Genomic DNA, 72,089 nt, shown 5'->3' on the forward strand with positions numbered 1-72,089 from the left:
TGGTGCAGAAAGAGGTCACTAAGTTACTAGAGGCTGGGATTATTTATCCTATTTTTGATAGTCCCTGGGTGAGCCCTGTCCAAGTTGTCGCCAAGAAGGGAGGCATGACAGTGGTTCAAAATAAAAAGAATGAACTGGTTCCTACAAGAACAGTTACAGGGTGGCGTATGTGTATTTATTACAGAAGTCTCAATACAGCCACCAGGAAGGATCACTTTCCTTTACCATTCATAGACCAGATGCTAGAGAGACTAGCAGGTCATGAATATTGCTGCTTTTTGGATGGCTATTCAAGTTACAACCAAATTGCAGTAGATCCTCAGGACCAAGAGAAAACAGCATTCACATGTCCTTCTAGAGTATTTGCCTACAGAAGGATGCCTTTTGGTCTGTGCAATGCACCTGTAACCTTTCAGAGGTGCATGCTCTCTATCTTCTCTGATATGGTAGAAAAATTTCTGGAAGTCTAAATGGATGAATTCTCAGTATTCGGAGACTCATTCAGCTCCCGCCTTGACCATCTAGCACTTGTTCTGAAAAGGTGTCAAGAGACCAACCTAGTTTTAAACTGAAAAAAATGTCACTTTATAGTGACTGAAGGAATTGTCCTTGGGCATAAAATTTCAAACAAGGGAATAGAGGTGGATCAAGCTAAAATAGAGGTAATTGAACAATTACCACCGCCTGCCAATGTTAAGGCAATTAGAAGCTTTCTGGGGCATGCAGGATTCTATAGGAGGTTTATAAAGGATTTTTCAAAAATTGCAAAACCTCTAAGCAATCTGGTAGCTACTGACACGCCATTTGTGTTTGACACAGAGTGTCTACAGGCGTTTGAAACTCTGAAAGCTAAGCTGGTCACAGCACCAGTTATTTCTGCACCAAACTGGACATTACCATTCGAACTGATGTGTGATGCTAGTGACCATGCCATTGGTGCAGTATTGGGACAGAGGCATAACAAGCTTCTGCATATCATTTATTATGCTAGCCGTGTTTTAAATAATGCACAGAAAAATTACACAACCATAGAAAAAGAGCTGCTTGCAGTGGTTTATGCCATTGACAAGTTTAGATCATACTTAGTAGGATCAAAAGTGATTGTGTACACTGACCATGCTACTCTTAAATATCTACTTACAAAGCAGGATTCAAAACCCAGGCTCATAAGATGGGTGTTGCTTCTGTAAGAGTTTGATATAGAAATAAGAGACAGAAAAGGGACAGAGAACCAAGTGGCTGATCATCTGTCCCGGATAGAACCAGTAGAAGGGGCGTCCTCCCCCTCTATTGAGATCTCTGAAACCTTCTCGGATGAGCAATTATTTGCCATTCAGGAAATACCATGGTTTGCAGACATTGCAAACTATAAGGCTGTAAGATTCATACCCAAAGAGTACAGCAGGCAGCAAATAAAGAAATTGATTTCTGATGCAAAGTACTACTTATGGGATGAACCATATCTCTTTAAAAGATGTGCAGACGGAATAATCCGTAGATGTGTGCCCAAGGAAGAGGCACAGAAGATCTTATGGTATTGCCATGGATCACAATATGGAGGCCATTTTAGAAGTGAGTGAACGTCCACAAGAGTCCTCCAATGTGGCTTCTACTGGCCCACCATTTACAGAGACTCCCGAGAGTTTGTACGTAACTGTGACAGTTGCCAAAGAGCTGGCAATCTGCCTCACAGTTATGCCATACCTTAACAAGGGATCTTAGAGATTGAGTTGTTTGATGTATGGGGTATTGACTTCATGGGGCCTTTCCCACCATCATACTCAAACACTTATGTCCTGGTGGCAGCAGATTATGTATCTAAGTGGGTGGAGGCGATTGCAACACCCACCAATGATACTAAGACAATGATGAAGTTCCTCTAGAAGCATATCTTCAGCAGGTTTGGTGTCCCTAGGATACTGATCAGTGATGGGGGCACTCATTTCTGTAATAAACAGCTTGACTCCGCTCTAGTCCGATATGGAATTAACCACAAAGTGGCGACTCCGTATCATCCCCAGACAAATGGGCAGGCTGAAGTCTCAAATAGAAAACTTAAAATAATCCTGGAACGGACTGTGAGTAACCGCAGAAGGGATTGGGCAAGAAGTCTGGACGATGCTCTGTGGGCATACAGAACAGCATTCAAGACTCCCAAAGGGACCTCTCCATACCAACTTGTGTATGGAAAATCGTGCCATTTGCCTGTGGAACTGGAACACAAGGCCTACTGGGCAACTAAATTCCTAAATCTTGATGCTAAGTTAGCTAGAGAGAAAAGATTGCTCCAGTTGAATGAGCTAGAGGAATTCAGACTCAATGCTTTTGAAAATGCAAAATTTTACAAGGAAAAAGCAAAAAGGTGGCATGACAAAAAACTGTCATCCAGAGTCTTTGAGACAGGACAAAAGGTTCTGCTGTTCAACTCTAGGCTCAGATTGTTCCCCGGAAAACTAAAATCCCGGTGGAAGGGACCATATGTGATTACAAGTGTGTCACCCTATGGCTATGTGGAGCTTCAAGATATTGATTCTAATAAGAGGTTCATTGTTAATGGACAGAGAGTCAAGCATTATCTTGAAGGTAATGTTGAGCAAGAATACTCAAAGCTGAGACTAGATTAAAGCTCAGTAAGGTCCAGCTAAAGACAATAAAGAAGCACTTGCTGGGAGGCAACCCAGCTATTAGCAAAGTTTATTTGTTATTCAAATAATAATTATAAGAGTTTGATATAAATTATCTTCAAGGTTAATTATCAATTGCAGGAGTTCACAGAGTTACAGAAGGATTCAGAGCATAAAGCAGAGAAAAGGAGCTCACTGGCATAAAAATGCCAGTAGAGATACCTTTCTGGGCGTTAAATGCCAAAATGGGTACCATTCTGGAAGTTTAACGCCAGAATTGTGGCATCCTGGGCGTTTAGAAAAAGGCCCAGTGATAAAGGCTTTCTGGCGTTTAACGCCAGCCAGGGTACTTGTTGGGCGTTAAACGCCCAAAAGAAGCAACAAATGGGCGTTAAACGCCAGAATGGGTGCCATTCTGGGCGTTTAACGCTAGGAATGTGGAGGGGAGGAAGTTTTGTTTCCAACTCAAATTTTTTTCAAATTTTCATGGTTCCATCCAAAATTTCTTGCATAAACATGTTACAAATTATCATCTTTCAATTTCAATTTAAAAAAAACAAATTAAAAATAAATTTTTCTTTAATCCTAAAAATCTTTCTCAAATCTTCTTCAATTTCTTCTCAAATCTTTTTCAACTCATCATACTATCTTTTCAAATTCAGATTTATCTTTTTCAAATCTCTTATATCATTTCAATTTTAAAATTTCATCTTTTTCATATCATATTTATCTTTTACAAATCATATCTTCTATCATATCTTTTTCAAAATTTTCGAACCCACCCCCTCCCTTATAAATTCACACTCGGCCTCCCCCTCTCCTCCATAACTCGAATTTGACTCTCCTTCTATTCATCTCCTTTCCTTTCTTTTGCTTGAGGACAAGCAAACCTCTAAGTTTGGTGTGTTTTTCATGATCACTGAGCTAAGATTCACTCAGATCATGACTCCTAAGGGAAAACAAACCACTTCAAGAGGCAAGAAAGAGAACACTCCAAAACCACTTTGGAATCAAGAGAGGTTCTTAACCAAAGAACATGCAGACCATTACCATAAAATAATGTGTCTAAGGTCAGTAATCCCGGAAGTTAAATTCGATCTAAAAGAAGACGAATATCCGGAGATCCAAGAGCAGATTTGAAACAGGGGCTGGGAAATTCTAGCTAATCCTGAGACAAAGGTGGGTAGAAACATGGTTCAGGAATTCTACTCAAATCTGTGGCAAACAGATAAGCAAAGAATGACTGAAACTGCCTTCTATACCTTTCGAACCATGGTCAAAGGGAAGATTATTTACTTCCACCTGGACAAAATAAGAGAGGTCTTCAAGCTACCTCAACTACAAGATGATCCAGAATCCTTTAATAGGAGAATGATGAGATTAGATAAGCGCTTGGACCAAGTTCTAGAGAACATATGCATCCCTGGAACCAAGTGAATAACCGACACAAAGGGTGTCCCAAATCAACTCAAGAGAGGAGATCTCAAACCAGTTGCTAGGGGATGGCTGGACTTCATTGGGCATTTTATACTACCCACCAGCAACCGCTCTGAAGTCACTGTCAAAAGAGCAGTGATGATCCACTGCATTATGCTGGGAAACGAAGTGGAGATTCATCATCTGATTTCCTGTGATCTTTACACAATTGCAAACAAGAACTCTACTGACGCCAAATTGGCTTACCCAAGCTTAATCTCTCTGCTATGTAAAGATGCTGGGGTAAAGATGGGAGTGGATGAGTATATCTCAATCGAGCACCCAATCACCAAAAAGTCAACGGACGGACAACAAGTGTAAGATAACTCCATCAAAAGGAGGGCACAGGAGTTCCTCCCAGAAATTCCTCAGATTGACTACTGGACCCGCCTAGAAGTATCTGTCACCAAGCTACAAGAAGCTATGGATCAACTGAAAGAAGAACAGCAAATTTATAGCATGCTCTGCAAACTGCTAAAGGAACAAGAGAAGCAAGGGTGTGAGCTACAGGAGCTGAAGCGCCAGAAGCTGTCTCTTGAAGGACCAGACACCCCACGGATTGAAGGAGCATCCATCTCCCAAAATAAAGGTTGTTGAGTCCTAATCTTAACTTTGTGATAACTTTTGCTATTAGAGATCTACCTTAGGAGTCACATGAATAATAGTAATTAGTATCTTTATTTTTATTTTTTATTTTTTTATTATCTCCAAGTAAGCTATAAATTATTTTTCTCATCATCATTAAACATGAATAAAATAGCAGATTTTTGTTTAGAATAAGGAGGCAGTTTTATTTTCGAGTTCTTAATAAGAAAAATTTAAATTATTTATATGTGGTGGCAATACTTTTTGTCTTCTGAATGAATGCTTGAACAGTGCATAATTTTTGATAGTGAAGTTTATGAATGTTAAATTTATTGGCTCTTGAAAGAATAATGAAAAAGGAGAAATGTTATTGATAATCTGAAAAATCATAAAATTGATTCTTGAAGCAAGAAAAAGCAGTGAATACAAAGCTTGCGAAAAAAATAAAAAAAAATGGCGAAAAATAAAAGAAAAAGAAAGAAAAAGAAAAAGCAAGCAGAAAAAGCCAATAGCCCTTTAAACCAAAAGGAAAGGGTAAAAAAGGATCCAAGGCTTTGAGCATTAATGAATAGGAGGGCCTAAAGGAATAAAATTCTGGCCTAAGCGGCTAAACATAGCTGTCCCTAACCATGTGCTTGTGGTGTGAAGGTGTCAAGTGAAAAACTTGAGACTGAGCGGTTAAAGTCGTGGTCCAAAGCAAAAAGAGTGTGCTTAAGAACTCTGGACACCTCTAACTGGGGACTTTAGCAAAGCTAAGTCACAATCTGAAAAGGTTCACCCAGTTATGTGTCTGTGGCATTTATGTATCCGGTGGTAATACTGGAAAACAAAGTGCTTAGGGCCACGGCCAAGACTCATAAAGTAGCTGTGTTCAAGAATCAACATACTAAACTAGTAGAATCAATAACACTATCTGAATTCTGAGTTCCTATAGATGCCAATCATTCTCAACTTCAAAGGATAAATTGAGGTGCCAAAACTGTTCGGAAGAAAAAAGCTACTAGTCCCGCTCATCTAATGAGAATTTGAGCTTCATATAAAACTATGAGATGTTATTGCCTCTTGATTTTCTTTCAATCCTATTTTATTTATCTAGTTGCTTAAAGACAAGCAATAGTTTAAGTTTGGTGTTGTGATGAGCAGATATTTTATACGCTTTTTGGGGGTATTTTCATATAGTTTTTAGTAGGATCTAGCTACTTTTTAGTATATTTTTATTAGTTTTTATGCAAAAATCACATTTCTGGACTTTACTATGAGTTTGTGTGTTTTTCTGTGATTTCAGGTATTTTTTGGCTGAAATTGAGGGACCTGAGCAAAAATCTGATTCAAGGCTGAAAAAGGACTGCAGATGCTGTTGGATTCTGACCTCCCTACACTAGAAATGGATTTTCTGGAGCCACAAAAACCCAATTGGCGCGAGTTTAATTGCGTTGGAAAGTAGACATCCTGGGCTTTCCAGAAATATATAATAGTCCATACTTTGCCCGAGTTGAGATCATGCAAACTGGCGTTTAATGCCAAGTCTCTACCCTATTCTGGCGTTAAACACCAGAACTGGCATAAAAGTTAGAGTTAAATGCCCAAACTGGCACAAAAGCTGGAGTTAAACACCAGGAGCAGCCTATGCACGTGAAAGCTTCAATACTCAGCCCAAACACACACCAAGTGGGCCCCAGAAGTAGAATTCTGCACTATCTATCTTAGTTTACTCATTTTCTGTAAACCTAGGTTACTAGTTTAGTATAAAAACTACTTTTAGAGACTTATTATGGATCTCATGACATTTTACATCAGAACTTGTATTTTCTACGGCATGAGTCTCTAAACCCCATGTTTGGGGGTGAGGAGCTCTGCTGTGTCTCAATGGATTAATGCAATTACTACTGTTTTCCATTCAATCACGCATGTTTCTACTCTAAGACATCCACTCGCACTTCAACATGATGAATGTGATGATCCGTGACACTCATCACTATTCTCAACCTATGAATATGTGCCTGACAACCACTTCCGTTCTACCTTAGATTGAGTGTGTATCTCTTTGATTCCTGGTTCACGCGTTTGATTACATCTCCTGACAATAGAGCATTCAAATCTGTGAGACCAGAGTCTTTATGGTATAAGCTAGAATCAATTGGCAGTATTCTTGATCCGGAAAGTCTAAACCTTGTCTGTGGTATTCCGAGTAGGATCTGGGATGGGATGACTGTGACGAGCTTCAAACTCGCGAGTGTTGGGCGTAGTGACAGACGCAAAAGGATCAATGGATCCTATTCTAACATGAGTGAGAACCAACAGATGATTAGCCGTGCGGTGACAGCGCATTTGGACCATTTTCACTGAGAGGACGGATGGTAGCCATTGACAATGGTGATCCACCAACATATAGCTTGCCATGGAAGGAGCCTTGCGTGCGTGAAGTAGAAGACAGTAGGAAAGCAGAGATTTAGAAGACAGAGTATCTCCAAAACCTCAACCTGTTCTCCATTACTGCATAACAAGTATTATTTATTTTATGTTATTTACTCTTCATAAACCCAACCATTTTTATTACTAATTTCCTGACTAAGAGTTACAAAATAACCATAGCTTCTTCAAGTCGACAATCTCTGTGGGATCGACCCTTACTCACGTAAGGTATTACTTGGACGACCCGGTGCACTTGCTGGTTAGTGGTACGAGTTGTGAAAAGTGTGATTTACAATTTCGTGCACCAACAGCCATGTCCGCTGTGAAGGTGGACTCGTGAGTGCTCAAAAAGATATAGTGGGACATAATCTGTGCCCACACGCGAGCCTCCAAGGTGAGTGACTGGGCTAAGATGTTCTTGGGTTTTGATCGATGCTGCCTGTAGATCCAGGTGCTGCCAGGTTGGGCTATAACTCCGAGGATGCTATCCCAGTCGAACTGATATATTTGGCGCTTAAGAGAGGCCTCTTGATATGCATCCAATCCTTCTGGACTAGGTGGAAGATCCAGTGCTCGCTGTATGGTACTCTCGAAGATAGGGACTTGCTGCTGACGAACGTAGACAGTCTGAAGAGTAGGCGAGTAGAAGTTGGAGTAGAATTCAACTACCCATGATAAGTTGACCTCTTGTGGCTGCCTCCTCAAAAATCCCCACTGTCTCCTCTCAATTTGGGGCTCCACAAAATCAACGAAGTGTGTTGGGACAATGAGTAGATGCTCATTGTTGTAGTTTCTCTCGGCTAGGTTGGGGAACATCTATTCGCAATAACGGTTAGTGAACCGTGTGGAGTCCCGTGCGGGAAAGGCTTTCTCTGCTTCATCAACTTTAATGATCCTCTTTACCCGCTTTGTTGGCGGCTTGACACTGGTAGATGGTGGTGCTTTAGCCGGTGTTCTCTTGGTTCCTCTCCTTGCCGGTGTCTTGTCAGTGGCCTTCTCTTTTCCTTTCTTGGTACCCATGCCTAAGGAAGAAAGAAAGAGGAAGATTGTGAAATATAGATATGAAAGAACCGGAAGGAAGAAATTCCAAGTAATAATGAATGCCAAAGAAAAGATAATAGCTTAAATACATGGTAGCTACAACATGTAGGTAAGACATCAATTAAGAGCAAGAAGGCAATTCATAATAATTAGATGCAAGAGGGTAAAAGGATGCAAGTAATAGGCATGAGAAGCATAACTCAGGCATCAATAATTAAATGTACCAAATTAAAGAGTACTTAGATGATGACAATTGTGAATGATAATCCCATTACATGTGGAATGCAAGTGTTGTGAAAAAGAGGCATTCAAGTAAAAGAGTAAAAGAAAATAGGATGCCAAATGCCATAAGAGCTTTTTCACAAACACTTGGTGTGCAAGTTAAAATAGGAATTAAAATAATGAATCCAAATATATATGAGAGCCAAATTTACATGTCAATTGTCAAATTACTCCTCATAAGATGCACATGACGCGTGCGCGTCAGTCACATGATGGTGTTTATGCTTCTAGCACAGTTCCAACCCCAAGCCATCACAAAATCTCTGCTTAGCACGCTATTTATGCCGATTTCCAGGGTCACGCGTACGCATCAGCGACGCTTACGCGTGAGCTACTGAAAGCGCAAGCGACGCGCATGCGTGAGGGACGCGTACTCGTGGCTTTGCTTGTGCGCAAAGCACGTTTCCAGCTCCGCTCCTGCCCAACTTTCTGTTCAATACCTATTATTCTCACATTCACATATGACGCGTACGCGTCGTGGATGCTCGTGCGTCGAATGCACTTTTTTTATGCAGAATGCATAATGCATATGAGTATGTAGAAATTATGAACGAATACTGTGAAAAACAAAATAAAATAAAACTAAGAATGAAAAGGGACGATCATACCATGGTGGCTTGTCTCCCACCTAGCACTTTGCTTTTACGTCCTTAAGTTGGACGGTCCACAAGCTCAGTCTGCTTCTGTTGGTGGATCCTCCAAGAGGAAGACCTCTAGATCTTTATTGTCCTTCATCTTCTCACCACGATACAGCTTCAAGCGATGTCTATTGACCTTGATGAATTTGGAACTTGAAGGATGACTCAGGTGAAAGACTCCGTATGGCTCTGCCTCCTCTACTCTATAGAGGCCTTCCCACCTTGATCTCAGCTTGCCTGGCATGAGCCTTAGCCTTGAGTTGTAAAGGAGAACTAGCTCCCAAGGTCTGAACTCTCTTCTCTTGATATGCCTTTCATGCACACCCTTCACCTTCTCTTTGTATAGTCTGGAGTTGTCATATGCTTCGAGTCGAAGGGTCTCCAGTTCTGCTAGTTGCAGCTTTCTTTCAGCACCAGCTTTCTCAAATCCCATGTTGCATTCTCTTATCGCCCAGAAAGCCTTGTGTTCCACCTCCACTGGGAGGTGACAAACCTTTCCATAGACTAGGCAGAATGGACTCATCCCGATGGGTGTCTTGTATGTTGTCCGATAAGCCCAGAGCGCATCTACAAGTCTGGTGCTCCAGTCCTTCCTATGAGGCTTGACTATCTTCTCCAATATATGTTTTATCTCTCTGTTAGACACCTCAGCTTGCCCATTGGTCTGAGGGTGTTAAGCTGTCCCTACCTTGTGCACAATGCCATGTTTCTTCAGTGGACCTGTCAATCTCCTGTTACAAAAATGAGTGCCTTGATCACTCACGATTGCTCGTGGTGATCCAAAGCGACAGATAATATGGTTTCTAACAAAGGAGACAACAATGTTAGCATCATCAGTACGGGTAGGAATTGCTTCCACCCATTTAGAAACATAATCTACAGCTAACAATATGTATAAGAAACCACTAGAGTTTGGGAATGGACCCATAAAGTCAATGCCCCAAACATAAAAAATTTCACAGAATAGCATAAGCTGTTGGGGCATCTCATCCCTCTTGGATTTATTTCCAAACCTTTGGCATGGGGAGCAAGATTTACAGAAGGCAGTAGCATCCTTAAAAAGAGTGGGCCACCAGAATCCACAGTCTAAAATTTTTCTAGCTGTTCTTTGAGGACCAAAATGTCTACCACTCTCAGAGGAGTGGCAAACCTCTAAAATTGACAAGAATTCTGATTGAGGCACACACCTTCTAATTATTTAGTCAACACCATACCTCCATAAATATGGGTCATCCCATATATAATATTTGGACTCGCTTTTCAGCTTGTCCCTTTGATGTTTAGTAAAATTAGGAGGGAAGGTATGACTAACTAAATAATTAGCTATAGGTGCATACCAAAGAACTACCTCGGATATTGCGTGCAAGCTATCAAATGGAAAAGCATCATTGATAGGAGTGGAGTCACTCTTAATGTGCTCTAGGCGACTCAAGTGGTCCGTCACCAAATTCTGGGAATCACTCCTATCTTTGATTTCTAAATCAAATTCTTGTAGCAGCAATATCCAACGTATTAACCTTGGTTTGGACTCTTTTTTAGCTAACAAATATTTAAGAGCTGCATGGTGTGAGTATACTACCACTTTAGTACCAAGTAAATAGGCTCGGAATTTATCCAGAGCAAAAATAATAGCCAGAAGCTCTTTTTCAGTGGTAGTATAATTAGACTGAGCAGCGTCTACGGTCTTAGAAGCATAAGCAATTATAAAAGGGTCCTTACCTTCGCGCTGAGCCAGCACCGCTCCTACTGCATGGTTGGAGGCATCACACATAATCTCAAAAGGCTGGCTTCAGTCTGGCCCTCTCCCAATCGGAGCTTGAATCAAGGAAATCTTTAGCTTATCAAACGCTTCCATGCAATCCTCACTCAGCTCGAACTCAACATCCATCTGCAGCAGTATGGATAAAGGCAATGCTACCTTACTGAAGTCCTTGATAAATCTCCGATAGAAACCTGCATGACCAAGAAACGAACGGACTTCCCTCACAGAGGAGGGGTAAGGTAAATTAGAAATTACATTTACCTTTGCTGGATCTACAGAAATACCAGTATTAAAACAACGTGTCCTAGAACAATACATTATTTTACCATAAAATGACATTTTCCAAAATTTAACACAAGGTTTGAACTAACACACCTGTCTAATACTCTAGCTAAACTATCCAAGCAAAGATTAAATGAATTACCATACACACTAAAGTCATCCATGAAAACTTCTATACAGTTCTCAATAAGATCTGAGAAAATACTCATCATGCATCTTTGGAAAGTAGCCGGTGCATTACATAAGCCAAAAGGCATCATCTTGTATGCATACGTTCCAAAGGGACATGTAAAAGTAGTTTTCTCCTGATCTTCAGGAGCTATATGTATTTGAAAATAGCCAATATAACCATCTAAAAAGCAGTAGTGTGATTTACTTGACAAGCGATCAAGCATCTGATCGATGAATGGCAGGGGATAGTGATCCTTACAAGTAGCCTAGTTGAGGCGCCTGTAATCAATGCACACCCTCCAGGAGTTTTGCACTCTAGTTGTCAGGAGCTCTCCATGCTCATTCTTCACTGTAGTGACTCCAGACTTCTTGGGCACCACTTGTACTGGGCTGACCCACTCACTATCCGAGATTGGATAGATGATGTCAGCTTTAAGCAGCCTGGTCACTTCCTTCTTGACAACTTCTAAGATGGTGGGGTTCATCCACCTTTGAGGTTGACGGACAGGCCTTGATCCCTCTTCTAAAAATATCTTGTGCTCACAAACTTGAGGGCTGATGCCTACTATATTTGCCAAGCTCCACCCAATTGCTTTCTTTTGTCTTCTCAGCATACTAAGCAGCTGCTCCTCCTGTTGGGAAGTGAGTTCTCTTGTAATAATAACTGGGAGCTTTTGATTATCCTCAAGGTAAGCATACTTGAGGTGGGGTGGAAGGGGCTTCAATTCCATTTTCTGCTCATGGCTGGGCACTTGATCATCTGGAGCTAGTGATGGTGGCAAGGTGTCTTCATCTTGTTCAGAGGGTTTCCCCACACTTGCACCTTGCTCCATGTGCATTTCGTCTGCTTCTTCTTGGTGAACTGCAGCTACAGTTTCATCAATAATGTCGCACTGGAAGACGGAGTGATCTTCCGGAGGGTGCTTCATAGCTTCATCTAGGTTGAAGTTCACTGCTCTGCCATCTATCTCAAAGGAGTAAGTTCCTGAGAATGCATCCAATTTGAACCTTGAAGTCTTCATAAATGGCCTTTCAAGGAGGATGGAAGATGGTCTTCCTGAGTCATTAGGGGGCATCTCCAAAATATAAAAGTCAATAGGGAATGTGAGCCCCTTAATCCTCACTAGCACATCCTCAGCAATTTCTACCACCGAGATTATGCTTTTATCTGCCAAAACAAAATGTGCTGCCGACCTTTTTAAAGGAGGATACCTCAAAGCATCATATACAGATAATGCCATAATACTCACACACGCGCCTAAATCACACATGCAATCAAAAAATTTTACACCCTTTATAGTAATAGTAACCATGCATGGACCTGGATCACTATATTTTTCCGGTATATCACCCATTAAAGCAGAAATAGAGCTACCTAGAGGAATAGTTTATAAATCCTGTATTTTATCTTTATTCATGCATAAATCTTTTAGAAACTTAGCATACTTAGGTACCTGGCGAATGGCATCAAAAAGGGGAATAGTTACCTCGACCTTTTTGAAGATCTCCACCATCTTGGGATCGAGCTCCATCTGCTTTCTGGACTTCCTAGCAAGGTGTGGAAATGGAATGGGAATGGCTTCTCTTGTAACATCATCTTTCTTTGGTGCTCCATTCCCTGGTTGAACTACTTCTTCTTCAATCATGTCTTGTACTTCCTCCTCTTCTTCAACATCCTCTACCTCAACAATGTCTTCAACTTTGATATCTTCCCTTGAGCTTGGCTCCTCATGACTCCTCTCTTGCAGTATGGTTCCGGACCTCAAAGTGATGGCATTGATTCCACCCTTTGGGTTAGGTAAGAGTTGAGAAGGAAGTGCACTGGAGCTTGAAGGTTGATTATTGGGGGTAGATAATGAATCTATTCGAGAGATGAGAGCTTTTATGGTGGAGCTAAGACCATTTATGGAAGAGTTAATTGTATTCTGAATGTCTTGTTGTCCTTACGCAATAGAGCAAAGCATCTCATCATTAGAGGAAGAATGGGGTAAGTGATTTGAGGGGCCTGCTGTTGGTTGTTTTGAGGCGCTTGGGACTGCCTTTGGTGAGGCACTCGGTAAGGCTGGTTTTGGTTCTGCTGTCTGTTGTTGTTGTTCCACCTCTGATTTCCTCCGTTGTCTCTGCCTCCTCTGTTGTAGTTGTCCCTCCATCCTTGGTTGGAATTTCTCTCCATCCATGGTTGGAATTATCTCTCCATCCCTGGTTGGAGTTGTCTTGCCAACCTTGACTGTAGTTCCCACCTTGGTTATAATTGCCGCCTTGTTGATAGTATCCTTGATTCGGGCGGTCATAGAAATTATGGGTAGCTGCCAAGGTGTTGTCTTCTTGTTGGAGCTACGGACACTCATCAGTATAATGAGTATAGCAGGCACATATTTCACACACTCTCTGAGGAACCAACTGTTGACACTGTTGTTGTGGGGGAGGTTGAGGTTGTTGATTCAGCTGTAGCTGCTTCAGTATGTTGGTCATCTCTCCCAGAGTCTGTGTGAGAGCAGCAGTCTCACTACTAGAGGAAATCTTCGCAATAGCCTTGGGATGGTTGTTCCTGTGCCTGACATTCCAGATAGACTCAGCTAGATCAGTGATTAGTTGCCACGCTTCTGTCACCGTCTTGTACTTCTTCAGAGAACCATTACTCGCAGCATCTAGTATAGTCTTGTCTTGAGGCTTCATGCCATGTGTGAAGTAGCTGATCAATACCAACTGGTCAATCTTGTGGTGGGAACATGAGTCTAGAAGATTCCTGAATCATTCTCAATACTCATAAAGAGTCCCTGACTCGCCTTGGATAATGCAGGAAATTTTCTCCTCAATCTATTTGTAACTTCAGCCGGAAAGTATTTTTCCAGGAACTCCCTTCTGAGCAGATCCCAATTAGTAACAACTGCTTCAGGTTGAGTGTAGAACCACTCTCTTGCCTTTCCCTTAAGAGAAAATGGGAAGGCATATAGCCAAATAGTAGTCTCACATGCACCATGACGCCTAGTAGTTGAGCAGGCTGTCTGAAAATCCCTAAGGTGCTTGATAGGCTCTTGAGCAGGTAAGCTATGAAACTTGGGCAGTAAGTTGATTAGCGCAGTCTTCAGTTCAAAATCTGTAGCCAGATTTAGGTGATGCGCTTGATACAGTTGCAGTGTAAAGTCTAGAGCTCCTGCTTCCTGGAAAGTAATCCTTCTGGGCTCCGCCATATTACCTACATGTAAATCAACAGAATCAGTAGAAGAGGAGCTTGTTTCTTCCTTAAATGGCGCTTCAGATTTGCTCTCAGATAAGACTAGTGAATTGGTAGTAACCACTTCACCACCCTCAGAGGCTAACCGACGCCAAGCTCACCTAATACGTGAAATAGTTCTTTCAATTTTAGGATCAAACGCGGCTAAGCTCGGATCAGACAGTGAATGCGTCATTCAATGAAAGAAACATACAACTCATGGTAATAAAATAAAATAAAATATGTAAATATGTAAAATTAAAATTATTTACACCAACCAATAATTTAGCACACTATTGCAACTTCCTGGCAATGGCGCCAAAAATTGACGGGCGAAAAATTGCCGATTAAGAATTAATATAGAAATAACGTTGTAAGTACAGTTCCTAACCGACGAAAATTCCGCTTATCAATTTAGAAAGGATTGTCACAAATTGAGAATAAAATACTGGGAGTAGAAATCTCAGGTCGTCTCCCAAAGAGTTGACAAGAGAGTGCTATTTTATTAGTCAGGAATTTTCTGAGAAATTTTAAGAGTTAGAGAACAGAAAAATAAATGATTGTAAATTAAAGCAATAAAAATTAGCAAGAGAATTTATATAATAAGAATAAAAAGCCTTGACTGGGAGAAGATTAATTGGAAGTTCTATCCTTGTTGAATTTTTCCAAGTGTAATAGTAAGAGGTTGTTGTTTTTACTTAGTTAACCTTTACCGAATAAAGGAAAGTCAAGTAATTGAGATAACTCTGATTCACAAGTCCTAATCATCTCCTATGGAAGGATTAGCGTTAGTGAATAGAGAGTTAGCCAATAATTTCCAATTAAAATTGACACTTGAGTATTCCAACTCAAGGGTATCATTTTAATCAACTCCCAAGTCAAGTTGGGAGTCTACTCCATTGACATGAATGCCATTTTCATAAATCATAAAAGGGAATAAAAAGAAGACATGATAAATTAAATAAAATAATAACTGAAAATCAATTAAAGGTAAAAATAGTTCTTTGCATTAATAAATTCCAAAATCAAAGATATCCATACTTAAATCTGAACAGGGTTAATGAGTGATTAAAAGAGTAAAAGAATAAGGAAACAAACTAGAATAATGAAAACTTCAACGGGAGTAGTGACTCTTCTCAATATCCAAATCAAAAGCATAAAGACTCTAAAACTATGAATGTGTAGAAAACCTAGAGGAAGTAGTGTTTCTCTCTATGAATCCAAACTAAAATTCAAAACTCTGCGAATGAGAATGTCTGTTGAGTCTTTGCTTGTCCCCTAGCTCTAGTCTGTGTTCCTGGGCCGAAAACTGGGTCCAAACTCAGCCCAAACTCGCCCCCAGCATCTTCTGAGATTTCTGCACGTGGCGCACGTCACGTGTACGCGTCAGTCATGCGCACGCGTCGATGGTCATCTTCGCGTGCCATGCGTACGCGTCAAGTACGCGCACGCGTCGCTGTGAAAATCTCCAAATCACGTGCACGCATGAGCCATGCGTGTGCGTCACTCCTCGCTGGTTATCTCCTTTATTTCTTGTGCTCCTTCCACTTTTACAAGCTTCCTCTCCATCCTCTAAGTCATTCCTGCCCTATATAGCCTGAAAACACTTAGCACACAGATCACGGCATCGAATGGTATAAAGGGGGATTAAGATACACAATTTAAAGGTTTAGGAAGCAAGTTTTCAACCATAGAATAAAATTGGGAAGGAATTGTAAAATCATGCAATTTGTATGAATAAGTGTGAAAAGACTTGAAAAATACCACTCAATTAAGCACAAGATAAACCATAAAATAGTGGTTTATCAAACAACCCGAGACTAATACTCTCGGTTATTGATTTTGGATTGTGGACACACATTTACTATGTTTAATGCGTTATAGTTTGTTGGTTTAGACTATACTCACGACATAATCTTATTGGAAAATTCTATACCGACAAAATATAGTTCATCAAAATGGCGCCGTTGCTGGGGAGTTGCAATTGTTTGCCATGTTGTTGGTTAGTGTAAATATGTGGATATGTGAATACTTGCATTCTTTTTTGATTGTTTGCTAGTTCAATTGTTAGTTAGAATTGAGTTTTGTTTAGTGCATCTTGTTGTCATGAGCTCTATACTTCTTTTATTGAATGACGCGCTCACTACCGGATCCTAGCTTAGCCCCTTTTGATCCAGAAATTGAGAGAACTATCTCACATCTTCGGCAAGCTAGGAGACGGTTAGCCTTTGGAGGTGGTGAAAGGGTTTCTACCAATTCACCAACCGTATCCGAGGGTGAATTGAACACGTCATTTAAGGAGGAAACCATCTACTCTTCCATTGATACTACTAATACTTCTTCTACTGATCTAGGTAGTGAAACCATGGCCATTCCAAGGAGAGTCACTCTTAAGGAGGCCGGTGCTCCGGACTTTGTGCTTCAATCTCTTGAAGTGCGTTATCCGAAGTTAAACGCTAATTTTGAACTCAAGAGCGCTTTGATTCATCTTCTACCCAAGTTTCATGGACTCCCCGCCCAAGATCCTATTGGACACCTTAGAGATTTTCAAGGTGTATGCTCAATAACAAGGCGGGAGGGTTCCGATGAGGTTGCTATTTGGTTGTTTGATTTCCCATTCTCTCTAGAGGGAAGAGCCAAAGAGTGGTTCTACACTTTGCCCGATGAGATTGTTGGTGATTGAAATTTTCTTAGAAGGGAGTTCTTAGATAAATTCTTTCCTCCGGAGGTGACGGATAAATTGAGGAAAGAAATTTCATGCATTGTCCAAGGTGAAATGGAAACTCTATACGAGTATTGAGAAAGGTTTCGGAGACTACTTGACTCATGCCCTCACCATATGATTGACACTCTAGTGTTGATAAGCTATTTTTTCCAAGGAATGAAACCACAAGACAAGATCTTCTTGGATGCCTCAAGCAATGGTTCCTTGACAAAGTATAGAATGGCAAAGGAGGCATGGCAATTGATCACCGATTTGGCCGAGTCCACCTAACACGCTAGACAAAGAAACAACCATCCAAGAGCTATAAATGAAGTTTCTACTAGTGGTGAGACCGCCGCCCTTACCAAGACCTTGGGAGAAATGACAAACATTCTAAAGCAACTCTAACTCAATCAACAACAACCTCCACCTCCTCAACCACAACAAAGTCAACAATTGGTTCCTCAACGAGTGTGCGGAATTTGCTCTTGTTACACCCGTTACACCAATGAATGCCCAAACATCCAAGATGATAATAACTTGGCGGTTACTAATGCCTACTACAATCGTCCAAACCAAGGTTATCATCAACAAGGAGGAAACTATAACCAAGGGGGTAATTTCAATCAAGGGTGGAAAGATAACCCTAACCAAGGATAAAGGGACAATTATAATCAAGGAGGAAGAGATAGTAGTGGGAACCAAAGATGGAACAACAACAACAACCAACAAAACCGATACCAACAAAATCCTCCATACCAAAACCAAAACCAAGGAAGAGCCTACCAAACCTACCAAGCACCTCATCAAAGGTAAGCACCCCCACCCAACCAACCACAAGCCCCCAAATCACTTATCCTTCTCATTCTTCCAACCAAGATGAGACACTCCACTCCATCCTCCAAGGACAAAAGGAGCTTCAAACAACACTTGCCTCAAGCCTTACCGGTCTTACTTTTACGCTCCAAGCCCTTATTTCCCAAATGGAACCTCTCTCAAACTCTCCCTCTACCTCTACCATTTAACCCTCAAGCTCAAGTGCCTTACCCTCTCAACCTCTACCCAACTCCAAGGGTGGCATCAATGCCATTACCTTGAGGTCCGGCACCAAAGTGCAAGAGAGGATTCATGAAGAGCCAAGTCCAATAGAGGTCACTCAAGATGAGGATGTGGTTGAGATAGAAGAAGTTGAAGAGGAGGATGAAGCCCAAGAGGTAATTGAAGAAGTGATTGCTCAACCAAGGGGTGGAATACCTAAGGATGGGGATGTCTTACAAAATGCTACTCCAATCCCATTTCCCACATTGGCAAGGAAGACCAAGAAGCAACTTGAGTTGGATCCCAAAATGGTGGAGATGTTCAAGAAAGTTGAGGTAACCATTCCTCTTTTTGATGCTATCCGCCAAGTACCTAAATATGCTAAGTTTCTAAAGGACCTATGCATGAACAAAGAAAAGCTTAATGATTTAGAAACCATTCCTTTAGGAAGTTCAATCTCCGCTTTAATGGATGATGTGCCGGAGAAGTGTGGTGACCCCGGCCCTTGCCTAATAACTTGCACCATAGATGGGGTTGAATCTGTTGATTGTATGTGTGATCTTGGCGCTTGCATGAGTGAGTATTATGCCCTTGTCCATCTATGAGGTCTTAATGCTTCCGCCATTGAAACGGTCGGCCGCCCGGTTTGTTTTGGTGGACAAAAGTATAATTTCCGTAGTTGGTATCGCGGAGGATGTTCTAGTGAGTATAAAGGGGTTGGTCTTCCCGATTGATTTTCATATTCTCAATATGCCCCCTAGTGATTCCGGGAGGACGTCATCTATCTTGCAGGGAGGCCCTTCTTGAAGACCTCCCGGTTCAAATTAGATGCATTTTTGGGTACCTACTCGTTTGAGATCGATGGAAGAGAAGTGAGCTTTAATCTTGATGAAGCCATGAGACATCCACCGGAGGATCACTCTATATTCTGGTGTGATTTGATTGATAATGTTGTGGCCCAAGTTCAACAAGATGATTTTGATGGAAAGAGTATGATTCAAGATCCAAATGTGGGGAGTTCCTATGTATGTGAAGAAGATGCCTTATCACCTCCAATATCACTGGATGACAAAGTGCCGAGTCATGAACAAAAAGTAGATTTGAAACCACTCCTGGCCGACCTAAAATATGCCTTCCTTGAAGATGACCAAAAGCTCCCGGTAATTGTTGCAAAGGAGCTCTCCTCCCACCAAGAGGAGAAGTTGCTTAATGTCTTGAGGAGGAACATGAAGGCCATTGGGTGGAGCTTAGCGGACTTAATTGGCATTAGCCCCCAAGTATGTGAACACCAAATTTTCCTAGAAGAAGGAGCCAAACCCGTTAGACAACCTCAAAGGCGTCTCAATCCTACCATTCTAGAGGTTGTGAAGAAGGAGGTCACCCAGTTATTAGAAGCGGACATCATCTATCCGATTTTGGATAGTGAGTGGGTAAGCCCCGTCCAAGTGGTTCCAAAGAAATCCGGTATTACTACAATCAAGAATGAAAGTGGGGAGCTTATAACTACAAGAGTCCAAAACTCATGGAGGGTGTGTATTGACTATCGGCGATTGAATGTAGCCACTAGGAAGGATCACTTCCCATTGCCGTTCATCGATCAAATGCTTGATCGCCTATGCGGTAAATCTCATTACTGTTGCTTAGATGGCTATTCTGGATATTTTCAAATCCACATTAATCCACAAGATCAAGAAAAAATCACCTTCACATGCCCTTTCGGAATGTGTGCATATAAGAGAATGCCATTTGGCTTGTGCAACGCACCGGCAACATTCCAAAGGTGTATGACGAGTATATTTGTGGATCTTTTGGAGCATTACATGGAAGTATTTATGGACGATTTTTCTGTTTATGGGGACTCCTTTGACCTTTGTCTAGACAATCTTGCAAAAGTGCTAGAGAGGTGTACTAAATCAAACCTTGTGTAAAATTTTGAGAAATGCCATTTTATGGTTAGACAAGGTATTGTTTTAGGGCACATTGTCTCTAACGATGGGATCTCTGTTGATCTGGCAAAGGTCAATGTTATTTCTAGTATGCCTTACCCCTCTTCTGTGAGGGAAGTTTGTACGTTCCTTGGACATGCAGGTTTTTACCGGTAATTCATTAAGGACTTTAGTAAGGTGGCGTTACCTCTCTCTCGATTGTTGCAAAAGGATGTGAAATTTGATTTAAGTGAAGAGTGCATGGAGGCGTTTGACAAGCTCAAGATCACTTTGACCCAAGCTCCATCGTAAGAGGGCCGGATTGGACTAGGCCATTCGAGATAATGTGATGCATCAAACTACGCAGTAGGAACGGCGGTAGCTCAGCGCGAGGGTAAAATTTCTTATGTCATTGCCTATGCCTCTAAGACTTTAGATGGAGCATAATCCAATTATACCACCACCGAGAAGGAATTGTTAGCTATTGTCTTTGCCTTGGATAAATTTCGGGCTTATCTACTTAGCTCTAAGGTGGTGGTATACTCGGATCATGAGGCATTGAAATATTTGTTGTCCAAGAAGGAATCCAAACCTAGGTTGATCCAATGGGTGTTGCTATTGCAAGAATTTGACCTAGAAATCAAAGATAGGAGTGGTTCGCAAAACTTAGTGGCGGACCACTTAAGTCACCTTGAGCATACAAAGGGCGATTCCACTCCTATTAATGATACATTCCCTTTTGAGGGCTTGCTAGCAATATCCGAGGTGACCCCTTGGTATGCACCTATTGCCAATTACTTGATTTCTCGCACCTTTCCTCCTAATTTTTCTCAACATCAAAAGGATAAGCTCAAAAGCGAATCCAAATATTATGTATGGGATAACCTATACTTATGGAGATGTGGTGCCGATCAAGTAATTCGAAGGTGTATACCACAATTCGAGCATCAAGCTATTTTAGAAGCTTGCCACTCTTCCGATAGTGGTGGCCATTTTGGTCCTCAAAGGACGGCTCGGAAGGTTTTGGATTGTGGCTTTTGGTGACCTACACTTTTCAAAGATGCATCTCTCTTTTGTAGTTCTTGTCCACAATGCCTTAGGTTTGGAAATATCTCTAAGAAGAATGAGATACCCCAACAAACAATGTTGTTTTGCAAAATTTTTTATGTTTGGGGTATTGACTTTATGGGGCCCTTTCCAAATTCTAATGGTTTCATGTACATTTTGCTAGCCGTTGACTATGTTTCCAAGTGGGTGGAGGCGATCCCCACCCGAACCGATGATGCTAATGTAGTTCTTTATTTTGTTCGGAATAACATTATTTGCCACTTTGGATCACTACGAGCAACCATGAGTGATCAAGGCTCGCATTTTTGCAACAAAAGAATGACAGGGTTAATGAAGACGTATGGCATCATCCATAAAGTGGCCACGGCATACCACCCACACACGAATGGCCAAGCCGAGGTCTCCAATTGGAAAATCAAGCACATATTGGAAAAGGTTGTGAAGCCTCACAGGAAAGATTGGAGTTCTAAGCTCGGTGATGCGCTTTGGGCCTACCGGACGGCCTATAAGACGCCAATTGGTATGAGCCCGTTTCGGTTGGTCTATGGGAAGGCTTGCCACCTTTCGGTGGAGATAGAACATAAGGCGTACTGGGCCGTAAAAGAGTTAAACACAGGTTTTGGGGTTGGAGTCGAAAGGAAGTTACAATTGGTGGAGCTTGAGAACCTTCTCTTAGAAGCCTATGAGAATTCAAGGCTTTACAAGGAGAAGATGAAAGCGGTGCATGATAGAAACATTAGAAGAAGAGAGTTTAGAGCAGAAGAGTTAGTTCTCCTCTTTAACTCTAGGCTGAGATTGATGCCCGGGAAGTTGAGATCAAGGTGGGAAGGCCCGTATAGAGTGGAGAAAGCAGAATCATATGGGGTCTACCACTTGCACCATCCTTCAAGCCCCAATATCTTCAAGGTTAATGGTCATCGTCTAAAACTATACCATGGGGAAAAGATGAAAAGCAACAAAGAGGTTGAGGTGTTCCTTCTTGAGGACACACCCGAAGGCGAAGAGATTTGAGCTCATGACCGTCCAACTTAAGGACGTTAAAAAAAAGTGCTAGGTGGGAGACACCCACCATGGTATGATCTACCTTTGTGTATAGTTTCTTGCATATAGATCTTTTGAATCATTGTGACTTTTATGATTACTTGATTTGTGATTTTGTTCATAGTAGGGTTGATTTTGCTTGATTTTTGTTAAATTACTCATGAGGAGTTCATTGATAATGTTTTGATTGAATTGAGATGTGAAACATGCTTAAGCTTGAGTGTTACATGAGGTTTTTGATGTTCTTGACCCCATTAGCATGCATTACTACCAAATTGTGCTATAATTTCCCCTCTTCATGTGAATAAAAAAAAGGGGGGCTATCGACGCACAAGCGGGCATCACGCGTACGCGTTGACGCGTTTTCGCAACTCCTAGTACTAAAACCAGAGAGTTGTGCTCACTTTGTGTCCATTTTCTGCCAAAGGTACAATTGCAACCCACGCGTAAGCGTGGGTGATGCGTACGCATCGATTGTGAATTTTGGACACTCTGGTACAAAAAATAGAGAGTTATGCCCCCTTTATGCCTATTTTGTGCCAGGTGACTCACGCATACGCGTGGCCGACGCGTACGCATCGGTCGCCAACTTTCCAATCCACGCTTAAGTGTGACAGACGCGTACCGTCGATTGTGTTGCACGCCACTCCTGGTACAAAAGAACCAGAGAGTTGGGCCTATTTTATGCCAACTTTGTGCCCAAGGCACCACTCTGCCCACGCGTGTGCGACACCTGACGCGTACGCGTCCCAAGTCTTTTCTGTAACCCACGCGTACGCGTGGGGGACGCTTACGCGTCACCTTCCTTTTCACCCCTCCATGCATACGCGTGGAGCGCGTGCATGCATTGAACCCCTGACGTAACTAGAACATAGCGTGCCTGGTTTTGAGTTCCTTTTCACCTCATTCTTCCATTTCCTCTTCTTCCTTCTCCCACCATTCTACCACCCTACCTCCGGTCACTCCACTGGCGACCATCACTGCCGGCGCCCACCGCCTCTGGCGACCCCTTACCTTTTCTCTCTTCTCCTTCCGATTCTCCACCTACACCCTACATTGTTCACTCCTTTCTCTAAAGGTTCTACCCCCACTCATTTCATTCTTTTTGTCTCTTATGCTAATTTTTGTCTCTCTTATTAGTTTCATTTACCTTCTTTCTAATGCACTTCCTCTTAGTTGTATTTTTGTTACTTAATTCATGCTTATTTGCTTTCTTCCAATTCATATTTTCCATGGGTGTTGAAATTTGAGCTCTCTCTTGCTTTGATGAATCAATTTGACATCTCTTGATTCCTTTATGACTATGTGGTGTTGTGTTGTTGTTTGGTATTCCATTTGAGGCCTTACGTGGTTGAATTCTTCATACTTGCTCATTGTTTGAATATTGCACGCCAAGTGTTTGTTGAAATGCACCTACAACATTTTGGTTCAATTTTGCCTTTGTGCTTTCAATTTGGTACTTCTTCTTCAAACACTTGCATATCTCTAATTGCATTGAGCTTATTTTGCTTCATGTTCACCATTCTTATGCCTTACCCATGACTTGCTTCTTCATTATTATTGATGTGTGAGTTTATCCTTCTCATGCCTTATTGCATGCTTTACTCACTCTTGCATCCCATGCTAAGTGTTATGCCCCCATGATGTTATCATTGTCTTGTTCACATGTTGCAGCTGTTATGTCCTCAAGACGCACTATTCTTTTTGGGCATCTCCTTTCACTTGCATGTTATTTTCCAAGTGTTGATTATTTTAGTTTTCATGTTTCCTCTTTCCTTTCCTTTTTCAGGATGGCCACCCGAAAAGGCAAGGAGAAGGCGTCAACAAAATCAGCCACAAAAGGGCACCCAAAAATCAACCTCCAAGGCGCGCCCTACACTAGGAGCAAAGCCCCTTTCCAAGACAGTGAAGACAATAGTTCATATTGATGAACGAGAGAAGGGAAATCCGGAAAAGGACCCCACAAGGTTCCCCAACCGCTTCTGTGAGCTAATGTTCCCTACCATGGTTGAGAGGAACTATCATTCTGAGCATCTACTCGCTCCGCCGGACCACATTGCTCCATATGTGCTACCCCGCATTGAGCGGCGAGGATGGGGGTTTCTATTGCGAAGACCACAAGAGACCAACCTCTCGTGCATGGTGGAGTTTTACTCCAATTTCCACTCCCCGTCTTTTCCTTCGGTTTACGTGCACCAGAAGCAAGTCTCAGTTTCAGAGGAGGCTATTCATCGAGTGCTTAATGTTTCACCGGTGCCGGAGGAAATGAACGGTTACCAAGAGGTCCTACAGCAGCAGGATGAGTTTGGGTTTGATTGGGACTCGATCCTTCGAGTCATTGCCGACCCGAGAATCATTGGACCCAAGGGAGACTTAGGATGCGGCCTAAAAGCCTTGATGCATGCACGCTTACAGTGGAGGCCTGGGCATGGGCCCATCCGAGCACCCATAAGTCATCCATCACAGTGGACCTCGCCCTCCTTGTTTGGTGCGTACTCACGGAGAGGCCGGTCAACATTCCTCTCCTCATCCGACAAGCGATGGGTCGAGTCCATGCCAAGGGTAATCTACCATTTCCCGCCCTAGTATCCAATTTGGTTGCTGTTGCTGGTGTCCCTTGCGAGGCTAAGGACATGATGGCTACAATTCCGGCAAAGGGCAATATCGTCCCAAGCGGGAAATATCTTCAGCCTCCCATGGACACCACAAGCCTTGACATAGCTCCTCCTCCTACCATTCCCACCACTTCATCCGCACTACCAAAGTCAACCCATCAATTTCTTGTAGAGCTCCATGAGAAGATAGATCGATATGAACGGCGAAACAAATGCCGATTTGCTTACATGAAGAAGCTTTGGAGTTGTGTCAACCCACCTATGGAAGAGCCGGTCATTTCCACCTCCAATTCGGACAACAGTGAAGCAAGCACTCAAGGCACGGATGATGGAGACAACGACCCGAACCCCCCTTTGCATATCACCATTAGTACGGAGGACCGTGCAAACTCTTAAGTATGGGGAGGTCGGTTACCGACTTCCGTAGGTACCCTTTTGCATGGTTAGTTTTTGTATTTGAACACCTTTTACATGTTAGGACTACTTGGTTAGGGTGATAACTTCTTTACTAAGAAATCATTATTAGGACGCCCTACCAATTTGAAAATTTTCGGTATCAATCTTGCTTGAAGAATGTATTTTGGGACACAGTTTTTGAGTTAAGAACACAAGCACGTGAGACTTGAGCCTAATTGTGTGGTTACATCTTATAACCACTTATTTTCCTTCTTGTGTGCATTATTCTCTTTCTATGATTGTGATCCTTGATTTGTTCGATTCTCTATGTCCATTATTCCATGTAGACATGCATTTACATGATTGAGGCCATCATTTCATTTAGCTCAGGTACCCAAATGGCCTACCCTTCATCAACCATTGTTAGCCAACTTTGAGCCTATGACAAACCCCTTTGTTCTAATATATATTAGCACATTACAAGCCTTTAAGTGAAAAATAATAATTGTCCTTATTTGGATCTTTGATTAGCTTAGGCTAGTGTGTGTGTCATTCAAGTGTGGAAAAACTTGGAACATTGGTTGAGGTAAACGGGTGTTTAGAATTTTCATTGAAGATCTTGGAAATTAGGTACATATTCATGCATTAAATACAAAGCCATGTGCATTGATGCCCTTGTATGTGTTTGTAGTTTGAAAAGAAAGAAAAAAAAGAAAAAAAAAAGAGAGAGAAAAAAAAGAAAAAAAGAAGAGAAAAATAAAAAAAAAAAAGAAAAAGAAAGAATTAAAAAGGGGACAAAATGCCCCAAAGTAAGGTTCAATAAGAGTCAATGCATATGGGAGTAACAAAGAAAAGAAAATGCATGAATATATGAAGAAGAAAAGAATGGGTAGTTAGGCTTATATTAGATTTCTATAGGTTGTTATATAGGTTAGGTGGGAAGCTTGTGTTAATCAAGGATTCAAATTTTGAGCTCACTTAGCCATATATATAACCTTATCTTGACCCTAGCCCCATTACAACCTTTGCAAAGACCTCATGATAGGTGTATGCATGCATTGGATGAGTGTTGATTGTTAGATGACAAACAAATCGGGAAAAAGCATGATTAGAGGAGAATTGAGTGGTCAACCCTAAACACTAGAGAGAATAGAGTGCAAACACTTCCGGTGAGGGTTTGACGCTCAATTCCTTGTTCTCGGCTTTCACGAGCTTTCTTCATGCAAGTTATGCACACTCCACTTTGATGTTTGAATTGGAAGAGTCACAAATTGTTGTGTCATTTTGGCCCTATGTGCTTATATATATATATTTTCTTGGAATTTGATTTACCTTTGACCAAGTAGGTAGATACATTTGCATTAGTTGCATCCATATAGGTAATTTGCATCTAATAAATTCTCATTCTCCTATGATTCTTTGGTCTTTCAATTTAGCATGAGAACATGCTTGGTTTAAGTGTGAGGAGATTTGATGAACCCCAATCTTAGAGTTCACTTGGTGTAGAATTTAGAGGGTTTTATCAATATTTTGTCACACTTATCCATATAAAATGCATGGTTTATGTCACCTTCCTAATTTTGCTTGATGGTTGAAAACATGCTTTTTAGACCTTAATTACGCTATATTTTTATCTCCCTCTATTACCATTCGATACCATGATCTGTTTGTTGAGTGATTTCAAAGTTTATAGGGGCAAGAGTAGTCTAGAAGAGAGGAAGGAAGCATGAAAAATGGAGCTTTGAAGTATTGACATCGACCTGCACGCGTAGCTGACGCGCACGCGTGGGAGCTGAATCTGGAATTGGCGTGAAAACATGGACACACACGCGTGGCTGGGCAGAATCTTTATCGACGCGTACACACGCCTGACGCGTACGCGTGGATCGCAAAACCCAGACGTACGCGTGACGCGCACACGTGACCTCTTTAATGAAAAACGTGCCTAGCGATTTCAGAGGGTTTCCTGGCCCAATTCTGAGTGAAATTCTGGCAGGAAAAGATTAAAAGAACCAAGGATTGAAGGAGGACACATCTTTTATACTCTTTTCTAGTTAGTTTTTTTTTTAAGTTACTTTTTTAGAGAAAGAAATTCCAACTTCTCTCTAAGTTTTTGGCTTTCTCAATTCCAATTGTACTTGGATCACTTGGTGAGATCTGAATTTGATTCAATTCTACATTGTTCTAGTTGTAGATCCTCTTCTTCTACTCTCAATTTGGTGTTTTTGTCACTCTAATGTTGTAGATCTTGGATCTAGACTTTGTCACTTTGATTTCTATTAATGCATTGAGGAATTTCATGTTAATTGTTGTTAATTGTTGATTGTTGTTAATTGTTTGCAATAGATAGCTTTAATTCAATTCCTTCTCTCAATTTCATGATGTCTTCCATTATTGCTCACCAATTGTTTGAGAAAATGTCAACTATAGCTATAGAGTAGATTTTCACTCTTGGCTTAGGGGTTGGATAATTGGAGACACCTGAATTGTCAAGACAATTTGTTGGTTGATAATTGGAAATTGCTAATTGATTTGAATGACACTAGCTCTAATCTTTCCTTAGGATTAGACTAGGACTTGTGGACTCAAATTGATTATCTCCACTTGACTTTTCTTCATGGTTAGAGGTTAACTAAGTGGAGCAAGGACCAATTCTCATCACAATTGTTGGAGGCAATGAGGATAGGAATTCCAATTCCCAACCCTAACCCTAGCCAAGGCTTTTACATTGATTGATTGACATTCACACTTGTCTAGTTCAATTTATTGTGTCCATTAGTTTACTTGTTAATTGTTCATTGGTCTTATGCAAGCTTGTTTACATTTCTCGCATTCAACGTCAAACACAAAGAGAATCCTTAACCAATGATGTGCACTTTAGGGCAACTCCTAAGAAGAATGACCCGAGACTAATATTCTCGATTATTTATTTTGAATTATAAACACATATTTATTATGTTTGATGCGTTATAGTTTGTTGGTTTAAACTATACTCACGACATAATCCTATTGAAAAATTCTATACCGATAAAATATAGTTCATCAATTAGTAATAAATTATTAAAATTCAATGATAAATTATTATCGACAAGTTTTATACTAATGATAAATTTATTACAGTCGGATTTTATTAAAAATTCCACTAATAAATCTGATGATATTCGACAAATTTTTTATAGTATAAGTAACTATGCTAACTGACCAACTTCTAACTATTTGCTTTTTCGTCCTCTAGTGAGAGCAACGAACTCTACTGTCATCCAACACCCAATATAAGAGTTGCATTTTTTTGGAATTATATGTTAATATATATGATTATAAATATCTACATAAATCTTTTTAAGGTCGGCGAATTATAATAGATTAAATACACACCAACTAATCCAAGAAAGGAATCACGTAAATAATTTGCCAAAGCAAGTAAAATTACACATAATTTTTTAAAAAATAATTCATTATAAATATATTAGAATTGAGATTAAGTAGGTTTAATTTTTTAAAAACTAATTTTTTAGATGAAAAATGTCTTACATTTATAAATTGTTTAGAATTTATATCTTTAAGACATATAAGACTGGTAAAATATTTATTTTACATCTATAAATGATTATTTAGAATATAAATATTTGTAGAAAATAGCTGATAATATTAAATTAAATAGACTTTAATACTATATTAAAATTAATATTAAACAATAAATCTAACTAAACTTAAAACTTAACTAATTAGGTGAAAGATATTATATATATATATATATATATATATATATATAATCCACAAATATTGAATAGACAAATGAGGAAGAAAAATTAAGAAAGAAAAGAGAGGTGTCGATCGAAAGTAGAAAATGGATAGGTGAATGTAGTAAATGGACATACTACTACTTCTAATTTTAAAATACAATAATGTAAATTATATAATCTTATTTTTTAACAGATGCAAAAATTTTATTTTTATTTCCTTTTTTAACCTATTTTAAATAATTCAATTTAATTTTAACAATGAAATTTCATTTTTCTTCTTCTGATGCAAAATATATTTTTTTTAATTTATTTATAGATATATTCCGATAAAATAAGATATTCACTATAATCATGGGACTCGAACATTCTCATATTAAAATAATTAATTTTATTAATCTAGATAACCTTTTTAGATTCCTGTGTAAAAATATTATTGAAGTCGTTTTGGTCGGCCAAATAGGAAATAGGCTTTTCTCTTTTACTTATATGTCTTTAAAATTTACTGCCAAAATATCATTATTTTAAAATTATTTATTCAGAGATATTATCAACTTTTTACAATAGTATTTATAGTTGTAAGAACTGAATCGGTGATCAAATTGGTCAGACTATTGGTTCACTAATTTATTAATTTAATCGATAAATTACTAGTTGAACCGATAAAATCGGTTCTATATAAATAAAAAATATAAAATAATAAAAATTTAACAAATTTAAAATACATATCTTCAATATTTTAAGAACAACTAAGTCTCAAATTTTAAAGACAACTAATATAAAAATAGCCATAAAATTAGTTAATATTACTACAATAGTATCTTAATTTGACACAATAAGAATAACAATCCATAATATTAGTAAATTTTAATACTAATATCAAAACAGATAACTTTAATCACAACACTAACATTGAAATAGATAAAGTAAATTAATAAATTTTTAGTAAAATTAATAAATTTTTAGTAAAATTTATATTTCTATTAATAATGGTAAATAATTAAAAATATAATTAATTCAAAAAATAGAGAATACAAAATTTAATTTAAATTAAATATTTATAAAATTATTTAATTCAAAGTTTTATCATTTTAGACTTTTTCAAAATAACACACCCTAACAGATTGACAAGTAGCACGTTGAGAACCGTAGGCCGCACTGGATCACAGGTGGAGGTGCGCTGCTATGCAACATCATAGAGTGGTAAGTTATCAAACCGAACCGGTTGGACCAATTTTTGTCAGTTCTAATTGAATTTGACCGGTTTTTCAGTTCTCACCCGTTCACGTCGATTTTTATCCTTGAACGATCTAAAAGACAAACCAAACTAACCAATTCGATTCACCAATTTTTGGTCGAACCGATCGGTCCGATTTATCAATTTTTCGGTCGAACCGGCCAGTTCGGTTCGGTTTTTACAACCATGATAGTATTTGTTTTTTTTTTATATTAACTAAAAGACAACTTTACAAATAACACATTCAATAAGTGAAATGTTATTTCAGAAATTACCTCGATTAAAAAAAATAGCTGAACCAATAAATAATTTAAATAATATATTTTTAATAATTTAAATACTAAATTCTAAATTTTAAATTTAATATAAACAAATAACATGTTTTTTTTTATAGCATCACTTGTATATTTATATTTTTTCAATAATTTAAATCAATTTTGCTAGAGCATTAAATTTTTTTAACTAACAATAAATTAGTAATGGATGAACGAAGATTAAAAGAAAGAAAAAATATTAACCAATTGTCTTAATTTACAATTTAAATTATGTTACTTAGAAGAAACACCCACGTATAAATATTCTCAACTAGAAATAAATGTAAAAGAAAAGAAAGAAAAATATAAAGAGATCTGCTACATATACAAATTTTTTTGGCATATAAGTTCATATAAGTTGGTATAAATCCAACAAAAACAACCTTCAGTTTAGATTGTGTGTAAACACGCACTTCTCCAACTCTTGAATAGAACCATTATGACAAACGATTTTTCTCCCTCAATCAAATCTGCAACACTCAAAATTCAAATAAGGATCAAAATCTCTCAAAAATTTCTCAAAATCGTCGTGAAAAAGTGAAGGAAGTTTCGAAGCTGAATTCGAAAAGAATTATGAGAAAATGAAATAAGAAGATGAAGAAGAAGCAGCAGAAGATAAGGAGGAGGAAGAGGAAGAGTTTTAAATTATGTAGAACTTATCAGTATAAAAACACCGAAAATTGTTAAACAATACACATAAATATATCTTAGTTTTACACCGAAATAACTACAAATACACAAAAATATTTTTTTAATGCTGTATTTTTTTCTTCTTCTTCTTTCTTTATTTCTTTCTTTCTTTTAGTTGAATGAATGTAAGTTCATCCTCTTCTAATTAATTTTGCAGCATTATGTATTTTTTCTTCTTCTTTATTTGATTTTTTTTTGTTTATTCTTATTAAGAGAGTAAAACATAAAGAAACTTGAGAAGGTAAAACAAGAAGAAAAAGATGAATAAAAGAAAAAAGAAGAAGAAGATGATGAAGATGATGAAAAAAAGAATAAGAAGCATCAGAAGATGAGGAGGAGGAAGAGGAAGAGTTTTGAAGTATATGCAGAACTTATCAGTACACATACACTAAAAATTCTTAAACAATACATATAAATATCTTAGTTTTACACCGAAATTGGCTGCAAATACACAAAAATATTTAATTTAATACTATATTTTTTTCTTCTTTTTCTTATTTCTGTCTTTCTTTTAGTTGAATGAATATAGGTTCATATTCTTCCAAGTAATTTTGTAGCATTATGTGCAGTGTTTCTTTTTCTTCTTTGTTTGATTATTTTTTGTTTTTATTATTGTTAAGAGAGTAAAACAAGAAGAAACTTGAGAAGGTAAAACAAGAAGAAGAAGAAGAAGAAGAAGAAGAAGAAGAAGAAGAAGAAAAAGAAGAAGATGATGATGATGATGATGATGATGATGATGATGATGAAAAAGAAGATGATAAAGAAGTAGCAGAAGATAAGATGGGGGAAGAAGAAGAGTTTTGAATTATGCAGAACTTATCAATATACATACACCAAAAATTCTTAAACAATACACATAAATATCTTGGTTTTACACCGAAATTTGCTCCAAATACACAAAAATATTTTCTTCAATACAGAACTCTTACATTACATTCAATTCAAACCATTAACGATGAACAACAATTTTCACAAACAAAAACAACATTATATATTCACCTACAAAATCATAAAATACTAACGAAAATATTAACTAGAATCGAACCACACCTCAGCCACTTGATTGAATTCAAAACAATAATCTACTTCGCTCTGGTTCAATTGACAATCTGAACTTGAATCATTCATTATCTTCAACAACGAGATCATTGTTCAAAACTGATTTCAGAGCTTGATTTAAAAAACGTAGAAAATGAAGGAAATAGCGAAAAATGAAGAAAGAGAACGCAGAGAATGAATGAAGAGAAACACAGAAAACGCAGATATGGAAGAGAATGTAGATCGAAAACACTGAGAAAATTCGAAAAACAGAAACGAAATCATTTTAAAAAAGGCAATTATATATTCGCGCATTAATTAAAAAGTTGGTTAAATATTGGCGCATAAGGTGAATTAGGTTAAAAAAATTTATATGAACTTATATCAAAAAATAACTTGTATATGGAGAATATTTCAAATACGAAACCATTCAAATAAATATAATCTCTTGTATGATAACATACCTAGATTGCTACCGTGTGCAATTATGCTCTAATAAAGATCTGAATTAATTAGTTAGACAATAACAATTTTTTTTTTTTTTGGTAGATAGACAATAACAAATTTAATGATTAAAATTTATGATAATAACTCAAAAATAATAAATTTGATAATTAGATGATCTTTTAATATAAGTGTAAGAAGAAGAATGAACGAAAGAAAAGAGAGAAGAATTTGCTATAGTATTTGGAATGAATTTTTGTATGTATTGATTGTTCAACATTACACTACAATATAGAGTTGATCCATTATTTATAGGCTTATAGCATAGCTAAACCTTCATCTGTCGAGAGTGCAAGTCAATGTTTCTTGCACTTCAAGAAAGTCAGAGTCAATTAATTTTGTTAAACCAGAATCTGTTATATTCTTGCTATTCTTGGAAGCTATTGAACTACTCTCTACAATAATAAAGATATTATTTATTTATAGGTGATGATGAACAAATAGAAAAATAATCAAATAATAAACGTCCAATATTCTATCATTAACAAGAGTATTAATTAAAATTAATTTAATTAATATTCAAATATTTTAATATTTTTTAATAAAAATTAATCTTTCTAGTTAACAGCTAATTAATATTTATCTATTTTTAAGTTTATTCTTCTATAATAACAACCCAAACATTCAAATTTTACTCATTTTTTTAATTATGTAGTTGAAAAGATTATTTCACATGATTAAGTATAAGAATTAAGAGAGTCCATCACAGGCACCATTGACATTGCCACTTAAACATGATTTTCCTTACAGCCCATGAAGTTAGGCACCCCCTAATATTGTGCCCTTAAATTGCCGGCAACATGCTTGCTACCCAGCACGCACGCTAACAATACCACCTCTTTTTATAATCTTAGAACATGTATCTTATGACATTTAATGGCAGAGGATATAAAAAATTAATAATAAAGACAACATATTAATTAATAACAAAAAGAAAAATTATTACACAACTATTTTTTTTTGTAAGAAATAAAAAGGTAAGGCAAAATAATAATAATAATAATAATAATAATAATAATAATAATAATAATAATAATAATAATAAATAGATTTTTTTACAATAAGTGAATTTTTTAAAAATAAAAATTCAGGACCAATACATGTCAAATCAAATATGCACACAATTTAGTTTGAGTATTTACCCATTTTAGAAACGACACTGTTCTTTTCCAATTTTTATCATATTTCGCATAACTTTAACATTTATACTCTTCTTTTTCACCTTCACAGTCTTTTTCTCCATCTTTTCTTTTCTCCTCTTCAGTTCCAAGATCAAACCATGGTTTAACTGGCACGCGTGTTGCACCTAGCTCAACATGTCATGGACCACACACTTCCCAAATTTTTGTGACTGGTACACCTACCTCCTCCGCACCTCACCCACCAGAAGCATCCACCTTCACGTTCTCGATAATAGCATCACCTCTAACCCCCGATAATTTTCACCACATCCTCAAGACTAAGTTCCACAACTACCCCAAGGGCACGCCTTTCTCCACTCTCCTGCACGCAATATAAAGTGTTGGACATTAAGACATCACGAGAAGATTCTCTTTCGACAACATATGCAAATTCTCATTTAGAATAGGCCTCGAATGCTTCATTCCTTCTCTCCCGAAGTCCGAGCTAGCAGATAGTTTCGACCTCGCATCCAAGCTATCAGTACAGTGAGAAATGTCGCTGTCGCCGCTCATATGAAAATTGAAGTGATTATTGAACATTAATTCGGAGAAGAAGCAAAAGAAGCGATCAGAGTGGTGGACAATGTGGCCATGGAGATGATAGGGTAGAGGAGGAGGGAAATGGAGATGACAATGGATCTTAATAAATCGGACTTGCTATCTAGATTCATGGGATCCATCGAAGACAACAAGTACTTGAGAGACATAGTCATTAGTTTTCTTAGAATGAATTGGTTGAAAACAAGTTGAGGATTTTTCTTCTTTTGAACATTGAAGTTGCAGAGTGTGCATTGTGTAACTTGAAGTTGCAGTGTTAGACTGTTAGTGTTATGTAAGATATGATGGAAATTGGGGGAGAACAGTATCGTTTCTGAATAGAATGGGTCAGAGACTATTTTGTCTCTTATTAGAGATGTCAGGGACTATTTTGTCCTCGATAGAGTTGACGAAATAAAGGACCTAAGTGACTAACAGAGTTAATTCTTAAAAAGACCAATCAAGTAATTAGTTTTAGTTGGGGTCTAAAGTATTTGGTCCAAATTTTTTGGAGACCAAAATGGGTAAATACTCTAAATTAAATATACAATCATTTCTTTTACACAAAACTAAGTGAGTATTTACCCTTGGTCCCCAAAGAATTTCGGACTAGACACTTTAGTCCCCAACTAAAATTAATTACTCGATTGGTCCCTAACAATTAACTCCGTCAGTCGCTTAGGTCATTCGCTCTGTCAACTAACAGAGGACAAAATAGTCCCTGACCCCCTCTATTCGAAAACAACACTGTTCTCTCCCAATCTCCATCATATCTCGCATAACCCTAACAGTCTAATATTACAACTTCAAGCTATACAATTCACACTCTGCAACTTCAATGTTCACAAGAAGAAAATTTTTCAACTTGTTCTCAACCAATTCATACTTAGAAAACTAATGACTATGTCTCTCAAGTACTTGTCATTTTCGATGGATCCCATGAATCTAGACAGCAAATCCGATTTGTTAAAACCCGTGGTCGTCGTCGCCATCTCCCTCCTCCTCTGTCATATCATCTCCATGGCTACATTGTCCACTACTCTGATCGCTTCCTTCATATTCTTCTCTGAACCAATGTTCAGTAATCACTTCTGTTCCCATATGAGCGAAGACAGTGAAATTGCTCGTTATACTGATAGCTTGGATACGAGTTTGAAGCTGACTGCCAGCTTGGACTTCGGGAGAGAAGGAATGAAGCACTCTGTGTCTATTCTAAATAAGAATTTGTATATGATGTCGAAGAAGAATCGTTTCATGATGTTCTAATGTTCAACAATCTATATTGCTTTCCGGAGAGTGGAGAAAGGCATGCCTTTGGGGTAGTTGTGGAACTTGGTCTTAAAGATGTGGTGGACCTTGTCGAGGTTGGAGGGGATGCTTTTATCGAGAACGTGGAGGTGGATATTTCTGTTAGGTGAAGTGCAAAAGAGGTGGGTGTAACAGTCACAGATTGAAAAGTGTGTGGTGCATGATATATTGAGGTAGGTGCAACACGCGTGACAGTTATACAATGGCTTGATCTTGGAGCTGAAGAGGAGGAAAGAAAAAATGGAGAAGAATACTGTAAAGGTGAAGAAGGAGAGTATGAATGTTAGGATTACGTGAGATATGATGAAAATTGGGAGACAACGATGTCGTTTTCGAACAGAGGAGGTCAGGGATCATTTTGTCTTCTATTAAAGTTGTCAAGAATCATTTTGTCTTCCATTAAAGTTAACGGAACAAAAGACTTAAGTAACTAACAGAGTTAATTGTTAGAAACTAATTGAATAAATAATATTAATTAAAGATTAAAGTGTCTGATTCAAATTTTTTTGGAGACCAAAATAAATAAATACTCTTTAGTTTATTATATATATGATGTGAGCTGACGTGATATGATTTTATTTTAGTTTCATATTGATGTGATATAATAATTTAAAATTTTAGTTCAAATTGATAAGGAATGAAAATAGTCCGCAAAATGGAGAAGGGTCATCCTATGAGATTTTTTTTATTGATCAAAGGCTCTAATTGAGGGATCAATACAATTGCTGTATTATTGACTGATCATATATAGATTTGTTGGATAAAGACACTAATCATCTGTCTTCACTAATGTACATTATGTTATTATTGATTTTTATTTTATTTAGTAATATGATATATACAATAGTTACTTTAGTTTTTATTGGTAATTATATAAATTAATTTCATCCCAGATTCAAGTTCGACATGAGAAATTAAAATTAATTTGATTCACATTGAAATGACTACTAATCAATTTTAAAAAATATTAGACGATTAATAATTTTTTTTTTCAATATATAGCTTACATTTTTTTTTTACTCTTTGTCCACAAAAATGGACAAATCACACATGTGATTAATTAAATCAGTGATGTTATATATAAGTTTTGTTTAGCAATAAAATCTAATTAAATTGATTCAATTCCAATAAAAATCAGTTTTATTATTATTAGTGCATGTACACATTGCCTTTTCATATTTTACGCTTTTTCTGTGATTTTCTTCACATTTTTCAAATTATTTTTTTCTGCGTTCTTTTTCTTTTCTTTTGCGTTCCTTCTTTTTCTTTACGTATTTTTTGTTATTGTCGTTCTTTTATTGCTTTGCTATTACTGTATTTTTTTTTTCATTTTTTTGGTAATTTTTACAGTATTATGTATATCTTCTTTTTTTTTGTTTAATTTTTTATTCTCTTTTTTTATTTTATTTTTGTTATGAGGGTAAAACAAAAGAATTATGAGAAGTTGAAAAAAAAAAGAAAAAGATAATGATGATAACGAAGAAGAAGAAGGGGAGGAAGAGTTTTGAGTTATGCAGAAGTTATCAGAAAATAACATCGAAATTTTTTTACCTTGACAAAAATTGAGTTACACTTATTAGATTGAATTCTTGCTATAAACAAAAATAACACCAAAATTTCGTAGTTTTAACATTAAAATTTTGTTAAAAATATATAAATCTCATCCTTAATGCTGTATTTTTTTTTTCTTTCTTTTTTTTTGCTCATACATCTTCTTTTAAGAGTATTGCTTCTTATATTAGACTTAAATGAACATGTATTGCAATCTTATTTAATTAAATGAATGTAAATTTACACTTATTAGATTGAATTCTTGCTAAAACAAAAATAACATCGAAATGTGTTTAAAGTGCGGCAACGAAATTTCGGTGTTAAAACTAAGATATCTATATGTTATTGTTAAGAAATTTCAGTGTTATTTTTTTGATAAATTTTGCATAATTCAAAATTCTTCCTTCTCCTTATCTTCTGCTGCTGTTTCATCTTATTTTTCATCTTTTTTTTTTATCTTTTTCTTATTATTTTTTTGGCTTCTTATTTTTCTTTCTTTCTTTTTTTTTCTTTTTCCATCTTACATCTTCTTTTAAGAATATTACTTTTCATATTAGATTTGAATGAACATGTATTACAATCTTATTTAGTTGAATGAATGTAAATTCACACTTATTGGATTGAATTCTTGTTAGAAACAAAAATAACACCGAAATTTATTTTCAGTGACACCAAAATTTCGGTGTCAAAACTAAGATATTTATATATCATTCTTAAGAAATTTCGATGTTATTTTTCTAATAAATTCTGCATAATTTAAAAATTTTCATCTTCCTCCTCTTTATCTTTTACTACTGTTTCTTCTTCTTTTTCATCTTTTTCTTCTTTATTTTTTTTTATTTTATTTTTTCATAATTCTTTTTAGGGTTAAGTACGATTTTGGTCCCTAAGATAGGGGCTGAAAATTTTTTTCATCCCCAGCCTTTTTTTTGCTACAAAATGGTCCCAAAGGTTTAACTTAGTTTTAAAATCGTTCTTTTATAAAAAAATTAATTTTTATTACCAAATTACCCCTAACTAAACAAATTTTAAAAAAAAAAAAAAAAGAAAACAAAAGGGAAGGGAAAGGGGAATGGGGGAATCACGCAGAGGGTGGGGGCATGGAAGAAGAAGGGAGAAAGGGAAGGGGGGAAGTCATGCCAGCTAAACCACCATCCACCACCGCTACAGCTCCTCTCTATCGTCGCACTAGTACAACTACAGTTCGCTGGCGTCACCGCTGGTTTGGATTCGCGTCACTGCGAGTAGAGGAAGAGAGAAAGAGAAGCGGAGAGGAAGAGAAGAGAAGTACGGAGGCACTGATGAAGACCGCGTCCAGCCACGCCCTGCCGTCGTCCTCATCGCGAACCGCTGCCGCTAGAGTGAGGTCCGTCGCCATTGAGCCCTGTTGTTGCTTCTGTTTTTCTGCTTCTGCTTTTCTGCTTCTGCTTTCTGTCTTCTGCTTCTACTTCTGCTTCTATTTTTGCTTTTGTTGATGCTATTTTTGATTCACCATTGTTTATTCACCCTTCACAATTGTTGTTGTTGTTGTTTTATTATTGGTGATAATGCTTCTGATTATAGTAATTTCATCTGAGTTTTGTTAATGAAAGAGGAAGAATTTAGTTATGAGTTTTGTTATTCTGAGTTTTGACGACGATGATGATGATTTTTTTGTTTTCTGAATTCTGAGTTCTGCATCTGGGTTCTTGTTTTTTTAGTTCTTGTTTTTCTTGGTTCTTGACGATGATGATGATGATTTTCTGGTATTTCTTCTTATGGTGATGTTTCTGGGTTCTTCTTCTTCTCTTCTTCTGGGTTTTGTTATTGTTGTTCTTCTGATTTCATTATCTTCTGGATTTTTGCTTTTGTTGTTGTCCTTCTGCTGATTATTCCATTATCCAATTGTTGTTGTTGTTGTTGTTGTTGTTGTTGTTGTTGTTGTTGTTGTTGTTGTTGTTGTTGTTGTTATTGTTGTTGTTGTGCTTCTGGTTGTTTGTTTTATTGGTGTTGCTTCTGCTTCTGCTCCTGCTGATATATTATTAGTCTCGTTTAATTGTTTTATTTGCTTCTGATTCATGGTTTTAATTGCTTCTGATTATAGTAATTGCTTCTCACTTCTGGGTTCAGCTTATGGTGTTGCTTCTGGTTCTGCGTTAGTTAATTTTGGGGAAGAGGGAAGGGCATTTTCGTCCGAAGGACGATTTTAAAACTAAGTTAAACCTTTGGGATCATTTTGTAGCAAAAAAAGGACGGGGATGAAAAAAATTTTCAGCCCCTATTTTAGGGACCAAAATCGTACTTAACCCTTCTTTTCATTTCATTCTCTGATGATGATGATGATGATAATGATGGAAGAGGAGAAGAAATTCATATGAAAAAAAAAAGAGAAGGAAGAGGAGTAGGTGACAGTGGCGGCAGCAACGGCGACGTAGTGGTAACAACACTGCGATAACAAAAGAAGGAGGAGGAGGAGGAGGAGAAGAATTGCATAAATTTAAAATATAGTTATACAATTTAGTTGGACTTGATTGAGTAAATTACTTGATTGTAGAGCATTTTTGTTTTTAACATATTTAATGTTTAACTTGTTTTAATTTAGTATTGTTGATATTTTAAATATCTTTTATTTAAAAAATGTTAGGTAAATCAAGTCGAACTATTTTTTTTTAATTTCATATGTCTTCTCTTTTTTCATCAATGAATTTTTATTACACTAATAATTTATTAGAGTAACTTAATTATTAAAATGATTTATATTAGTTACGTTGCATCGCTTTTATTTATATAATTAAGGGTTAGAGATATAATTATTAATGTTGCCTTTTTTTATTAATTTAAATTTTTTGGATGAGTGATTTCATAACATTAAAGAATAAGAAGGATTTATATCGTTAATGTCAATATAACAACTTAAAAGTGACTTAGCAAAGACAACGAGTTTTGTAGTTCACATTATATATATATATATATATAGGGATGATTTTAAGTTTTTAGTAGTATGATAATGAAAATTTAAATCTAATTTTAAATCAATAAAGTTAGGTATCTAAATTTTTTTAAAATTAAATTTTTAACTAAGTTATAGTGTATTTTTCTTCAAATATACGTGTATATATACTATTATTTTTTTTCTTTGTAATTTTTTTAATATTATTATTATCGCTGCCACTATCACTGATATCGTCGTCACTATCACCATTGTCTTTTTCTTCTTCTTTTTTTTTTCTTTCTCATTCCTTTTTATTATCATTATTATTGTCATTCTCCTTTTTTTTCTTTGAACACAAGAATGTTGATATATAATATAAAAATTTTGGTGTATATAGTACCATAATAAACTAGTAAATAACACAGAAAATTTTTTATATCATATCAAATAAATTTTTGTGTTATATGCAGAAGTTATGTTTTATAATATTCATAAATTTATGTGTTATATGCAAAATCTTTTATACAATATATAAAAGTTTGTGTTTTATAACAAAATTTTTACATTCTGTAATAATTTTTATGTTTTATAATAAAATTTTTGTCCTAAAGAAGTGTGGAGATAAAAAACATCCTAATGGATGCTAACTTTATTTTTTCTTTAAACTGAATTTATATCAATTTAATTGAACTTGATTACTAAAATGTATCACTGATTCTAAATTAACCTAGGTATACTCGACCTTCATTTAACTAATTTTTATAACTTTAAAAATTTAAAAATACTATTTGTACATCAAAATCAGCTATTAAAATTAGTTATTAATATATTGTGTATAAATATATATGTAATTTAATTTATTTTCAATGTGTATTTATATTTCAATATATATTTTATACTAATGACTTATTTTAGTAGCTGATTTTAATGTACACATAGCATAACTCTTAAAAATTATATATCGTTACATATTAAAAACTTTCATTTATAAATAAAATTTAATATTATATATATAAATAAATAATTTTTTTTATAACGATGACATTAAAGTAACTTTAAAGAATCAATAGAAATGTAAATTTTTTTTTTCATTAATTTTACCAAAATTTATGTTTTTGAAAGAAATATATTACTTTGGATTAGGTTTCATATATGGTTTCATGGTTTCAATTCGAGTTAAAAATGACATCAAATTAAAATAACCAACCTGAACCTAGAAGACATATACTTGTAATCCGGGTTGGGTCTTAATTATTACCGAATTTAATTTAAAAAATATTAAAAAATTATTAGAATTTATTATTTTTAGTTATTATTTTATTTATTAATTTAATTCTTTTAATTTAATAATATAATATATTTTAATCTACACTTTTAAACATTAATAACTAATTAATTAATGATTAAATACAATAAATTTTAATAATCTTTTAATATTTTTCAAATATATTTTTATAACTTTTCAAGAATGATAGTTGAGAAAAATTTATAAAAGAAATCTATATTTTATTTAAAAAGTTTGTGAGTAAAAGTCGTGTGTAATAATCACACCGTCTATAAATAAAGATAAAAGAAACACATAATACATACACACACACACACAAGCAAGAAAAGCATGGAACACAGTTTCTACCTCTCCCTTCTACTTCTCTTTGTTTCATTCGTATCTCTTTCTCTCTTCTTCCTCTTCTACCGTCACTGGTCTCCGTTTACGGCCCCAAACTTGCCACCGGGAAGGATGGGTTACCCAATGCTCGGGGAGAGCATCGAGTTCATGTCCACCGGATGGAAGGGACATCCTGAGAAGTTCATCTTTGATCGCATCATCAGGTTTTCCTCTGAAATCTTCAAGACCTCCATCTTTAACGAACCCACTGTTGTGTTGTGCGGACCCACATGCAACAAGTTCTTGTTCTCCAACGAGAACAAGCTGGTTAACGCGTGGTGGCCGGAGAACGTTAAAAAGATTTTCCCAACAACGATCGATTCCAAACTGGAGTCCAAGAGGATGAGGAAGTTGCTACCACAGTTCCTCAAACCTGAAGCTCTGCAACGCTATGTCGGCATCATGGATTCCATAGCTCAAAGGCATTTTGCTTCCCATTGGGAAAACAAGACGCATATCACCGTTTTTCCTTTGGCCAAGAGGTGATGACTTATTATTCTTCATTGGATAGTGTTTGTTTTAAGCTATCAAATACTGAAATTTAGTATTGTGTTCCACCCTCTATTTAATAAATCTAGAAAACGAGAATATAAAAAACTGAAATTTTGACATTTTTTTAATAATTAAAAATATTTTAATAAATATTCATATTTTATTTTTATATTTATCTTAAAACAAATATAATATATATTAAAATATAACTCAATTTTATACACTTTATATTAAATATAATATAAAAATTTAATTTAATCTCTATTTCTTAGATTTAACCTCTCTTCCAAATATAAATAGAAAAAATTTATGGCCCATCAATTTTATTAAAATTTAACTAGTACTTAATCAATAAAAGTAAAGTAAACAATTTTATACCATTAGATACAATCTTATACCATTAAAAATATTAATAATAACTAATTAATGATTATAAATTACAAAACTTACTAATCTCCTAACACCCATCGTAAGAATATTTGTGTGCCACGTTGATTCCTCTCGCATCAAAGTTTCTTTCAAAAAATTATACACTGTAGAAGCAGTGTTTTTGCTATGTTGTAAAAAAAATTTGGTGTCTAATTATCAAAAGAAAAATATATAATTAATATATATTTTAAGAATATTAATTTTTTTTATAAAATATAAGTTTAACCAAAAATTTGACATCAAGTGATAAATATTAAAGAATTAATCTTCAAAAACTTAAACAGATAAATAAAGATATATGAATAATTATATATCTATAGATGATTAACTGTAATTATTTATATATTTTTATTATTAATTTAAATTTTTTAAAAAATAATTTTACGATTTGATATCAAAAAAATTTTTATAATTTAAAATTTAATTTTTCATTTTTATTATACACAAAAATTAACATAAGGTCAAAAACAAATTTAAAAAAAAATTTAGACAAATTTAAAAGAGATTTTATGTTTGTACCTCTCAGGTATTTATGCCCTCGTTCTATTAGGTTAGACTTTTTAGGAGTGGTTTTGTGACATATATTGAAGATATATACAGGTACACGTTCTTGTTAGCTTGTCGTTTGTTCATGAGTGTGGAGGATGGAAAAGACGTAGAAAAAATAGAAGGCCCTTTTCATCGTTTGGCGTCCGGAATCTTAACACTGCCAATTGACTTGCCTGGAACGGCATTCAACAAAGGAATCAAAGCATCAAAGTTCATAAGGAATGAACTTTTGAGGATCATAAAGCAGAGAAAGGTGGAGTTGGGTGAAGGGAAAGCGTCCCCAGCACAAGACATACTGTCTCACATGTTGTTGACACCCGATGAGGATGGACATTACATGAATGAAATGGATATTGCTGATAAGATCCTTGGCCTTTTGATTGGAGGACATGACACTGCTAGTGCTGCATGCACTTTCATAGTCAAATACCTTGCTGAGCTTCCTCATGTTTATGATCAAGTATACAAAGGTCAGTCTATTCATTTCATATGCTTTCTTAGAATGACTCACCAAGTAATAATATACTTTTTGCTACTGCAATTTTATCTTTTATATTAAGATTCATTGCTTTTATTATTATAGAATAGAATGTGATTTTCATCATAAAATAAACATGAACAAAAGAAAAGAGATGCTCAAGAAAATGAATAAGCTACTTGTTTCTGTTTATATATTCTTTAATGTTTTTCCTCTTCTGTCATATATATATAACTTGTGCTTGTGGTGTTCGTAGGCAACCATGAAAATCAATTTATACAAGTCATGCATGAAGTCAATATCTTTCTATTCTTATTCCTGAAAACGTAAATTAATGTCACACGCAAACTAAATGATTTGGTTGGCGTTTGAATCACCAATTACTAGCTTCCAAAATAAAATTATTTCATGGTTGACAACACAATCTTTATGGGAGTTTGAAGCCCTGGATAGTGTCGTGTTAACATGTTATTCAAATTTTTATAAGTCAAAGGAAGTTTACTAATTGAATGAGTTTTTGCAATTAACCGCTTAATTTAATTTACTTGCCAGCTTGATTACTACCACAAGCTACTTCTATTTCTATTATAATCTGACTTTTAGGTTAATGTCCTTCTACCGTCCAACATTTATTAGCAAACCTCATTAAATTATTAAATAATTATGAAAGTACTAAAATAAGAAATGTTTCGTAGGAATTTTTGTTAATTTTTTTTCTATAAAAACCTAAAATTGTATTTAGAATACTTCCAAAAGCTTAAACATGATGATGTTCCTGCTCCCCCCAAATTATAAAATAAAAATAATAATATCTCAAATTAGTCACTAAAAAATTATTCTGATAATTTAATTTTTAATAAATAAATTTTTATTATTTGAACATACTAATTTATAAAAAAAATTTAAAATTTTCATCAGTTTCTTTGTATAGATGAATAATTCAATATAAAAATTATTTTTTAATAAAATAAATATTTAAAAGACTAATTTAATGGTTAAAATTTATTTATAGGATTAAAGTATTTAGCTAAATTTCTTTTAAAGATCAATTTAAATATTGCTCTAAAATAATACTACTAGTGAATAAACTAGTCCGACGAAAAAATTGCAAAAGAAAATTAGATACCTTAATAAATAATATCTCACAATTTTAAAAGTGTGATTGTCTAAATAAAAAGTATTTTTAATATTTAGCTTTATGATAAATTAATGGTGAGCTAAGAACGGTTAAATAACTTGACTGATTTGACTAAATTTTTATTTAACGACTCTCAGTTATCAACTTTACGTGAAGTTGACTGTATTTGAGTTTCCACCTAAATTAATACAAAGTAATTATCAAGAAAAAGGGTAAAGATAAATATAAGGAATAAAACAACAAAAGCCTAAACATGAGGCTACGACATACTTAACCTTTTCATTTGAACTGAAAATAAATAAGTTGGTGTTCCTCATGTAGAGCAAATGGAAATAGCAAAATCAAAATCTGAAGGAGAGTTGTTAACTTGGGATGACGTCCAAAAGATGCGATACTCTTGGAATGTAGCTTGTGAAGTAATGAGACTTGCTCCTCCACTCCAGGGAGGTTTCAGGGAAGCCATCACTGACTTCATCTTCAATGGCTTCTCAATTCCGAAAGGATGGAAGGTATATATACAAATTAAAATAAATAAATTATAATTATACTATATAAACACTAAAAATTAACTATTTTTCTATTATTTAATCAGTTTTATTCTTGTACTATTGAGTTTTTTTTTTTTCACAAAAAAAATGCTAAAAGTCAGTTATCAAATCAGTTATTTATATAAAATATACGCTGAAAATAAAATATATGTATTTATATATAAATATATAATAATTGATTTTTTTTTGTGTGGCTAGTATTTTTGAATAAAGTATGGTTGGTTTAATAATTGATCACTATTTTATATTTTCTTCATTTAACTTTTTTTTTATCATTTTCTTTTGTTATTCATATACTACGTATGAAGTTATACTGGAGTGCGAATTCGAGTCATAAGAATCCAGAATATTTTCCAGAGCCGCAGAAATTCGATCCAAGTAGATTCGAAGGCAAAGGACCAGCTCCTTACACTTATGTGCCATTTGGTGGAGGACCTAGAATGTGCCCTGGTAAAGAGTATGCAAGATTGGAAATACTGGTTTTCATGCACAACCTAGTCAAACGCTTCAAGTTGCAAAAATTGATTCAAGATGAAAAAATTATAGTTGATCCAATGCCCACACCTGCAAAGGGCCTTCCAGTCCGCCTTTATCCTCACAAAGCCTGAAAAACAAGGTCATGGATCTTGGTACTAGCTGGTGGTTATTCGTATACTAAGTGTACAACCTAATACGTATATATTGTTACACTGTTTTCTTATTTGAATCTGTATCCTATATATATCTTGCTTTGTTGAACTTCAAAACTTAAAGACTAAATTCAAAAGAATAATGCGACTTGCAGAAAGATTGTATGGTCAAGCTATGCGTGACTCTTATACGTACATTTAAGTTTCGAAAGTTGAATTCTAAAATATTAAAAACAAACAGAAAAAGTTTGACAACTAAAATATTTGAATCATAATTAACCAAAATTTTTTAAATTGACTTCATTTATATAATTTATTTATATTTTAATTTTTTATTTTATTCTCTTATCACTTTACTTATCACACTTTTTAATGATCTCCATAAATTAATCAAATTAATTATAATAACATATCCTTAAATATTAAGCATCAATTGAATCATATATTAATATCTTATTTTATAATTTGATATTTATATTTAGGATTACAATAAAGACTAATAATAATAAAAAACTGTAATAATAATACGAAAATGTTTGGTAACCAAAGAAAATCAGTTAAAAACAGCCATAACTTACTTTATTTAACATTTATTAATTGTTGCGATAATTAATTAATGCTAAATAAGGCAAGTTATGGCTATTTTTTTTTTTGTCTACCTAGCATTATCCTAATTAGGGGTGCACATGGGTCGGGTGAAACCGGGTTTGATGTGACCCAGACCCGATCCGAAATATACACCGGGTCCATTTATTAGACCCGAACCCGACCCTAGACCCGATGAAATCAATACACTTTCAGGCCACAATTATACCGGGTGAAAACCGGGCCGTTAACATTACATTACGTTGATACCTTCTTGTAAACTAGCATGTAAAAATATCCAAATTTCTAAGACTCCAACCATTATTTAACATGGTAAAATTCACTTAGAAAAATATAACAAGAACCAACATTTCTTTAAAATTAAAGCAAAACCACAATCAATACTAAAGCAAAACCATAATCAATACTAATATTGTCTAATAATACCAAATATTTAAATCAATACAAATAACACAATATTATGCACTGGTCTAAAGTCTTATGCATTCTAAACATAAAATATTAACTTATAGTCTTATAATGACTAATAAAACAAAATATTAAGGTTTACAATACTTAAATTGCACATAAGAATAGTTATGATCCATCACTAATAACACAAAATATTAATTGTGTATGATGACCGGGCCGACTTCGGGTGACCCGAGCTATGGCCCGGACCCGACCCAAAATAATGATCGGGTCTATTTTTGAGATCCTTACCCGGCCCTAAACCCAATGAAATCACACCAAATTAGCCCCTAAAGTGTTAGGCCCGGTCCGAGTCTGTGCACCCCTAATCCTAATAATATTACTTAAGTGACGTTAATTATAATCGATCCATATAAGATAAAAGTTTCATATAATCACTAATTTCTTGATTCATCTCATTATTAATGGAGGCCGTCAAAGTAACGTAAAGGCCATCTACATTCAGAGACAAAAATTACAACTTTACTGCAATTGAAGCACAATCAGAAACGTCAACATTTAGAAGAAAAATCATGAGTTTAGTACAATTGGAAGTACAATGAGAAAGCTTGATGCATCAATTCTTAGAGATAATGCTTAAATCAATTTATTCAATTGAGAAATTTATTCATAATATTCATAAATTTATATACATAATATTAATAATTTCATATTGATAACATTTATAATTTTATACTCATAACATTTATAATTTTATATATATAATATCTATAATTAATAAATTTTTATAATTAATATTATCAAAATTCAAACTATGTATTTTATTATATTTTTTAAATTATTTTATCTGTACATTAATAGATCATGAATCATGATTTTAATATTTTTATTTAATATTCATATGTATGTTTATTTATTAATTTTAATATGATGAGTTAATAATTACTTTTAAAAATTTATTTTTTAATTTTTGTTTATATTTTATTTTTTATTTTTTATTTTTTAATAGTCTATATGTAAAATATAAGTTATATAATAGAAGTTATTAAATTTTTTTAATTTAACATCCATAATTCTATATTATAATATCTTGTTCATACCCTGGTCCAAAGGTACTTAGAAGAGACATTCGAGCAACTCAGACAATTCGTTGAGGCTGAGATCCGACATATAGTTCGGGAGCTTAATAGCCGAGCTGACGCTTTTTTCAAATTGACAAGTACTAAGCCAGGAGGAAATAACAAAAGCTTGATTCAAGAAACTCTCCAAGAACCATCAATCAGCAAATCTGACAATAAATCAGACATATTACCATCTCTGATATGAACCTCGGATGGATGACTCCCCTCATCGAATATCTGAAATTTGACGTCCTCCTTGAGGAGATAAAAGAGACTAAAAGAGTCTGAAGGGAAGCACAAAATTATACTTTGGTACACAATATCCTCTATAGAAGAGGGATATCAACACCTTTACTTAAATGTGTTCCAACTTGTAGAATTGAAGAAGTCTTGGAAGAGATACACAATGGCATATGTGGAATCCATCTCGGAGCTCGATCACTAGACAAAAAAGTAACCCAAGCTGGGTTCTTTTGGCCAACTTTACAAAAAGATGCGACCGACTTTGTCAAAAATGCCCACCTTCTCAGATGCATGCTCACTTCCACGTCCCCCCTCCCCCTTGAGGAACTCATCAGTGTAACCTCTCCTTGGCTTTTTGCAAAATGGGAGCTGGACCTACTTGGGCCTTTTCCCCAAGTCCCTAGATAAGTCAAGTACTTCATTGTGGGGGTGGATTACTTCATCAAATGGATTGAAGCTGAACCACTAGCTACCATCACGGCCCAAAAAAGTCAAAAATTTTTGTACTGGATATCATTACTCGATTTGGGGTCCCGCATTTCATCACTACGGATAATGGTACACAGTTTACAGACTCAACTTTCAGGAGCTTAGAGACAAGTACGAAGATCAAACATCAATTCACATTGGTGGAGCATTCCCAAGTAGTGCGTGTACGCAAACCCCACACTTCCGTACAATAGTACCAGCAAGTGCACTGGGTCGTCCAAGTAATACCTGAGCGAGTCAGGGTCGATCCCACGGAGATTGTGGCTTGAAGCAAGCTATGGTTGTCTTGCAGGTCTTAGTCAGGCGGAATCAGAAGGTTGTTGGATAATTAATAATAATGTTGTATATGAGAGGAATAGAGTTGAAGATCGGAGTTGCTTTGTCTTTCTGAATTAACTCTGGTACTACTGCTCTCCTTGCTTGTGAATGATTTCTTCAATGGCAGGTTGTATGTGATTGACACTGGTTTGAGCAGCTATCAATACTCCGCCGGATCTGAACCCCAAGTTTAGTGTGGATCCATCTTTGCTTGAGGGTGAAGCGCGTACAATCCATTCTCCTTTATGATCCTACACAAAACGCCACAGACAAGGTCGGATCTTCCGGATAAGAGAATGCTGAATCTTGGGTTTTAGCCTCTACCACAGAGACCCTAATCTCCTCGGAAATCAGCTGAACTGATGTCTCGAGAAGTCCCCATCGAAATCATGATTAGCCATCCGAGAGATGTATATTCAAGCTGTTGGTCGTCCTTGTCCGGTGAAAGACGCATTCTGACCCAAGTAGATGCGGGTGTTTGTCAGGCGTATTCGCCTTAATGTGATGAACAGAGCTAATTGGTTAGATCATCCTATTTACCACGATGAAGTATGAATATACATCTTAGAATTAATCAAACACGGATCAAAGAGAAACAGTAGTACTTTTATTAATTCATAGGACTCAACATGGCTCTTCCTCTCAACCTAGGAGGTTTAGAAACTCATACTGAGAGAAAAATACAATGTAAAACTCAAAAATAATGTGTATCCTCCCAAAAGAGGTCTGAAGACATAGTGTAAAACAACTCTTAAATACTGAACAAATGACTAGTAAGGGTAAAATAGTCTATTTAGTGCTAAAATCTACTTCTGGGGCCCACTTGGTGAGTATTTGGGATGAGCTTTGATGAGATCCTTGTGCTATGAGGTTTCTTGCGCGTGGAACGCCAGCTAGGGGGTCCTCTTTGGGCGTTTGTACATTGGTCTCTGCTCTTTGGGCGCTGGACACCTGGAAGGGGGCAGGAAGCTGGCGTTGGATGCCAGTTTTGGGCCTTCTAATCCGAAGAAAAGTATAGACTATTTATATATTGATGGAAAGCTATGGAAGTCAGCTTTCCATAGCCGTTGAGAGCGCTCCATTTGGACTTCTATAGCCCCAGAAAAGCTCTTCCAAATGCAGGCAGGTTAGATCTGGACAACATCTGCAGTGCTTTCTCTGTCTCTGAATCAGACTTCTGCTTCAGCTCCTCAATTTTAGCAAAAAAATACATGAAATTATATAAAAATACAAAAACTCATAGTAGAATCCAAAAATGTGAATTTGACTCTAAAACCTATAAAAACTTACTAAAAACTACTAAAAACTATATGAAAGTGATGCCAAAAAGCGTATAAAATATCCGTTCATCACAACACCAAACTTAAACCGTTGCTTGTCTCCAAGCAACTAAAAACACAGTAGGATAAAAAGAAATTTAAGATACAATAAATTTCTAAGTTTCAAATGAAGGTTAGTTACAATCAGATGAGCGGGACTTAGTAGCTTTTTGCTTCTGAATAGTTTTGGCATCTCACTATCCATTAAAACTTAGAGATGTTAGCATCCTTGGAAACTTAGAATCCAGATGATATTATTGACTTTCCTAGTTAAGCTTATTTTGATTCTTGAACACAGCTTTCTGAGTCTTGGCCGTGACCCAAGCACTCTGTTTGCCAGTATTACCACTGGATACATTCATGCCACAAATACTTTAACTGAGTGAACCTTTTCAGATTGTGACTCAGCTTTGCAAGAGTCCCCAGATAGAAGTTGTAATGACCCAATTTCTGGTACGTCATGATCATACTAGAAACTGAGTGCTACCAACTTGTCTTCCTAATTATTATCTATTATTTATTATATGAGCCTGATTCGTTGTTAAAAGCGTAGTTATTTTGCGAGAATTTTTTTTTGAAAACGTTTGGATTAATAAACAGAATCACTCACAATCAATTCACAAATAATAAGAAATACCAGAGTTATAAACAACCACACTTACATACATCTCAATAGTTAATATCATTCGGTTATCCAGCCTTTATCAGAGTAAAGATCTTTAGTTAGATTACCCCTAGATATAGCTAGATAATAACTATATATATATATATACATGCAACATCCTAGACCCTGACCTGTTCAAGAAGTCCCTAAGCTGGCACCTAGGCTAGCCTAGACTCTATACTCACCTAGTCCCTCTAAACTACTAAGGCGAGGGAAAGTACGTTCTAAGTCTTCAAAACTCAAGTCAGGTGGAACATCATCAAAAGATGGAACATTATCTGCTACTCCTCTGCACGATCAACATTGCCATATGACATCTCCCTGGTACCTCATCAAGTAGTCACATAACAAGAGTCTTGTACACAGGATTTAGGTTAAAGTTCGTGTACAAATGGGGTGCAAAACGTTGGCTGGTCTCACAGTATATACATATAAACAGGTAACAGAGTTCACTCTAGACTCAGAAGACTACCTAGAGCAGAATCCTCTTTGCGGAACGATCATCAACGAACTATGGAGGGGTACTCTTGCTCCCGTCTGAGGGGAAAGGAGAGAGAAGGGGTAAGAACTTGGGAGTTCTTAGTAGGGCCGGGGTTATTAGTTTAATTCATTAATTTTGTATTGTTTGATAGACAAATAACAGAATATAGAGAAGCAGTTAACAGAGGATAGATAAATAGAGAAAATAGAAAATCAAACACAAACAGAAGAATACAAGAAAGTAAAACATAGACACAAAGAGTAGAATACAAACAGGGAAAGCATACATTCATACAACAATCATAACAGAGGAAATGCACAACCAAATATGATGCATGTCTGTCCTATGCAGGTGGTGCACAAAATTGTTACTCTCTTACAATTTCGCACACATGACCAGCAAGTGCACTGGGTCGTCCAAGTAATACCTCACGTGAGTAAGGGTCGAATCCCACGGAGATTGTTGGTTTGAAGCAATCTATGGTTATCTTGTAAATCTTAGTCAGGAAGTCAATTATGTTTATCAGTTGAATTGTGAATAACCAAGAGAGCATAAATTAAAGATTACTTGTTGTGCAGTAATGGAGAATATGTTGGGGTTTTGGAGATGCTTTGTCTTCTGAATCTCTGCTTTCCTCTGTCTTCTGATTCACGCACGCACGCCCTCCTATGGCAAGCTGTGTGTTGGTGGATCACCGTTGTCAATGGCTACCTTCCGTCCTTCCAGTGAAAACTACGCTCACGCGCTCTGTCACAGCACGGCTAATCACCGGTTGGTTCTCGATCCGGTTGGAATAGGATTTACTATCCTTTTGCGTCTGTCACTAACGCCCAGCCTTCAGGAGTTTGAAGCTCATCACAGTCATTCAATCCTTGAATCCTACTCGGAATACCACAGACAAGGTTTAGACTTTCCGGATTCTCATGAATGCCGCCATCAGTTCTAGCTTATACCACGGAGATTCTGATTAAAGAATCTAAGAGATGCTCATTCAATCAGATATAGAATGGAGGTGGTTGTCAATCACACGTTCGTGGTTTGAGGAAGGTGATGAATGTCACAGATCATCACCTTCATCACAGTTAAGCGCGAATAAACATCTTAGATAGGAACAAGCGTGTTTGAATGGAAAACAGAAATACTTGCATTAATTCATCGAGACACAGCAGAGCTCCTCACCCCCAACAATGGGGTTTAGAGACTCATGCCATCAGAGAATACAAATTTTAGATCTGAAATGTCATGAGATACAAAATAAGTCTCTAAAAGTTGTTTAAATACTAAACTAGTAGCCTAGGGTTACAAAATATGAGTGGACTATGATGGATGATGCAGAGGTCCACTTCTGGGGCCCACTTGGTGTGTGCTGGGGCTGAGATTTAAGTGAGTCACGTGCAGAGGCCATTTGTGGAGTTGAACGCCAGTTTTTATGCCAGTTTGGGCGTTCAACTCCAGTTTTTGATCCTTTTCTGGCGCTGGACGCCAGAATTGGGCAGAGAACTGGCGTTGAACGCCAGTTTACGTCGTCTATCCTTGTGCAAAGTATGGACTATTATATATTGCTGGAAAGCCCTGGATGTATACTTTCTAATGCAATTGGAAGCATGCCATTTCGAGTTCTGTAGCTCCAGAAAATCCAATTTGAGTGCAGGGAGGTCAGAATCTAACAGCATTAGCAGTCCTTTTTCAGCCTGAATCAGATTTTTGCTCAGCTCCTTCAATTTCAGCCAGAAAAATACCTGAAATTACAGAAAAACATACAACTCATAGTAAAGTCCAGAAATATGAATTTTTCCTAAAAACTACTAGAAATAGACTAAAAACTAACTAAAACATACTCTAAACTATATGAAATTATCCCCAAAAAGCGTATAAAATATCCGCTCATCAGGAGGCCATGAAGAACATATGTTCAAAGTTGAATATCATCAAATTTCATCAAATTACCACCAAAATTTCAACAAGAATCACTCAATCACTCATATAAACCATCAATTTCAAGCACAGCCAAACCATATCATAATCACACAACTCAAACACAATCAATCAAGATTAAATTCATCAAACCCTACCTGGTTTTGCTGCTCCAAATTCAGTTATACTTTCAGGTGGTCCTTAAGCACTTTTTCCTCCTAAATCACTACAAGAACAACTTTAAATCCACAAATCCTCAACTGACCAAATCTCTCTTAGCATGTTAGGAAGGGATATCTCACCTTAGACTTGCTGGAAATTAATATTTCTTGGCCCTCAAGTCAAGTTAAGCATGATTCCTAAGGAAGAACATCAAGAAATTACATATTTAAGCATGTTTCCTTGAAAACCGAATTGAAGAGGAAGGGTGACAGCCATCTCACCTTATTTTCAGCCTTGATATGTTACATGGTTATGTAGAGGAAGAAGAGAGGATCATTTTGGTGAAATCGGAGTTTTGATTTGAGTTTTAGTTCAGAAGAAATCAAGCTTTGAAGATTAAGTGTTCATGAAAGTTTCTCTCTTTTCTCTCTTGTAATTTTCAGCCAAAATGAAGAAATGAGACAGCCTTGGAGTGTCTTGTGGGTGTAAAGTGAGTTGTGATTGGTTGGCTTGGAGGTGGGTTAAAATAATATTAAAATATCTCAGGTGTATAACTACTAAAACTAGATGTATCGGAACACTTGTAAAAATATCTCTACAAATTATTTTCTGAGCTACTAGCATAGATGACACTAGTAACATATTTATTATGAGAATAGAACATGTATGATGAGGCCTTAGCATTGCTAAAGTCATTAGAGAGTGCTGGTGCTAAGCTGCACCAGTAAACTGTGAACCCGGTTAAACCGATTTTCAGTTTTTAACTAAAACTGACCAGGTAACCTTATAATATCATTTAAACATCTTCTAATACTAATATAATGATAATTTTATACTATTATCTCTCTTCTCTCATGAATCAAGTCCGGTTCATCAAACTGAGACTATTTACGGAAACCAGAATCAAAACTCCTAACCGATACGGTTCAAAAACTAAGTTCTTCGTGACTGCGTTATCGAGCTTGCCTCAGAAAAGGTTCTAGCTTAAAGATGACATAATGACAATGAGGATTGATATGCTTGATAATACATCAGAGGTGTTCCCTTTACTGATCTTCCAGAGGATTTCGTGCCTTCGGAAAAGATCTCGCGTACTCGAAAAATGGGGTTGTTACAGAAGTGTCCAGAGTTCTTAGGCACACTCTTTTTTGCTTTGGACCACGACTTTAACCGCTCAGTCTCAAGCTTTTCACTTGACACCTTCACGCCACAAGCACATGGTTAGGAACAACTTGGTTTAGCCGCTCAGGCCAGGATTTTATTTCTTTGGGCCCTCCTATCCATTAATGCTCAAAGCCTTGGGCCCTTTTATCCTTGCCTTTTGGTTTAAAGGGTTACTGGCTTTTTGCTCTTGCCTTTTGGTTTAAAGAGTTATTGGCTTTTTCTGCTTGCTTTTTCTATTTTTTTTCTTTTTATTTTTATTTTTTTCGCCACTTTTTTTTTCGCATGCAAGCTTTTTCTTTTTCTTTTTACTGCTTTTTCTTGCTTCAAGAATTGATTTTAGATTTTTCATATTATCAATAATACTTTTCCTTTTTCCTTATTCTTTCAAGAGCCAACATTCATAAATTTCAACTTCAAATATGCACTGTTTATTCATACATTCAGAAAACAAAAGCAAATGACACCACATCAACATAATTAAACTAATCTCATTTTAAACTTGAAATTCATGCATCTCTTAATTCTTTTAAATTAAAAATTTTCTTTTAAGCAAAGTGAGAGATATATGAAATATTTTACAACTTTAAGACATCAATGCAAATGATCATGTAACCAGAACAAGAGAACAGATAATAATACAGACAGAAAATAGAAAAATAACAGGAAAGGAGTAAAAGAGAACGAATCCACCTGAATGATGGGGGCTAGTGCTCCTCCTTGAGGATCGCACGTAGTGCTTGATCTCTTCAATGTCACTCCTTTGTCTTTGTTAAGGCTGCTGCACAGTCTCATGTGCATGCTTTAAAGTTTGCTCCATCATCTTCTTCTATACTTAAGAGTGGTAAAAGTAAAAAAGCAAAGCTTTTGCAACACCAAACTTAAGAGTTTTGCTCGTCCTCGAGCAAATATGATCAATGAGAAAGAAAAGGTGGGGTAGGTGGAGCTTCCGTGGGACCTACTAGTCCTGAGAGGCTAGGGAATTCCAGATTCCTTGCTCTCTTGCACTGGCGTTTGAACGCCCAGGGGCTGCTCCCTGGCTGTCGTTCAACACCAGCAATGCTGCCCATTAGGGGCATTGAACACCCAGCAGGGATACCTTGGCTGGCTTTCAACTTTAACACTCCATCCAGAGTGTTTTGTTTTCACTGCTGTGAATTCTGTCTCTATTCTTACTATTGCATATGATCATGACCCTAAAAGAAAAACAAAACAAAATAAAAGGAAGTAAATAGTTAATTAAGGTTGGATTGCCTCCCAACAAACGCTTCTTTAATGTCATTATCTTAACAAACAACTTCTTTCAAGGAGGAAGATAGTCATAGATGAATAAATCCTTACTCCTTACTGGGAGCTTCCTTCCTGTGCTCTCATGAAATAGCATAATATGCTCAGAGATAGGATCTTGTTCACTGCCTGAGGCAGGATTGGGCTTACAGCAGTATGCTGGTGTCCCTTTTTGTCACTTCTCTCTTCCATGGTAAAAAGCCCTCAGTAGGGATATTTTTGTTTTTCTAGCCCCTAGGTATCTTCCTTTTGGGGCCTTCCTCCTTTGTAGATAGTGTACATCCAACACCAAACTTACATTTGGTCTTAGGAGGGATTGAATTAATTCCATCCAAGGGAGGAGGCTTGGATGCTGAATCCCTTATGCAAGTGCCTCCCTTTTCAGGGGGCGATGAACGGATTGTTGATGGTCTAGAATTTCACAAATGAATCCTCGTTGCTAGTATAGTTTCTAAACCAACAAAGAATCTTTTCATACAAAAATTTGGTTGTCACTAAAATAAACCCAATAAAATTAAACCGAAGTATTTAAACCTCAGGTCATCTCTCAAGGAATTGTAGGGAGGTGTATTTATTATTGGTTATGGAAAAGTATCTTTTTGGGTTTTTTTGAAAGGTTGAACAAGGAATGTAAATGATAAGAAAATAAACTAATAATTAAGAAAGCTCTTGGCAAGGTATGAGAATTAGAAGTCCTATCCTAGCTATCCTTATCAATTGTGATATCAATTGTCCATTGCTCCCACTTAGTTAACCTCTAACTATGAAGAAAAGTCAAGTGGATGAATCAATTTGATTCCTCAAGTCCTAGTCAACTCCTAAGGAAAGACTAGTTTTAGAGAGATCCAAATCAACTAGTAACTTTTAATTATCAATCAGCAAAGGAGTTTGATAACTCAAGAGTCTGCAATTACTCAACAAAGCCAAGAGGAGAAAAATCTAACTTAAAACCCTCCCAAACATTTTATCAAATACTTGGAAGGCATAACATAAAAGCATAGGAAAATAATAAGAGATAATAAAATCCAAACAACCAATTGCAAGCATCAATAACATAAATTGAAGAAAGCAATAATAAATATGAAATACCTCAAATTGTATTAAATTGAAAATCAAATCTAACATAAGAGTTCATAAACTAAAATAGCAACATAGAATAATCAACAAGGGAAATAGATAAACTAAAGTGCTAAAATAAATAAGAGTAGAAGACAAAACTAAATTAAACAAAGATAGAAATCTGAAATTGAAAAGAACTAAAAGGAATCCTAAAATCTAGAGAGAGGAGAGAGCCTCTCTCTCTAGAAAACTACATCTAAAACCTAAAATTATGTGAATGAATGTTATGTGAATGAATGAATGTTATTCCCCCACTCTGCAGCCTCTAATCTGTATTTTTCTGGGCCAAAAACTGGGCCAAAAGGAGCCCAGAAATTGCCCCCAGCATTTTCTGATGCGTCCAGCACGTGGTTCTGTCACGCGTACGCGTCACCCACGCGTACGCGTCGATTGAACTTTCGCAAGGTCACGCGTACGCGTGATCTATGCGTGCGTGTCGCCTAACAGCATGGCAACTATGGCAAATTATATATCATTTTGAAGCCCCGGATGTTAGCTTTCCAATGCAACTGAAACCGCCTCATTTGGACCTCTGTAGCTCAAGTTATGGTCGATTTAGTACGAAGAGGTCAGGCTTGACAGCTCAGCAATTCCTTCAATTTCTTGTATTCCTTCCACTTTTGCATGCTTCCTTTCCATCCTCTAAGTCATTCTTGCCCTATAAATCCTGAAAACACTTAACAAACATATCACGATATCAAATGGTAATAAGAGAGGATTAAAATTAGCAAATTTAAGGCTAAAGAAGCATGTTTTCAATCATAGTACAAAGTTGGGAAGGAAATGTAAAACATGCGAATTATATGAATAAGTGTGAGTTTAGTGGATAAAATCCACTCAATTAAGTACAAAATCTACCACGAAATAGTGGTGCATCAAGGGGTAATGGAGGGTTAAGAACCTTAGATACCATCCAGTTCTTATGCAAAGTAATCCTTGTTTCTTGTGCCTCTTAGATTCCCAGATTCTCCATTACTATACTTGACCCTAGGTCACACAGATCCTTTTCAAAGGTCATGGTGCCTATGGTACAAGGAATCAGAAAGCGTCCAGGATCTGGAAGCTTCTGAGGTAGCTTCTGCTGAACCAAAGCATTGAGGTCTTTGGAAAGCAATGGAAGTTCTTCCTCCAAAGGCTTTGTACCAAACAGTTTGGCATTCAACTTCATAAGAGCTCCTAGGGGCCGAGCAACTTGCTCTTCCCTAGTGTCTTCATCCTCATTTGAGGTTAAATGTTCATCAAAACTCATGCACTGTAGAAGTGCATGCAAAGGAACCTCTATGGTCTTTATGGTTTCCTTCGGTTCTGGGATAGAGGGTTCTTGAGTGGGATTTAAGCACTCGAAGGATGTCCTTTGACTGGTGTTCAACGCCAGCTTTGATAGCTCTTTAGGCGTTGAACGCCTTTACTGTCCACCCTTGCTTGCGTTAAACGCCAGTCCCTCTAGCATTCTGGGTGTTGGACGCCCAGCAAGGATGTCCTTGCTGGCATTAACGCCAACTTCCCTGGGTGTGTGGGCATTGAACGCCCAGTGAGGGGTTCCTCACTGGAATAGTTATCAAATCCGGCTCGACCCGGCCGGTTCGACCAGAAACCTGGTCACCCGATCACCTGGATGGGTCGAGCGACTCGTTGAACTGGCCAAGCAATGAACCCGGTGGAACCCGGTTTGACCCGATGGGTTTTGATGAAAATCGGCGACCTGGCCGGGTGATTTGACCCGGTCTGGGTGGTGATTTTTTTTGAAATGCTGAAACGGCGTCGTTCCAATTCATCCCCCCATATTCGTTGAAACTGTGAAAGTGAAACCCTACGCTAATCCCCCCTTCCCCGCATTGCCTCTAAAGTCTAAATCCCTAATGGCATTTGAGACACTTTGAGTGTCTGAGTTCATTAATCGGCAGTCCGTCACCGGCGAACCCTCACCGCCGATACCCCCCAGCCAACCTTGTCCCTCCGTCACTGCCGAACCCTCACGGCCTCACCCTCACCCTCATGACCTCACCCTCGTCACTTTGTCGTCACCTAGTCTCGTCGTCTCGGCCTCACCTCACCAGCGGCAAAAAGTGTGCATCAAAAAGCTCAGAAAGCGTTCGTCTTCTACGGCCTCAGCTCTCCATCACTCTCAGTCTCTGCTCCCTCAGGTCATTTGGGTGGAAGTGGTGGTCGTCAGAAAGCTCAGAAAGCATTCATCTTCTGCCTCAGTGCCTCTGCTCCCTCAGGTCAGTTGCTGTTGTATTTGATTTTTAGAGTTGTTGAACCTGATCATATTTTAGTTGCTATTGTTATGGAATCTGGTAAATAAATTTGATTTTTTAGAGTAGTTGTTGAAGCTGGACGAATTTTAGTTAAAATTGTTCTTGAATTTGGTAGTTGCTGCTGTTGTATTTAGTTTTTTAGGGTTGTTTGTTGCTGGTTGCTGTGTTGATATATGGTAATCGGTATAGAGTTGTTGCTGGTTGCTGCTATTGTATTTACTGTAGTTTTTTAGAGCTATTGTTATTTATTGCTGGATTGTTTAGAGTTATTGTTAGTTGAATCAGTGAACTTTGGTGAAATGGTGGTGGTTGCTGTATTGCTTAAAAACTGATTTAAGCAAATCTTTTGTTGTTGAAAATATTTTTGGTTTTTTTTGCTAAAATTTTAAAAATATCTTCATCTCAAACACCATCAGAAACGCCACGATCTCAAGAACAAGCATCATCAGCAACTCCTACCCCTGATCTTACCACTAAAAGAGTTTATAATAATAGAGGAAAGACTGATCCAGCTTGGGGGTCATTGTAAAGAAATTGTGGAAAAAACAGGAAAAATTACTATGATGTGCATATATTGTGACAAACCTGTTAGGGGAGGTGGGATTAATCGATTGAAGTATCATTTAGCTGGAAAAGGAGGAGATGTTGAGAAGTGTAAAAAGGTTCCACCTGATGTTGCTCATCAATTTGGGCAAAATATTGAAGAATTTATGAATAAGAAAAGGAAAACTCAAGAAAATTATGCAGAAAGTTATGGAGCATGTAATGAGGTTGAAAGAGAATTTGATAGAATGGAAGAGCTTGAAGCACGACAACAACAACAACAACATTTGATAAACCACTATTTAATAGTTTATCATGTACTAATTTGAGTGGTTTTTATCAAGACTTTACACACTTAATCATACAATTCGCATGTTTTGCATTTTCCTTCCTAATTTTGTGCTATGATTGAAAACATGCTTCTTTGGCCTTAAAATTGCTAATTATTAATCCTCTCTTATTACCATTCGATGCCTTGATATGTGTATTAATTGTTTTTAGGGTTATAGGGCAGGAATGGCTTAGAGGATGAAAAGGAAGCATGCAAAAGTGGAAGGAATACAAGAAATTGAAGGAATTGCCAAGCTGTCCAGCCTGACCTCTTCGTACTTAACTGACCATAACCTGAGCTACAGAGGTTCAAATGAGGTGGTTCCAGTTGTGTTGGAAAGCTAATATCCGGGGCTTCAAAATGATATATAATTTGTTATAGTTTCTTTGAAGATAGGTGACGCGCACGCATACATCACGCTCACGCATTGCATCTGCAAAAATCAACGTATCAGAATTCGCCCCCAGCGATTTTTGGGCTGTTTTTGGCCCAGTTCTCGGCCCAAAAAACAGAGATTAGAGGCTACAAAGTGGAGGAATAAACATAACTTCTCATTATTCATAATTTTAGGTTTTAGATGTAGTTTCTAGAGAAAGAGGCTTTCTCCTCTCTCTAGGTTTTAGGATTCCTAGTTTTATGCTTTTGAGTTGGATATTACAAAGAGTTGCTACCTCCGTTGAAGTCATTATTATTCTAGTTTATTTTCTTTTTCCCTTACTCTTTCATATCCTTAATCCTTATTCAGAGTTACAATTGGATTGTTTTTAGAATTTATTAATGCAAGAAGTATTTTTCCATTTAAATTTTATTATTTGTTTAATTGCTTCCAATTGATTTTAATTATCATGTTCCCTTTTTACTTCTCTTATAAGTTTACGAAGATGGTATTCATGTTGACATGGTAGACTCCCAACTTGACTTGGGGATTGATTAAAAGGAGACTCTTGAGTTGGAATGCTCAAGTGATTAGTTAAATTGGAAGTTGTTGGCTAATTCTCTATTTACTAACGCTAATCCTTCCCAAGGGAGAGGATTAGGATTTGCGAATAAGAGTTAGCTCAATCACTTGACTTTCCTTTATTTAGTAAGGGTTAACTAAGTGAAAATAACAACCTTTTGATACTATACTTGAGAAAATCCAACAAGGATAGAACTTCCAATTAATCATTTCCCCAGTCAAGGCTTTTTATTTTGAATACATAAATCTCTTTTAATTTACATTGCTTTAATTCACAATCATTTATTTTTCCACTCCTCATTCCAAAATTTCTCAGAAAATAAAAACCCATAACCAATAGTAACACACCTCCTTGCAATTCCTTGAGAGACGACCTGAGGTTTAAATACTTCAGTTATTACTTTTTAGAGGTTTTGTTACTTGTGACAACCAAACTTTTGTACGAAAGAATTCTTTGTTGGTTTAGAAACTATACTTGCAACGAGAATTTATTTGTGAAATTCTTTACTAGCAGAAAATACGTTCATCAAAATGGCGCCGTTGCCAGGAAATTGCAAATGTGTCTTATTATTGGTTATTGTAAATATTTGCTTTTGCTTGTTTATTTGTTTTTGTTTTTAATTTTTATTAGCTACTATGAATTCTCACCTCTGTCGCTATGAGTTTGGTTCCAATGTTGTTGTAGAGAATGGAAGCTATAATGGAAACATGTATCAAGGTTGGAACAATCAAAGATGGGAGAAGCCACAAGGATTTGATCAACCCTCTTGGCTACAACCCCCTCTAATGCACTATAACCAACAACCATCCTATGATGCATACCAAGACAATAGTTATGGTGGACTCTTTCGTGACAACCAACCTCCACCAAATTACTATGGTCAAGAGCCATTCCAGGGTGCATACCAAGATGGTGAATATGGTGGACCCCCTTGTAGTTACCAACAAGCCCCACCATATGTTTATGAACCACCTCCTCAACATAATTCTGAACCACCACACTCACAAGCCCCTTTCCACCATTCACTTCCATGTGACCCTAATCCTTACCCACCATACCAAGAGCCTTCCAAGCCACACTTCCAAGAACCACCACCTCATTATACACCATCTCCATATCCTCATCAAGAAGAACCACCTCCGTATTATGAACCCTCCTATCCACCCCAACCTCCATTGGATAACAAAACACTCTCTAATCTCATTGATCTCACCTCTAAACTTTAAAATCTTATATTCCACAGGGACCAACCCTCTACCTCCAATATTCAACCCTCAAGCTTTAGTGCACCACCACCCTCCGTGCAAGAATACCCAGATCTATCAATCTGAAAGCAAGATGATCCCAATTATGTTATTGACATGGAACAAGAGAGAAAGGATCGTCTTCGCGAATTCATACTTCATAAGAAGCTTGAGGAGGCCCTACAGGTGGAGGTAGCAGAGACCCTTGAAGATGAAGGAGTAGTTGAAGGGAGTTGTCATGGAAAGAAAGTCATCAAGGAGGAGTACGATTTTATACTAAAACAACTAGACAAAGCAGCAATTATTGAAGAGGAAGAAGTGGTTGTAGACTTAGGAGATGCTGAACCTCCATGGGAAAGTCCAGTCATAGAGCCTCCTTACAAGATGTTTGATGTTGATGTTGAGGAAGGTGTACAACCTCCAAGGCATATCCTGGTTGAAGCCTTTGAGGAGGTTGATCAAGAGATGGATTCAATCATTGATGAATCCTTATCTGCAATTGAATCCTCTCCCATTGGACTTGACATGGAGATTAAATAAGAAAAAGCACAACCTCCCATGCCATTAGTAAGTAATGAAGAAGAGATTGAATTGGAATAAAACTCATAAGAGGAAGAGGTTGAAATTGAAGAAACTTGCAAAGAGGTGGAAGTTGTCAAGGAAGAGCTCAAGGGAATGGAGCTGGAAATCACCTTGCCAAAATTGTTGGAGACCTCTCCCCCAAAGCCATCACCATCTATTCCTTCATTCAAGTGGGTAAATCTTTCATCTCTAAGCTTAATTAGCCCACTTGAATATGCTTTGCTTGAGACGGATGGGCAACTTAGAGCTCTTTGTGGCTATAAGAGTAAGAGGGAGATGGTTAGTGGTAGGAATTGTCATGCAAGGTTCAATATGGTTGCATGCTCCAAATTGAAGTACAAGGGTTGGTATAATTCTCAATTGAATGGATCTAGGAAGTTGTTTGGATATCTCTGTGAGAATTTCGATTGCTCACCACCCAAATGGAAAAATGATGATCAACAAGAAGACGGGTGAAAAAGCAAGGTTTGGGACCCCGGAATTCATTCTAGCAATCAACACTCTTGGGGCCTTGTCACTTGCTTTAACTTGCTTGAAGGCTTTATGCAACTAGTGTGGGATCCCAGAGGCTATTGGAATTACAAACACTGGTGGGGATTCCTAGATGAGTTCAAGCACAAGCCTTCATGACAAGGAGCTCACCAAATATCCAACTTAAGGACTTTAACTAAAAGTGCTAGGTTGGAGACAACTCACCATGGTATAGTGTTTCCTTTTTGTTCTTAGTTTTATTTTATTTTATTTTTATTCGTGTTCATTCATAATTTCTGCATAGTCATCTGCATTCTGCATTTAAAAAAGTGGGGGGGGGGGGGGAGGGATCGACGCGCAAGCATCAACAACGCGCACACGTCGTATGTGTCTGCGCAACTAGACAGAGAGTTACGCGAGAGACACGTGGGAGGGGTGCGTGGCGCACAAGCCACCCCATGCATATGCGCACCGCATGCGTACGCATCCCCTGTAGAAAGTTCAACCCACGCGTAAGCGTCAGCGACGCGTACGCGTGGGAATGAAAATTGGTGTAAAGAGCACATTGAACAGAGAATTGTGTGGCCATGGTGCTGGAGTTGTGCGAGAAGGCTAGTGATTGTGTGACCGACGCGCACACGTCAGTTTGCACTTTTGGCCATCCACGCGTATGCGTGAGCGACGCGCACGCGTCGCATGGTTGTCTCCGTTTTCACGCGTACGCGTAATGCCCGCGCGTGTGTCACGTCCCGTTTTTTTCATTCCTTTCTCCTTTCTTCTCTCTTTTCTCCTTCTTTCCTCCTTCTTTTGTTACCTACTTCTTCTTCATTTCTTCAACTTCTCATCCCTATTCTTTTCCATTTTATTTTACTTAATTTATTTGCACGCTTTCATTCATTGCATTTTAATTTTGTGCATATTTTTATTTTCTTTTCCAAATTTATTATTTTTCCATTGGTGTTAAATTTTCTTATTCAACTGTTACATCTTTTCTTGAATTATTCTGGTGCTTCATGACTTGTTTTATTCTGATTGGGTATTATTATTCATAAGTCAATGCCATTCTTTTGTGATACTTGCATTCCATTTGCATTGATATGCACTTATACTATCTTGCATTACCCACACCCTCTCCCCCATTTGTTGCAATTTTGCACTATTGATATGCCATTTGCTTCTACTGTTTTCTCACTTGCATGTTGTAGCTACCATATAATTGAGACCCCCATTATTTGGCATTAACCCACCCATACTTTATTTATTTTCTTATCTCTATTTCTGGGTTACTTTTCTTCTTTTTCCTCTTCTTTCAGGATGGCCACCGAGAAGGGAAAATAAAAGCTTCTCAATGGGGCAACAGACAAGTCCATCTGCACAATCTATAGAGAAAAGCATCAGTTGGAGTGATCCGTCCACTTGCATATCTTAGCATGCACCGAGGACAGTGCAATCTTTAAGTGTGGGGAGGTCGATACCGACTTCTGTGGGTTAGTTACTTCCTTTTTCAAACACCAATGTTAATTTGTTAGTTGTTGCATTTGCATGTTTGATTGCATGTTTGTTTAATTTTGTGTATATTTTACCACTACTTGACTAAAGTAATGAGTTTCTTTTCAAGATCCCATTTTATAGCATTTCACTAATTTAAATTAAAAATTTTTTGTTAAACTTTTTTGAAGACTGTAAATTAGAACATGAATTATAGCTAAGAACACACAACCTGTGAGATTTGAGCTTAATAACATGGTTACATTATTTAACCATAATATTTTATTCTTGTGTATTTTCTTCTCTATGATTGTAATCTATATTTTGTTCCATTATATATGTCCATTGTTTAGTATATTTACATGCTTGCATATGATTGAGGCCATTATTTGTTATCATCTCACTTATCCCAAATACCCTACCCTTTCAATCACCTTTGTTTACTACCTTGAGCTTTTTAATCCCCTTTGTTCTATATTTTACCACATCACTAGCCTTAAGCGGAAAAACAATTAACTACCCCAATTGAATCTTTGGTTAGCTTAAGATAGAGATTGTGTGCCAATTAAGTGTGGGGAACTATGGGAACTTGGGTTGATGAAAGTGTACAGTGTTTCATTGACAAAATATTGGGAATTTGGGTATCTACTCATGTGAAACCAAAAAAAAAAAAAACATATGCATTGATATGTTATGTTTGCTTTCATGTTTACCATATAAAAAAATAAAAAATATTCAAATAAATAAGTAATTAAATAAGGGGACTGACGTTGGGATTTTTGCCAGTAAAGAATGTCATAAAAACATTCGCGTTGTAGATATAGTCTCTAAACCGACAGAAATTTCTTCGTACAAAAGTTTTGGTTGTCACAAGTAACAAACCCCTTTGAAATTGATAACCGAGTATTCAAACCTCGGGTCGTCTTCTCAAGGAATTGCAGGGAAGTATGTTCTTATTATTGGTTATGCAAAGGTATGTTTTGGGGTTTATTAGGAGGTAAGGAGGGAATATGTTGAATGACAAGTAAAATAAAATAATAACAATAAAATCTCTTGGCAAGGTATAAGAATTGGAATTCCTATCCTAGTTATCCTTATTAGGTGTGAAGAGAATTGGGTTTTAATCCCACTTGGTCATCCTTTATTAAACAAAGGAAGGTTAAGTGGACTGATCAGCTTGATTCTCAAGTCCTAGTCAACTCCTGTGGAGAGACTAGTGTTAGAGCAATCCTAACTCAAGCAAAATCTGCCAATTTCAATCATTTGCTGAGTTTGATAACTCAAGTATCACCAATCACTTGACCAAAGCCAAAAGGGAGAAAATATCTAAATTAATTTAAAAGCAATCTTAAATAGAATAAAACAATCATAAACTGAAATACTTCAAATTGTATTGAATCAAATTAAACATAGGAATCCATAAACCAAATTGGCAACATCTAATAATCAGTTGAAGTAACAGAATGAATAAAAGTATAAGAGAATATAAATTAAAGAACATTGAACCTGGGATTTGAGAGTCACTCTAAAACTAAGAGAAATCCTAAATCCTAATCCTAAGAGAGAGGAGAGAACCTCTCTCTCTAAAAACTACATCTACTCCTAAAATTGTGAATGTGAAAGCCTCCTCATGAATAGATATATTCCTCCACTTTATAGCCTTTAATCTGTGTTTTCTGGGCCGCAAACTGGGTCAAAAACAGTCCAGAATTCGCTGGTTTCGAATTTTGCCACGCTGGATTTCTGTCACTGCAACGCGGCCACATGGATCACGCGGTCGCGTCGCCTAGCGTCAGGGGAACTATAGCATATTATATATCAAATCGAAGCCCCGGACGTTAGCTTTCCAACGCAACTAGAACCGCATCATTTGGACCTCTGTAGCTAAAGTTATAGCCATTTGAGTGCAAAGAGGTAAGGCTGGACAGCTTAGCAATTTCTCCAACTTATTGTATTCCTTCCACTTTTGCATGCTTCCTGTCTATCCTCTGAGCCATTCTTGCCCTATAATATCTGAAATCACTTAACACACATATCAAAGCATCTAATGGTAATAAGAGAGGATTAATAATAAGCAAATATAAGATCAAAGAAGCATGTTTTCAATCAAAGCACATAATTAGGAAGGTAAATGTAAAACCATGCAAATAGTATGAATAAGTGGGTAAAGAGTTGATAAAATCCACTCAATTGAGCACAAGATAAACTATAAAATAGTGGTTTATCAACCTCCCCACACTTAAACACTAGCATGTCCTCATGCTAAGCTTAAGAGAACTATAAAGATGAAGAGGAATGGTAGGATGTATGAAATGCAACCTATCTATATGAATGCAACTACATGCAAAAAATGTTCCTACCTACTTGGTTAAAAATAAATAAGTTCTCCAAGACAAATACAAACCAATTTCCACTAATTCAAATCGTACAATAAAAAGCAAGTAAACTTGTAAGAAGACAGCTCATGAAAGCAGGGAACATAGAATCAAGCATTGAACCCTCACTGGTAGTGTATATCACTCTAATCTCTCAAGTGTATAGGGTTATTCACTCTACTCTTTTCTAGTCATGCTTTCTAAACCTTGTTCTTCATCTAACCAATCAACAATTTTTAATATACCAATGCAAACATCACGAGGTCTTTTTCAAGGTTGTAATGGGGCTAAGGTAAGGGTAAAGGTATATATATGGCTAAGTGAGCTTTATAAATTGAATCTTTAATTAACCTAAACTTTCACCTAACATACATATACTTTATATAATTCTAATTCATGCCTAGCTACCCAAGATTCCCACTTTTACATCACATACTCATGTATCAACTTTTTCTTTTTAATTTATCACATGTGCATTGATTTTTTTCATTAACTCAACATTGGGGTAATTTTGTCCCCTTATATATATATATTTTTTTTTTCTCGTTTTTTTTTCTTTTTTTTTTTTGAATCATAAAAGCAAACATAACTTATCAATGCACATGGATTTTCCATTATTTTTCTATTTTGATTTTTCATGAGTAGGTTCCCAAATTCCTAATATTCAAATAAATTAGAAACATGATACATTCCCTTATTAACCCATGTTCCCACAGTTTCCCCACACTTAATTGTTACACAATCCCTATCTTAAGCTAACCAAAGATTCAATTTGGGATATTACTTTTGTTTTTCTGCTTAAGGCTGGTGATGTGGTAAAATAGAATAGAAGGGGATTAAAAGGTTCAAAGTGGCTAACAAGGGTGATTTAAAGGGGTAGGCTTATTTGGGATAAGTGAGCTAATAACAAATAATGGCCTCAATCATATGCAAGCATGTAAATACACTAAATAATGGACATATAGATTGGAACAAAATATAGATTACAATCATAGAGAAGAAAACACACAAGAATAAAAATTTATGGTTAAATAATGTAACCATGTAAATAAGCTCAAAATCTCACAGGTTGTGTGTTCTTTAACTCAAAAACCACGTTCCAAATACAACTTCAAACAAGTTTTAATATAAAATTTTATTCAAATTAGTGAAATTCTCTAAAAATTTTCTTGAAAAAGAAAATATTATTTCAACCAAGTGGTAAAATATGCAAGAAAATCAAATAATCATGCAATCAAACATGCAAATGCAACAATTAACAAGGAAAATAAAATATTGGTGTTTGAGAAGAAAATAGTAACCCGTGGAGATCGGTATCGACCTCCCCACACTTAAAGATTGCACCATCCTCGGTGCATTCTAAGATGTACAAGTGGATGGGCTGCTCCAACTGATGCCTTTCTCTATAGATTGTGCAGATTGACTTGCCTGTCTCCCCATGTAAACGTCTTTCGGTTGTCTTCCGGGTTGCCATCCTGAAAGAAAAAGGGAAGAAGAGTAACCCAGAAATAAAGATAGGAAAATAAATAAAACATGGGTTGATTGATGCCAAATAATGAAGGTCTCAATTACATGGTAGCTACAACATGCAAGTGAGAAAACAATAGAAGCACATGGTATACCAGTGGTGCAAAAATTTGCAACAATGGAGAAGAGAATGGGGAAGGAGATATAATATAAATTCATGTCAATGCAAAAGTAATACTGATATAAAAGATTGGCATTGATTTAAATAATATTACTCAATCAGAACTAAACAAGTCATTAAGCACCAAGAAAATACCAAAAAAGATGTAACAGTTGAATAAGAACATTTGAACACCAATAATAATTTTAGAAAAATAAAAATATGCAATGAATGAAAGTATGCAAATAATTTAAATAAAATAGAATGGAAGTGAGAGAAAATAGGAAAGGAAGAAGAAAGAAATAAGAAAAGATAAGACGAATAAGGATTCGGAGAAGAAAAGAGAAGAAAATTGGCACTAATCTGGATAGGTTGTGCGACGCTGGCGACGCGGTCGCGTGGGTGACGCGGTCGCGTGGTGCGCGATAAGGTTGGGTGACACGGACGCGTGGGGCATGCGATCGCGTGACTCGATTTGTGCTAGTGGCGCGAGTGCAGCCTCGCGGTCGCACAACTCTCTGTTCAAAACTTAGTATTGCCAAAATCCAGGGTGATGCGGTCGCGTGGGGCATGCGATCGCATGAGTGGCCTTATTTCCAATACGATGCGGACGCATGGGGCACGTGTTCGCATGGGAGGGCTTGGGCTGCCAGCACGAGTCCAGCCCAACTCCAGCACAACTTTCGGCCATGCACCCTTTTTACGCCGATTTCAGGTCATGCGGCCGCGTGGGTGACGCGGTCACGTGGGAGGCCATTATTCCCATATGACGCGGTTGCGTGGGGTGATTTGTGCCATTGGCACGCCTCCAGCGCTGCTCCTACGAAACTCTCTATTCATATTAATAGTGTCTCCCATCTCCTTGCGACGCGGACGCATTGCTGATGCGGTCGCGTCGCGTACTCGCTTTTTTTTTTTTAATCTGAAAAGATGCAGAATGCAGTGTTAATATGAATGTGATGCAAAACTCCAGGTTCAATAAAATAAAATAAAACTTGAAAATAAACAAAACTAAATAAAATTAAAATTGAAAAAGGAACGATCATACCATGGTGGGTTGTCTCCCACCTAGCACTTTTAGTTAAAGTCCTTAAGTTGGACATTTGATGAGCTTCCTGTTATGGTGGCTTATGCTTGAACTCATCCAGGAATCTCCACCAGTGTTTGTGATTCCAGTAACCTCCGGGGTCCCAAACTAGGCATGTAAAACCCTTGAGCAGCTTCAAAAAGATTCTTAGGCTCCCGGGGTGTTGGATGTCAGAACAGATTCCAGGATCCCAAACCTTGCTTTTACACCCGTTTTTGTCTCGATCTGCATTTTTCCAGCTGGGTGATAGGTGATCTGAATTCTCACTACAGCGACCAAACAGCTTCCAAGACCCATTCAGTTGAGCTTTATACCAACCTTTGTGTTTGAACTTAAAGCTTCCAACCATGATGAACCTTGCAGGACAATTCTTACCACTGGCCATCTTCCTCCTACTCTTAATGTCACAAAGAGCTCTAAGTTGACCATCCGTCTCCAGTAGCCCATATTCAAGTGGAATTAGAAAGCTAAGGGATATGAATTTTACCCACTTGAATGTTGTGAAGGATGATGGCAACTTAGGGGGAGGTATTTTTAATGAAATTGCAAGTTCCACTCCCTTGTGCTCTTCTCTGATAATTACCACCTCTTTGCAAGCTTCTTCAATTTCAACCTCTTCCTCTTGGCAGCTCTCTTCCAATTTAATCTCCTCTTCATTGCTTTCCAAGGGCATGGGAGGTTGTGCTTATTCTTCTTGAATCTCCATCTCTTGATCAACCTCTTCCAAGTCTTCAACTATAACATGCTTTGGAGGTGGTACACCCTCCTCAGCATCAAATTCAACCGTCTTGGAAGGAGGCTCTATGTCTTGACTTTCCCATGGAGGTTCTGCATCTCCTAGATCTTCAACCAACTCTTCTTCTTGAACAATGACAACTTCTTCTACTTGTTCTAGTACGAACTCATTCTCTGTCTTGCCCACTGGAGTTTCTGGTATTTCTTTCATGCTCTGCTCTTCATTGGGCTGTCCACATGGAGCTGTGGCTGATCCTTGTGTATTTGAGCGCCTAGAAACCCATTGAATTATCGCTTGCTCCAGTTGTTGAATGGTTGTTTGAAATTTAATTACTGTTTCTCTTAGGTGAGCCTCTGCTTCTCGGGTTGCTGGACTTGGACATGACACAAAGGAAAGTGGTGGTGATTGGGAGTGATTGGATTGGAATTGGGGTGGTTCTATATATAGTTCATATGGCTCATAAGGTGGTTGGTATGGTGGTTAAGGGTTAGGGTCATATGGAGGTGAATGGCGAAAAGGGGCTTGTGAGTTTGGTGGTCCAAAGTTATGTTGAGGAAAGGGTTCATAGGCATATGGTGGTGGTTGTTGATAGTCCATTGGAGGTGGTTGTTGCCATGAGGATTGATCAAGTCCTTGTGGCTCCTCCCATCTTTGATTGTTCCAACCTTGATGCCTATTCTCATTGTAATTTCTTCTTCCTAAAACATAATTGTAACCAGACTCATAGCCAAAGGGGTGAGAGTTCATAGTAAATAGAAATTAAAAATAAAAATAAATTGAAATTAAAAGGTTATTTAAATTTTTAATTTGAAAATTAAATTTTGAAAATTGATTTTTGAAATAAGATAAGATAAAATAAAAATTTTAAAATAAAAACCA

General features: G+C 36.7%; 1 protein-coding gene across 1 annotated transcript; it reads left to right on the forward strand.

The window, feature by feature from the left end:
• Positions 1-41,806: 41,806 nt before the first annotated feature.
• LOC148571650 (beta-amyrin 28-monooxygenase-like) lies at positions 41,807-46,386 on the forward strand. The gene is made up of 4 exons (XM_088510154.1): positions 41,807-42,433; positions 43,473-43,891; positions 45,359-45,546; positions 45,894-46,386. Exons 1-4 carry the CDS (start codon positions 41,901-41,903, stop codon positions 46,191-46,193), a joined length of 1,440 nt encoding a protein of 479 aa, XP_088366280.1. The 5' UTR covers positions 41,807-41,900; the 3' UTR covers positions 46,194-46,386.
• Positions 46,387-72,089: the final 25,703 nt, after the last annotated feature.

The sequence above is a fragment of the Arachis ipaensis genome, chromosome B3 (genome assembly GCF_059453495.1).
Source record: "Arachis ipaensis isolate K30076 ecotype BB chromosome B3, ASM5945349v1, whole genome shotgun sequence".
Lineage (NCBI taxonomy): Eukaryota > Viridiplantae > Streptophyta > Magnoliopsida > Fabales > Fabaceae > Arachis > Arachis ipaensis.

Excerpts from the sequence above, each read along its gene's own strand:
- LOC148571650 (XM_088510154.1), top strand. The coding sequence starts at position 41,901 with ATGGAACACAGTTTCTACCTCTCCCTTCTACTTCTCTTTGTTTCATTC. Across the intron at positions 43,892-45,358 it reads TTATGATCAAGTATACAAAG|AGCAAATGGAAATAGCAAAA; the intron begins GTCAGTCTATTC and ends TTCCTCATGTAG. Across the intron at positions 45,547-45,893 it reads CAATTCCGAAAGGATGGAAG|TTATACTGGAGTGCGAATTC; the intron begins GTATATATACAA and ends CTACGTATGAAG.